General features: G+C 34.5%; 3 protein-coding genes and 1 pseudogene across 5 annotated transcripts; 3 read left to right on the top strand and 1 right to left on the bottom strand.

Moving 5' to 3' along the window:
• Nucleotides 1–14,933: 14,933 nt before the first annotated feature.
• On the top strand, nt 14,934–20,022 carry LOC100788620 (chloride channel protein CLC-b). Of its 2 annotated transcripts, none has more exons than XM_006604079.3 (6): nt 14,934–15,633; nt 15,781–15,981; nt 16,103–16,280; nt 17,390–17,922; nt 18,469–19,594; nt 19,760–20,022. In XM_006604079.3, the coding sequence occupies exons 1-6, from the start codon at nt 15,437–15,439 to the stop codon at nt 19,865–19,867; spliced, it is 2,343 nt and encodes a 780-aa protein (XP_006604142.1). In that variant the 5' UTR covers nt 14,934–15,436; the 3' UTR covers nt 19,868–20,022. The 2 variants fall into 2 exon arrangements, with proteins under 2 accessions (XP_006604142.1, XP_003553925.1); XM_003553877.5 differs by having other exon boundaries at nt 18,439–19,594.
• Nucleotides 19,985–25,859, bottom strand: LOC100779707 (uncharacterized RNA methyltransferase pc1998-like; annotated as a pseudogene).
• A 1,623-nt stretch (nt 25,860–27,482) lies between these two features.
• Nucleotides 27,483–30,047, top strand: LOC100788088 (uncharacterized). Of its 2 annotated transcripts, XR_419908.4 has the most exons (4): nt 27,493–27,862; nt 28,050–28,166; nt 29,605–29,732; nt 29,835–30,047. XR_419908.4 is itself a non-coding variant. In XM_003553876.5 (3 exons), the coding sequence occupies exons 1-3, from the start codon at nt 27,659–27,661 to the stop codon at nt 29,653–29,655; spliced, it is 372 nt and encodes a 123-aa protein (XP_003553924.1). In that variant the 5' UTR covers nt 27,483–27,658; the 3' UTR covers nt 29,656–30,047. The 2 variants fall into 2 exon arrangements, 1 of the variants encoding a protein (XP_003553924.1); XM_003553876.5 differs by having other exon boundaries at nt 27,483–27,862; nt 29,605–30,047.
• A 14,825-nt stretch (nt 30,048–44,872) lies between these two features.
• Nucleotides 44,873–59,465, top strand: LOC102661153 (U3 small nucleolar ribonucleoprotein protein IMP3). The gene is made up of 5 exons (XM_014771704.1): nt 44,873–44,969; nt 57,691–57,727; nt 57,849–57,957; nt 58,963–59,036; nt 59,318–59,465. Exons 1-5 carry the CDS (start codon nt 44,873–44,875, stop codon nt 59,463–59,465), a joined length of 465 nt encoding a protein of 154 aa, XP_014627190.1.
• The last annotated feature ends 12,624 nt before the right edge of the window (nt 59,466–72,089 follow it).

Raw genomic sequence — 72,089 nt, 5'->3', positions numbered from 1 at the left:
GTTTTTGTAAGGGTTGGGGACCTGACTTATTTAATATGGTCCTCTGATCAATATATATCAATGTTTTTTTCTTTTATTCTAAGTGTTGTATTCGATTTTATTCATTCTCTAATTCTCAAATAGGAATTATTTGGTAATACAATCACTTGAAGTTTTTAGTCATTCTCGGTCTATTGAACCTTAGCCGAATTTCTCGCTTAGTTTCGGTCTCATTTTTCAACTAAATAACTTAGTCTAATTTTAGCCAAGTATTTTAATCTAATTTCTAGGCAAATAACTTATTTTCTTAGGTCTATTTTTAGCCGAAACAATTCAGTCTATTATAGCTGAGTAACTCTTTCCTTTTTGGGTCCATTTTTAGCCAATTGACTTAGTTATCTTCAATCTATTCTTAGTTGAGTAACCTAGCTTTTTTGGTCTTCTTTTAGCCCAATAGCTTAAGTTAATTGCAGTCTATCTTTAGTCGACTGCAGTTGTCGGTCTATTAGTAAGCCAAATCTTTATTTAGTCTTATTTATGCCCTGATTTGGGTCTTTAGTCAAAGAAATGAGTTATTCTTCTCAATTCTATAAAGCCAATAATTTTGATGAAAATAATGCTTTTATTCAATGCAAAATTCGAGTGTGCCTCATTAAAACTTCTTTAACAAAAAATATCATAGGAATAAATGTTAGAGTAGGAAAAAGAGTACATCACCACTTACAAGCTCAACTATAATAGAATTTGAGATGAGTGACATTCCAAGTTCTCAGAATCGCCTTGTTGAATAAATGCTTCAGTTGGTAGGCTCTGTTTCTGAGTGATTCAGTAACTTTGAAAAGGCCTTCCTAGTTTGTAGCAAGCTTCCCTTTTTAGCATTTTTTCGAGCTTCTCCATATTTTCTTAGAACCAAGCTGCTCGCCTTGAAGTTTCTTGGCTTGACCCGATTGTTGTATCTTTTCTTAACCCTTCTCTAGTACAACTTAATTCTCATGTGGACTTCTTTTATGGCCTTTTCAGCTAGATTGAGTGCTTGATTAAACATTTCATTGTTTTCTTCATCTATATAGTTTATGTTTCAGAGAGATGGTTCTCCAATATCATGGTATCTGACCCATATGAGAGTCAAAAAGGGGTCTCACCCATTGTTGATTATGGAGAGCAACGATAAGCCCAAAGGATAGTGAGGAGCTTTTCGACCTAGTTACCCTTGGCTTTTCTAACTCGTTTCTTCACTTCTCCAAGTATGACCATATTGGTTGCTTCAGTTTGCGTATTACTTTATGATTCTTCCACTGAATTGCTCTATGTTTAATTCTTGAGTTCGTGAGGAACTACTCAACCCCCTTGTCAATGAACTACTTTCTATTATTGAAGATCAAAGTGTTGGGAATCACAAACTGACATATAATGTTTTTCCAAATGAACTTTTGGACATTTGCTATTGAGATGGTTGTTATGGGTTCGACCTCGATTTGTTTTATGAAGTGATCAATACTAACTAGGAGAAACTTTAGTTGTCCTTTTGTAGGGGGAAAAGGTTTGAGTATTTCGACTCCCCAAGAGGTGAAGGGCCATGGAACAACTATGGTATGTACATCTTTAGCCAGTAGGTGGGATATGTTGCAAAATTTTAGGCATTCTTCATACTTCTTCATGTATTCTATGCAGTCTTCTCTCATTGTTGGCCAATAGTATCTGACTCCGAGTACTCGAGTAGTCATGAACCGAGATCCTAAGTGCATTCTGCAAATCCCTCTTTGGATTTCGTTCATCACATACTTGGCCTGATCCCGAGGTAGGCATTTCAATGAATGGGCCATGAAACTTCTTTTGTACATATTTCCTCTTTCTATGACATAATAGCTAGCATTTCTCTTAAGTTTCCTTGTTTTTGCTAGGTTTTTCGGGAGAGAGCCTTTTTCTAGGAAGTCCAAATCTCAGTCATCCACTCTCGGTCAATGAGAGTTACATTCATTACCGCCTTATTTGGGCTTAGTTCTATGATTGTTTCCTGCATAACCTTTTTGTATTGACCTTACTTCTTTGTACTGGTAGGTTTCAATAGTAAGTTGGCTTTTTTAATTGTTTTCTCTTACAATGTCTCGAAGCCCAAAATTGGTAAAGGCTTCTTTAAGCCGGGTAGCCATGTGGTAGTATCTTGTCATCTAAGGATCCTTAGTCTAATAGTCTCCATTCAGTTGACTAGTGACAAGTTTGGAGTTACTCCAACACTTCAAGTGCTTAGCTCATACTTTTTTTGCTAATCTCAAGCCAGCTAGGAGGGCTTTGTAATCAACTTGATTGTTTGTTGTTTTGAACTTGAATCGTAAGGATTGATCTATGATTACTTCATCCAGGCTTTCTAAAATGACTTTAGCCCCATTTCCTTTTTCATTTGATGAACCGTCTACTTATAGCTTCCACCATAACAATTTTGTTTTTGAAGTGGTTGTCAATTCGGGAACAAAGTCTGTTAGGCGTTGTGCTCTCATTAGCCCCCTTGGCTCGTACTTGATCTTGAATTTTGATAACTCAATATACCAACCTATCATTCGGCCTACAAGTTCTGGTTTCTTTAGGATTATTCGGATAGGGTAATCAATTCAAACAACTATCTGATGACTTTGGAAATATGGTCTTAGTCTTATAGTAGCAATGACTACAACTAAGGCTAACTTCTCAATCATTTGATAATGAGTCTTTACAAATTTGAGGACTCGACTAACTTAGTAAATGGGATTTTGAATTTTTTCTTTCTTTGCTACTATTACAAAACTTATAGTGTGTTCTGGTACTGTTGAGTATAGGATCAGATCCTTACCCAATCAAGGCCCGATAAGGATGGTGGTGAGGTGAGGAACTCTTTGAGTTTCTGAAAATGGGCTTCACATTCCTCGTTCCACTATGTTCCCTCCTTCTTTTTAGTAGTTTGAAGAAAGGTTTGGCCATGCCAGTTGCTCTTGGTAGGAATCTGGAAAATACTGCTAATCGGCCAGTGAGTCTTTGCACTTCAAAGTGTTCAAACTTCTTATTTCAATAATGGTAGCACACTTCTTCGAGTTGGCCTCAATCCTTCTATGGGTAAGCATGAAGCCAAGGAATTTTTCTCCTTGTAACCCGAATATGCAATTTTTCGAGTTTAGCATCATGTTGTACTTTCTTATTTCTACAAATATTTTTGCTAAGTCTTATGTGTGAAAGGTGGTGTTTATGCTTTTGACCACCATGTCATCTACATAGACTTCTAAATTCTTTTCGAGTTGGTTCACAAATATCTTGTCCATCAGCCTTTGGTATGTTGCTCTAGTATTCTTAAGATCTAAAGGCATGGCCAAATAGCAATAATTTTTCGTATCAATCTTGAACGCAATTTTCTCCTCATCGTGCTTAAACATCGAGATCTGATTATACCTAGAATATGCATCTAAGAAATTGAGGATGAGGAATCTGAATGCTCCATCAACTAGGTGATCTATACACGGAAGAGGATGCGAGTTTCTAGGGCAAGGTTTGTTTAGGTTTGTGTAGTTGGTGCATATCCTCTACTTCCCATTAGACTTCTTTACCCTTACCACGTTAACAAACCATGTGATGTATTGTACTTCTCTAATGAATCTTGCACTTAGGAGTTTCTTTGCTTCTTTATCCATAAATTTTTCCCTTTCAAGGTTAAGTTTCCTCTTTCTTTGTGCAACTAGTCTAGCGTCTAGACAGATGACTGGCCTGTGACAGTGGAACTCAGGGTCAACTCCTAGCATGTCTGATGCTGACCATGCAAAGAGGTCAACATTCTTTGTCAGTACTTGGGCTATGGATTCTTTTATTTCTCTACTTATCTGGCATTTGAGTTTGGTGCACTGAGATGACTCTTTTCAAAGTTGGAATCACTTCTTTAGTGGGTTCTGCTCTCAGCTCTACTTCTCTCAGATCAAGTTTGAATTCTCCCAGGTTGATGTTAAGAGAGGTGCATACTACCAGTTGTACTTTGGGCTCTACCATATTCTTCATGTTAGAAATCATGAGGCTTAACACATAACATTCCTTTGCAATCATCTTATCAGCTCTGACAGTGATAATTTTCTCATCCTCACTTGGGAACTTCATCACCAGATAGGGAATTAAAATGATGGCCCCTAACTCGTTGAGTGAAGGAAGTCTTATCAATATATTGTAAGAAGTTAAGACACCGATTAAGATATATTTGATCATGATGGACTTTGACCCCCTTTCATCTTTGAAAGTAGTTAGCAAGTGCACATATCCTATTGTGTCCGTTGTTTCTCCCACAAAACCTATGAATGGCTCAATCTGCCTTTCTGGTATGCCTAGTTTTTTAAAGGCTAACCAATATAGAACATTGATCGAGCTCCCATTATCAAGTAAAACTTTGCAATACTAAGAAGTCAACAGCCTCTATCTTGACCACCATGGGATCATTGTAACATCAACTTGTCCCCTTGAAATCCTCATCTATGAAAGTAATGGGGGGTACGCTCCTTGTGGGCCTTTTTTCAATTGCGACTGAGTTAGCAGACTTAAGGATGTAGACCTAGCACTTGCGTGCCAAGTTTGAACTTCCTCCCTTTGAAAATACTTCAACTATTATGTTGATTACACCTCAAAGTCGAGTTTTGGGTGAGGGATTCTCACCCTAATGCTATGTCTCTATTGCCTTGTGAGTCTTATTGTGTTCTTGGATTTTATTTCCCTTTCATAGTCCTTATCATGTGATGGGTGTTTGACAAACTTCTGCAGATACCCCTTTTGGATCAATTTTTCTATTTTATCCTTAAAGGTAATGCAATCTTCAGTGTTGTGACCAGCAACTTAATGATATTGGTAGTACTTGAACTTGTTAGCTCTTGGTGGAGGTCCATTCTTAGCCAGCAACTGGATCGGGGTGTTCTGCTGGTTTTGGATTTTCCTCGACTATGACTACTTTCGATCTTCACCTCTTGGTATGTTGGCTTTGTTGAGGATTTCCCACACACTTTCTCTCTAAACCTGGTCATTTCTTCCATCTAAATGAATTTGATAACTCTTTCTCTCAACTTGTCTAATGTTGTAGACAATTTCTTGCATATGTTGTCTAAGAAAGGACCATGTTTTAGTGTCGTAATCATTGAAGTGAGCACAACTTTGAGGCTCAAGTTCTGAACCCAAACTAAGACTGATGAGAACCTCTCCATGAATTCGTGAAGCGATTCATCTTCTTCTTGCCTAATATTGGCGAGAGTCATAGTTGTCAAATGATGTGGTCTGCTCGTTGTGTACTGAGCTCCAAAACGCACGATAAGCGCAACGAATGAGTCAAATGGATATTTTGGAAATCAAGTATGCTAATGGAGTGCTACACCCTTCAACGTTGTAGGGAACACTCGACATATGATTGTGTCGTCATTCATGAACAGATTTTTCTATGTGACGGATGCATCCACGTGTTTGTTCGGGTCCAAGAGTCCATCGTATTGATCGATGTTCAGCGACTTCCATCCAGGTGGGAGTTGTGCCTCCATAATCCTATCAATGAAAGGATGCAACCAAGTGTCAGTGGTTGTTACTCTTTAGACTGGTTGCGTGACAAAAGGGGTTCTTTCTCACCATGTTGTATCAGTCGCGTCTGTCCTAGCCTGATAGGTTTGGTGGGTTGTCACTGTCACAAATGTGTTTGCGTTTTGGTCCTCTTGAATCTTCAGATATTGCACTCTAAGAGTGACATTCTCCTTTTGAAGATCTTCTATCTCCTAGGTGTTTCTTTGATTCGAGGAGTGCATCTCTCTTTGCAGGGCAATGATCAACGAGTGATCATCAAGCTCCTGACGCAAGTGACTTACCATGTTTTCTAGTTTCCCCTTTTCAGAGGCACCCACGACATGTATGCCCTTTACGGTGGATTCCTGCTTACATGGTTGATTTCCTTGAAGGATGGTGTTGGTGTGTTGTCATTCGTAGCCATTGATGATGCAATGGTTGAAGGAGAAGTTTTCCTTTAGTCACATGGTGGGTGCCAAATGTTCTTATCAGATTCGACAAAACCTTCTCATGATGACATCCCCTGTGAGATTCTCCACGAACAGTGGTGGGGTGTACCTACAAAGACACTCTAACGCTCAAGTTAACGGCATAGAAATATACATATATCAAATTATAGGTTGGATTAAGTTGATTTACCTGAACCTTGATGATTTTCTTTTATGGAGGTAAAATTGGATGATAAGATCTCAAGTTCCCTTCAAAGATAATGTAAAATAGGAAAATGTATGATTTTATCTTATCTTTCCTCTAATAATAGATAATATCTGATATTAGGGGATATCTCTATCTTTCTAGTAGAAGATGAAATTTTTCTCTTACCTTAATTAAATCCACCAAATTCCTTGAATCTCAGTTGTTTACTCGGTTGACCACTATGTACGAATGTTTGCCAAGTCTGAGTAGTACAACATGTGTTTTTAAAACTATAAAAGAAAACACATGCTCTTAAAGTACCTAAATAGGGTTATTATACCTATTTAAATTGTATGTCATATAAATTATGTTCTGACCTTATTTTATCATTTTACATATATATTGTTTTAAAATATTTTAATATATTTTAAAATTAAATATTAGAAAGAAATCACCAAATCCTCATCTACAAATTCACTATATAATTTATAGCAAAGGTATGTATGCATTATTTTTTTAATATATTATGTGTATTAATGGTGTAAATATATTTTACATATGAAAAACTGTCATGGACAATAAAATTATTAAGTTTTATAATAACTACTTTCAAGTCATATCTATCATGCTTTTTGAGTAGTTGATAAGGTACTATTACTTATAAATATGGTTATTTTTTTGTCACTATGACATTATTATAGAATGTCTATCAATTTTGTTGAAAAATCTGATCAACCACCTTTATTAAGATCTTTCTTTTGAATCACATTTTTTCTATCACAAAACTCAAATTTGATGGAGATCTTGCTTAAGGGATTAGAACCTAGTTCCAATGAAACTCATGACATTTGGTTAAATATTTTGCAATATGTAAGTTTGATTATTTAAACTGCAATCAAAGTTATTGGGATATAATCCTTAACAAATTAATAATAAACGTATAATATATTTTATTCAGTAAACTAATTTCACCAACTATTTTGTAAATCAAATGACACAAGGTTATTCTAACTTAAGTGGTTTTAAATTTGAGTTTTAAGCATTTACATCAAATACTCAAATGAGAGTTTTGTCCCCTATATATATTGATTCAACTCAACTCCGAAAACCACATCCCAATTCCTGTCAGAAATCGACGATGGCAAGGTAACATTATCACGCAACCAAGGGGCAAATTTTTCAAACTAGGTTACTTTTAGAAACTAATTCTCAAAAGGGGGCTGTTTTGAAACTTTTTCCAGGGGGGGTCTGTTTTTTAAGGGGACTCGCCAGTGGGGTTGGCGAGTTGGACACGTGGCGGCGCCTGGTGGACTCGCCAGTGGAGTTGGCGAGTTGCTGTCCACGTGGCGGGTCCCGCCCCTCGTACTGGCGAAATGCTTTTTACGGAAAAAAAAATTTAACTTCAAACGCGTATAACTTTTGATAGGAATGTCCGTTTGAGGCCCATAATATGTCAAAAAGCATTTCGTCAGTACGAGGGGCGGGACCCGCCACGTGGCCGCCACGTGGACAGCAACTCGCCAACTCCACTGGCGAGTCCACCAGGCGCCGCCACGTGTCCAACTCGCCAACCCCATTGGTGAGTCCCCTTCAAAAACAGACCCCCCCTGAAAAAAGTTTCAAAACAGCCCCATTTTGAGAATTAGTTTCTAAAAGTAACCTAGTTTGAAAAATTTGCCCAACCAAGGCCGAAGCTCACTTGTGAAGACCTGTGAGCCCTCGATCTCATATTACAGCTTCTTCCAAACTTGTTGAGCAAAAATAAAGTCACGCACGATATGAATAGTGGACTCATTTACCTCCTCTGGCAGAGGGGGCACACATTTGAATCTATAAGTCCTCGTCGCTGTTGCAATTCATTAGTAAGCAACACTTCTTTTGCAACTTTCTACCTCATCCTTTCCGCCCCCGCCACTTCCATATAGCTCGAAATAAAGGATCATTTGTAGTCTGTTGTTCAATAATAGCTTTATAAGCAGTCTTCACAATAAACAATTGGGGTGTAAATGATTCCAGTTTGATTATTTTTTAATCCAATTTAAATAAACTTAATTGGTTGGATTGAATTGGATTTGTCTTTTTTATTTTATTTTATTTTATCAATTCAATCCAACTTTAGTTAAATTGGAATGAGTTGATTATAGAGTTGGATTATTAAAAAATTGTTATTTCTTTAAATCTTAAATAAAATATTCAATCTCAAAAATGGTAAGAATTTTTTTTTTTGACAGAACAGTATACATATTTTAAAAGCTAGTGTTTTCACTATTCATAAATAAATAAAAAAAGATAAACATCAAAATAATGTATTACTTTAAGATAAATAATACATTACCTTAATAATGGTGTGTGTTTAATTTATAATTTTTATATTAATAATTTAATGTGTGTTTAATTTATAATTTTTATATTAATAATTTAATTGTATGAATAGAGTTGGATTTTGGTCCCCTTCCAAAACTTCAAATTTATCATCTAATTTAATTTTTATTTAATTATCAAACTAAAATCAATCCAATCTAATAATAAAATCTAAATCCACAAAAATATAATTAGTTGGATTGGAAGGATTCCTTAATTAAGTTGGAACCAGTCAGGGCCCTAATAAATAAATCATCATTCGTATCTTTCTATGGACAATCCTAATTAAAAGAATAAAAATAGAAAATAAAATCGCAACACCCCTTTAGTCCAAGGTAAAAGATGAGGTGGAATGTAATTTTTTTTCAGATTTGTGTCATTGTAACAGTTTTCAAAGTGAAAAATAATTAATTTACTCTTATTTTTGTTAGTTAAAATCTAGTAATCCTTTTTTTAAATAAATTTTATGTAATCTTTTTTTAAGTAATTTAAATTTTCTTTTTTTTGAAAGGAATAATTTAATTTAATTTTTCTATGTCCCTTAAAATTAAACATCCCTTCCTCATATTGCTTTTAACATTAATTTTCCTCAACTTACGTGGGTATCACCTGAAATTGAGAAACTCAAATTGAATCTGCAACTTATTATGGCTGCCAAACTACACTCATATTTATTTCTTTAGAAGAAAAATTAATGACAAGAATGGGAAAAAATAAAAGAGAAAAAAGAAAACCAAAAATAAGCACATACTATGGAAGGCATAATGCAACAATAATTATACAACAATTTCGAGTCGCCACTGGCTGAGTCTGTATAACTGTTATAAATCTGTGACATGATATTATCAACGTATGACTCTAAGATTTGTAGTCCCCACCTAAGAAATAATGTGTCCAACGTACAATTATTTGTTTTGTTGTGGAACCTTTTACCAATCTTTCATGCATACGCAACAATCTTATGCACGGAATGTTTAGGATGGTTCTCAAGATAGCCTCGATATTATCTTTTTGGAATGGTAGCCCTGATATTATAAAAAAAAAAATACTAGTATTTTCTATTAATTAGTATGTTTAGGAATTAGGATGGTTCTCAAGACCCCTCGTATTATCTTTTTTCTTAATGGTAGACTTAATACTATCAAAAATTATTTTCAATTAGTCTTTTGTTATAATTTGCTGGCAAAATCCGAAATCATCATGTCAGTATCTTTATTATTAACGATTAATTATTACATATAATTTTCAATTTTTGGCACTTTTGAAAGATTTCAATACAGTCATACTGTGATGTATATTGCATTTTCACGTGATAAATAATTAAATTCATTTTTTTTTTTACTTCCAACTTTTCACATTTACCGAATAATTCATGAAAAATCATCTTTATATTGGAGGTGCTAATAGCTAATTAAGGAAAAGGAAATATCACTGGCCTAGTGATATATCTCAGCTTTATTATTAACTTTTAATCCATATGCATGAATGAACCATGAATTTTTTTTCGTATTTTTTCCTTTACACTTTCTTTATCACCATTGGTTGAAAAAAAAATTTCCTTTGAAAATGACAATGGATAAATAACCAATGCTAAAATACAAGCATAAAAAACTGTACTAAAAGATAACATTTATCCATATCGGATTCACTGTTTTGAAACTGTGATTAGGCTACGTTTAGTCGCGATTTTTTTAGTTTAAAATTTATTTTAAATTAAAGTTTACAGTGAGAATTTTAAAGGCGTCAGGAAATTTTTATTTTTTTAATTAAAAAAACTAATATGTGAGAAAGCGAAAAAATAAGAGGAAAAAACGAGGAGGAGGAAAAAACAAGGATAAAAAAAAATAATAGAGAAAGAGAACATGGAAATAAAGTGGAGAGTATATAGAGAGAACATAATTCAGTTTTTTTTTTTCCTTTCAAAAAGTTCTTCTTTAGTTTTTATTTAAATATATTTTTTTCATTTTTGTAAAATATATTTGTTTTCAAAAATTGTGAATTAAAACCCTAAACCCATTAAAGATATGTTCAGTGAGATTTTTTTAACAAATATTAGTTATTAATAAAATTGACAAATATTCTCTTCTAATATTATAATGACAATTTTTTTATTAATAGAGTGTATAATTTTCATGATAATAATTAATAAAAATTAAATTATTTCACAAACGTATTTCACTCAACTTCTTAAAAAACAAACCCAAGAAAAACTAAAACAAACACCATCCTAATCACGTGAGAGTGAAAGAACTTGAAATGAAACAAAATTGATAAAAGGAGTAGAATAATTGTTGTGGTGTGGGGGTTCAAGAATTAATGTCCGCGAGAAGACAACTAGCCCCCAGTCAGCCAAGACGGACAGATAGGATCATAGGAGTAGGACTTGGGTTGGGTGTCTATGGATCTGACAGTGGTACCACCACCCTTGCTTTCCACCTGCGCGAAAAGCCAAAAAATCTCAACCTAATGCATATTACTTTCATATTTTGGTTAACAAGTTTTATTGGTATGTAATATCAAATGATTAATATATGAGAATTTAGTTAATCATTTATAGTAGAGTTTTTTTTAATCATATTTTTTTTTACCTATAAAATTTAAATACGAGACCTTGCATTAAGGAACTGAATTTAGTACTATTCAAACCACCAACATTTATTGATAATCACTTCCATAAAACTATTACGGTTTTTATTTGATATTTAGACTGAGTGTTCAATGTCTTATTAACTATTATTTAAAATTAATAAACTTTTAAATGGTTATTAGAAAATGATAAATTCTAATTCAATTTTAATATTTTTTATAGGTATTTTTCTTTAAGAATTTCCTGTTCGTTAGACATTAAATATAAATATTTTTTCTAATTTTAAAAAAATGAACTTTAATTCATTTGTTGACTAACATCTTTTGCTGAACTCTGTATTAATTTTATACCGATGAGAAGATTATCGCTACAACTTCATATTCATCTAAATGATATACCATTATAATTCCTATTACAAGATGAATCAGGTTGTACCGTACAAAAATTTTGTTTGATTGGGTAATTTTTAAGGTTCTTAAAGCTAATTTTGTGATATGCAGAAATAAAAATTGTTTTTTTATATTATAATAATTAATATCTTAATTTTTAACCGTCATTAATTTAAACACTAACAACATTAAGTTAATTTGGATGAAAGAGATTAAATTGAAAATTATGAAACCTAATGAAACTCTAAATTTATAATGGTACAAAATTAAATTAAATAAATAGTCGGACAAAAAAAGTTATTAAGCCATTAATTTTTAATTAAATTAAAAAAATACTAGATTGTAATTTCTTTTAATTCAAATAAATATTATTTATTTATTTTTAGAGAGAAATACATTTTAGAATATTTTTTATACATGAAACCTCCAGATTGGACAGCTTGGACTATATTGCCAACATTGATTAATTAATAATAGAGATGTATGAGTAATGAGGTGGATAAAGTGCCCTTTGGAAGTGGTCAACAGCCATCCCAATAATGGACGGTTTGATCAATTTGATTTACTCATCAGAAGGAGGCACGTGGCATGTAACGAGTGGCTACAATAGTTATCCTTATCCCTCATACATTAAATCATTAATTCTTGAAAACAAAGTATCAGATAATTGATTTAATTTAAATAATGGTCTAGATTTTAAATTTTGAAAATGAAAGTATATTAAAATTTAATAAAGAAAATTGTCGCCTTTAATAATTTTGTTTAACTTGAGCATGGATTGAGTGAGTTAAATAATAATAAAAAATTCTGAAATTACTATGGCCTTTTTAAAGTGGTTCTGGCAAGATTTTGAAGATAGCTAGTAATTTATTTAATTAGTTTGAAAGTTTGTTTGATTAAATTATTTTTTTTATAAATGAGTCTATTTAATAGCATGCAATGTTTTAATAATATTTTTTTAAATACTATTCATTTAGTATTAATTTTATAAAGTTTTCATTTTTATTTTTAGTATTAATCTTATAATAATATATATTTTTATATCATTTTACATCACCAGTTAGTTTAATAATGTTAAAAATTAAAATAATATTTCATAATTTTAAAAGTAAAATAATCAAATAGTGAGGTAGATTTAAAATGAAATGATTTAGAATTTATGGACAAAGCAAGAGCTAGAGCCATAGCCAATCATATATAATTTTTATATAGAAGTTAATAATAATAATAATTAAAAGCCGAAGATAGCACAATTATCTTTTTTATGATGTTACTACTTCTATTTATAATATAATCCTATATTCTCATTTCTAACAGTTTTTCATATTTCTTTTAATCTTTATTTTTTTATTTTTATCATATCATTTTTTTTTTTATGTTTTCCCCCTTATTTAATGGAATAAATACACCTCAAATGGTGTCATTTTTTATATTTATGATTTTATTGTATATGTCGTGGGTGTGTTAATGTATTGGCACTGGCCATGTAAATCACTAGTTTTATATATATATATATATATATATATAGTTTCTTTATTGTCGTGCAATAGTGTTTGAGTTTATTCTTCAGAAAAAAAAAAAAAAGTGTTTGAGTTTAATTGAACACCTCGCCATAGCCTACAGTTGAGAACCCGACGGGCATGAATAATTAACCACTTATAAATTAATATATCAACACAACTGATTTTATATAATTGAATTTCTTAAAAATTATGGACATAATAATCATTTTTTACTTTGTTAACCTTTTCACAACAGTAATCAAAAGATTCAAACGATCATTTTTATTGTCATTCTTGAGTATTCTAGAATAATAACTTTTTATTATATTTTTATTAGGATAAAATAAAAGGAAACACTCGGTCACAATAAATAAATTATTGTGTGTTTGGAAAATAAGTTGTTGGTCCAAGTAATACTGAGTCTTGTTTTTTCTGGAGTAAGATTTCAAGTTTAAGTCTTGTGGACGAAGAAAACGTGATTGGAAGGAACCCCAATAAAGATGTATGGTCAACTAGGTTCTTTGATCAAAATTAGTTATCATCAAAAAGCTAATAAATAATTCATACTAATAATATGGTTATAAAAAATGTTACATTTGTATCTTTTGCTCTAGATTATATGTATTCTTTATTAAAGACAATTGTGTTTAAATTGGGCCACTATGTGCATCAAAATTCTTTCTTTAAGTATTTAATAATAATCTTGTGAACACAATTGCCTCTACACTCAATTGAATAGATTCATTAATGACTGCATACCCCAAGACTTGAACTTAAGAGTTCTGGTTAAACTGAAACAATCACATATCGATTGATCCATGTGTTAAATAGTATATGTTGTATTGTATCTTGGACACGTAACAATAATAACTTTTAAAATATTATATTGAGTATTAATGAAAAACTCCCAGATTAAATTGTCTTTGCCTTATATTAAATACTAATAATGTATTTCTATGATTTATTATTTACCATCTATATAGCAATATTGATAGAGAAGAATGATGCATGTCTTACAAAAATCGAAAAAAACCAACAAAGAATAAACAGTTATCTTCTATTTTATAATTTTTTAAGGAAGGTTTCTTTTTGTGTGTACTTCTAAACTAGGCATGAAATAGAATTAGGCTAAAGCAATTTCAGCATAGTCTTCTAACATAAATTGAATTTAGTTGAGTTAATTTGAAGAATTAAGTTCGAGCTTGATGAATATTTTAAATTTAAAATATTTGTGTTATATATTTTTGTAACTAATTTTTAAATTACAATTAATTAGTAATAGTATATGTATTAAATCAAGCTCGAAAACCTGATATTCGAGTTCAGCTTAATTATTACATTCATTGTCGAGAATTCAATAATAGCACTTTTTTTTTTGCTAAATATAAGAGATAAGAATAGAATTTATACCAAATGTTAGTGCAGACAAATATATTTTTCTCCAACTTGTTGCCCTGGTTTCGTCAAATAATTCACCCATATAAATAGTCCAAATTTCTAACACATAGTTACACTTTTGCTTTTATCAATGGGTTTCTGTTATAAACTTATGCTGATGATGAATTCCATAGTATTTAATATCTATAGAATAGAAGTAGATTTTAAAGAAAACAAAAAGTACAAAACTACATACACTTTTTGTAAGATACTACTTTAACAAGTTAGATCCAACCCACCCCAAAAATTAAAGCTAAAAGTCTCATACAGTAGGTAGTATCTTTAATTTGTTTTAATGACAGTTGGAATGGAATCCTTGGAAAAACGAACAAAAGCTTACAGATAAAATGATGAAAATAAAACTGATTTAGCCATCAAATTCATACATCAGAAGACAACTTGGAAGCACCCATTTGGCTTAACTACAACTAGTTTATTTTTCAATACCACATTAATAATCAAAATAATAAAGACTTGAACAAAGGCACATGTACCATCCATATCCATTCATCGAAAAGAACAATTACATTTCACTATCTCTGGTCCCAACCATCATCATGAACCAAGAACCTTGGATTATAAAAGGTAACAGCTTGTTTAACAAATATATAGAGTTGCTTGAGGATGCTTTTATTTTATACTTTTTTAAGCCAAAAGATTCAATTTAGGATAGGAGCTACTCTCACTTTGAAAAGACAAGTCCCTTTTGGTCCGTAAATTTCATCTCCAAGTAGTTTAGACCATAACATTTCTATCCACAGTGTGACTTTTCAATGTGAATGATATCATAGAGGGATGGAACCATGTAGATAAAATAATTATCAAGAGCAAAGTTAATTAACAAGGCAAAACACCAAAGAACAAATAGACTTAAAAGATAACAAGTCTCCACTGTTTATTATAGGTGAGGTGTCTCACCTTGATCTAATCCAAAACGTACACAAAGTTCACCAACTTGAGAGCCTTATAAGTTCTCAACCTCAACCACAACCACATCGTTGTTTGTTCCAATGGGAGAGGATTCTGGGGAGTTTGGAGAAAGCACAAAAATCAATCACAAGATGGAAAATGTTGAAAGAGAAGAAGAAATAGACCCAGAAAGCAATCCACTGAATGAGCCACTGCTCAAGCGGAACCGGACACTGTCTTCCAACCCTCTTGCTCTGGTTGGAGAAAAAGTTTCCTACATAGAAAGCTTGGACTATGAGTAAGAAGCCATTATACTAGTGGAATGCAATTTATGTATTTTTGTTCTCTTTTGTTCCTGTCGAACACTACACGCAAATTTTGTTTCTTTCCATTAAAAAATCTTCTTCCTTCTTTTGTTCTTATTAACAAAGACTTTGCTGTGCAGGATAAATGAGAATGATCTATTCAAGCATGACTGGAGGAGCAGATCAAGAGTTCAAGTGTTGCAGTATATATTCTTGAAATGGTTACTAGCATTCCTTGTTGGACTTCTCACTGGTATTATAGCCACTCTCATCAATCTTGCAGTTGAGAATATTGCTGGGTATAAGCTTCTGGCTGTTCTTAAATACATCCACAAAGAAAGGTTAGAACAAAGAAAGTTTCTAACTATCAAGTTTTTTGTTCTTTCCATTTTTCTTTTAAACAATTAAGCTTCAACAATGTCATGAGTTAAGTGTGTAACTGCATCAATGTGCATGGGACAGGTACTTGACGGGTTTCCTATATTTCACGGGCATTAATTTCGTTTTGACGTTTGTTGCTGCTATTCTCTGTGTGTGTTTTGCACCCACAGCAGCAGGACCTGGAATTCCTGAAATCAAAGCTTATCTTAATGGTGTTGATACTCCCAACATGTTTGGTGCTACAACATTGATTGTCAAGGTAACATTAATTATTTGATTGTATGTAACACTGTCTCTGTTCCTTCATTTGAATCATTTCTGATTAAACTCGCAACAAACCAGTTAAAAGGTATAAAACTCACTTATAAGGATTCATTTTGATGAGTTCAGGAGTTTTAGATGGTAAGGAAAGGAGGTTCATGGAGGAAAGAGAAACGAAAAGAGTGTGAATTATAATACTGCAATGCAAGCAAGGATTTGTTTATTTTCCTTGGCAGCTTTCTTTCTTTAATTCTTTTATACTGTAGATCCAAACAAAGGATAATTTCGACCATAAAAAATGTTTTGTCAACATCAAAATGAACCAAAAAGTTATCCTCTCCGATTTTTAAATGTATTTTTTGAAAAACATGCAAACAAAGAAAATAAAAAAGATGAAAAAGTAAATAACTATATACGATATCAACTTTATGTTCGAATAATAAACCTATTCCGTCATGTTCTGTTAATTTCTATTTTGTTCCATCTATCCATACAATGGTCCCGTACAACTTCACTAATTGCAGCACTAATTTCTGGAATCATACATATAATAGCACACCAATTATGGTACAAGGAGCATGATACAAGTGCCACCAGTTTCAATCATTGAAGACTTGCAATTTGTCTAATGAGTGGCAAACAATCATGAGGCTTCAATAGTGTTATCTAAAACATAATAAATTAATGCTCCTCTCCCAAATAGTATATTAGATCGCTAACATATAATAAATAAAGTTATGCCCTCTACTAAATAGTACACTACTTAGATTGAGTTTGGATTGCGGTTTCAAAAACACCAAATATCTGTTTGCACTTTCCAAAGCAAAACAGAGAAGCAACGGCATTGTTGGATTGGAAAAAAACGTGGAGTGGATTACGTTCAACTCAACTATTTCCCAATCACACCCTTACAAATATGACTAATAAAGTTTATAAGTCTGTTATTGGTAAAAAAATCACTACCATGAATGCAAAATGGCGTTCGCATTTAGCGTTAACACTGTTGTACACAAATTACCAGTTCCTCTTCACATCATATCTCCATTTGCTGATCAATGTTATTTTTAATTCCTATTCATATCATATCCCACGACTTGGCTCTTGTAGATAATTGGAAGCATTGGGGCTGTCTCTGCAGGCCTAGATTTGGGAAAAGAAGGACCGTTGGTGCATATAGGAAGCTGCATTGCTTCCTTACTAGGCCAGGGAGGCCCTGACAATTACAGGATCAAATGGCGCTGGCTTCGATATTTTAACAATGATCGTGACCGTCGGGATCTTATCACCTGTGGTTCATCTTCGGGAGTTTGTGCAGCTTTCCGGGCTCCAGTTGGTGGAGTTCTCTTTGCTCTTGAAGAGGTGGCAACCTGGTGGAGAAGTGCTCTCCTGTGGAGAACTTTTTTCAGCACAGCTGTGGTGGTGGTGGTGCTCAGGGCCTTCATTGAAATCTGTCATACTGGGAAATGCGGCCTTTTTGGTGAAGGAGGATTGATCATGTTTGACGTAAGCAATGTCACAGTGAGGTACCATGTTATGGATATTGTCCTTGTTGTAGTCATTGGAATCATTGGCGGGGTATTGGGAAGCCTTTACAATCATGTACTACACAAGGTCCTCAGACTCTACAATCTCATCAATCAGTAAGCATCAATATCCAATCCTAGTCTCAACATATTGCATATCCTTAGGAGACAATTACCGTGACAGGAAAAAATATCATGATTTAATGTTCTATACTGACCACACATGCATCATCCAATGAAGACAATATAATTGTGTCAATTGTAGTCAATGAGATTATAAACATATGTGCTCATTTGCTAAGATAAAAAATAGAAAGAAGACATCAAGATCAATCAATGATGGCATCTAATGAACTAAACCAAACTGCTAGGAATTCTACAGTGCACCCTTTAAGTTAGGATGCATCCAACATGTGTAACCATTGGATTTGAACAAAGCAGATATTTATTTTTTTTATTCAGATCCAATGGTAACAGATGCAAGATGCATGTATGCACCCTAACATGTTAGAATTACAGCCCAAAGGGTATCTTGGATTCATAAAGCTATAATAAAATGTCAACCCAGCTGAAACTGATTATATGGGGGAATTACATGATTACTATGGGAGTGTCTACCTTTAATTATTGCAGAAAAGGAAGAATACATAAACTCCTCCTCAGTCTTGCAGTTGCACTATTCACATCAATGTGCGAATATGGTCTCCCATTCTTAGCAAAATGCACCCCATGTGATCCATCACTTCCAGAGTCAACCTGCCCCACCAATGGACGGTCTGGGAATTTCAAACAATTTAACTGCCCACCTGGCTACTACAATGATCTTGCTACTCTGCTGCTTACCACTAATGATGATGCCGTTCGAAATATATTCTCAACTAACACCCCTCAAGAATATCAACCCTTGTCCCTCGTAATTTTCTTTGTACTCTATTGCATATTAGGACTAATCACTTTTGGAATTGCTGTGCCATCTGGGCTCTTCCTCCCAATCATTCTTATGGGCTCAGGTTATGGCCGCCTTCTCGGCATCTACATGGGACCTCATACAAACATTGACCAAGGGCTGTTTGCAGTACTAGGTGCAGCCTCCCTCATGGCTGGTTCCATGAGGATGACTGTATCCCTTTGTGTGATCTTCCTTGAACTCACCAACAATCTTCTCCTACTACCAATAACAATGATTGTCCTCCTAATAGCCAAAACTGTTGGAGACAGTTTCAACCCAAGCATCTATGAGATTATACTGCACTTGAAAGGCCTTCCTTTCATGGATGCAAATCCTGAGCCATGGATGAGAAATCTCACTGTGGGTGAGCTTGTTGATGTAAAGCCATCAGTGGTTACCCTCCATGGAGTAGAAAAGGTAGCCAAAATAGTAGATGTCTTGAAAAACACTACACATAATGCTTTCCCTGTTATGGACGATGGGGTAGTACCACCAGTAGTAGGACAGGCCAATGGGGGAACAGAACTGCATGGACTGATTCTAAGAGCACATCTCATCCAAGCACTAAAGAAGAAGTGGTTCCTTAAAGAAAGAAGGAGAACAGAGGAATGGGAAGTGAGAGAGAAATTTACCTGGGTAGAGCTGGCTGAGAGAGAAGGAAGTATTGAAGAGGTGGCTGTGACCAGTGAGGAAATGGAGATGTTTGTTGATCTACATCCTCTTACCAATACAACTCCCTTTACAGTGCTAGAGAGCATGTCAGTAGCAAAAGCAATGATCCTCTTCAGGCAAGTTGGACTTCGCCATCTGCTTGTAGTACCCAAGTATCAAGCATCTGGGGTGAGTTTATTAAGCACATCATAAATATTAACACCATTCAAATATGAATTAGATATGTTGCCATTTTTTTCTTGTAGCATTTCAGGAGCAAAATAAATTCATTGCTTTTTTTTAAAAGAAAAAATTGCCATATCTAACTAACCAAATGATGTCATCTCCTCACAGGTATCCCCAGTAATTGGGATCTTGACCAGGCAAGATCTTCTTGCCCATAACATTCTGACAGTCTTTCCTCACCTGGCAATATCTAAGGGTAGAGAAAAGAGGAATTGAAGTTTTCCTAGTCATTGAATGGCGAAGCAGCTCTCTTGGGACAAGTTGGTTTCTTAAGTCCATAAGAAGTTATTCCTCAATTTTGTATTACTTGGATCAAAAGCATGGAGATGAATAAGATTAAAAAGCAATGAAAAACTATATTCAAATTTTAATATTCTTTCAACACAATTTATCAAATGATGAAACATAATTCCCTTTTCCACCAGTACAAACAATTCCCCCACCTCCCCCCAAAAAAGAGGCAACGGTAAATGTTTTCAACTCAAGACTGCTACAAAACTTCCATTTCTTTTTTTCCGTGCAAGATTTCTCACTGATTTGCTGGTGTACACGAAACCCGGCATATTGAACCATGTCCTAATTAATGTCTCACAGCACCTACAAATGTTTTTTCTTTTTCTTTCCTTGTTTCTTTTTCTGAGGGCCCCTCTTGAACACTGCTAGAACTTCAATGCTGCAACCAATGAGCAAAAGAAAAATTAATATTCTTTTACTTTTCGGGGAGAATGGGGGAGGATGCTATGTACAATCATATAACCAACTACACGATGCACCCTTAATTTACTTCTGGAGAGAAACAAAGGTTATAATAAAAATTTTACTTGAGGGTGGAGCATATATAAAGTAGATAGCATGCCATGGATTATATATACAGCAGGCATTTAATGGAGATGGGATAATCACTCTCTAGGAATCATTCTGTAACTATATATATGAATTAAAAGGTTAATGGTCAACTTTGTCAAGTTGGTTCCATGAAACATAAAGCAAATGGGATTTCTATCACGTAGCAAGTTAAATTTAAGTTGCACAAGAATCTCCCATGTTAATCAATCACGTCACATGTTCCAAAGATCAAATGTAATGAAAATATGACACTTCCCAGGACTAAATGCAATAAGAACAAGTTATCTACCGTGGGAGAAGACCAGAAAGGGTTGGGTGGGGATGCTGAGTACTATAACAACAAGCCAAGTTCAAATATAAATGCAATTTTAAATTTCCTGGGTGTTACATTATTTCGATTACAGATTTAGTATATGTTTAGTTTAGTTTAATTTGGAGAAATAATCACTTGTTTCTTTCAACATCCTAATAGAGATTTTGAAAAATTAAGCGATTATTTCTCTAGAATTATGCTAAACCAAAAATCTATTAATGACCATGTTTCATAGGTCTAACTTGAATACCTGGGTATTTTCTCCCATTCTGCACAGTCTACACTTACTTAAAAGTTAAAAGCTCCAATTACCCATTCGCACACACAAATATAAAAAAAATAAAAAACCTGCATTATTCATGAGTTGCACAATAGTCTGTTGCACTCAAAAAAAGAAAGGATTAGCAATGAGAATATTGACCTGATATGGAGTATACCTACATGATCTTCAAAGTAATCAATAAGTATATCAAATCATTATAAATATAAGTACTTGAAGTGGGTAAAAATTATATCAAAGGTTTGTGCCCTATACCAAAAAAAAAGGTTTGTGTTCTAGATGAATACAAAGTTGAAATGCAATTACAATGTAATTCAGAGAATGATAGAGAGGAAGATTTATTAACTTCGTTAAGATTTTTTATGCAAGAGTGAAACCAATTATGATAATAAGTAAATACTAAAAGTAAATAAAATAATTAAGAAATAAAAGAAAAACATGAATACCTCTGGGTACCAGGAAAGAAATTAAAACCATGAGCTTTTTCCAAATACCATGCCTTACTAGACAACAATGACTTGCAGTCCTGTCAGCAACTTTTAAAATTAACATAAAGAGAACTCAAGTTTCAGAAAAGTCAAAACACACCCAGAAAACATTAAGAGTGGATACCTCTTTAAAAATTTCCCATCCACAACTTATATAATAAGGGTTTGTGGCACTGATTGAGCGATGTTAGCTGGAGGTTTGCTTCCAATTTGGACTGAATCTTCTTTAGCCCGTATAACCCATGGCCTTTTCTCTTCCTGGGATGAGTTTGAGCTGCAGTTAACTTGCACTAAATCAAAAACTGGCTTGGGAAATATTTTCCGATTAGCTAAACTTGATAGGTTCAAAAAATTCTAACCTTTAAGAAGATGACAAGGCTTTACGCTCAACTGATGATATATTCTTCAATGCATCAATAAGAGATGCATCTAGTCCTTTCCTGGGAGGATCAATGACAACAAGATCTGAACCCAAAAGCCACAAAAAGGGCTCCTGCTACTTGCAAATGATTCATAGAATCAGTTCCAAATAACATGTGACAAGGATAATAGATAAAAGAAAAACACTATGCTTTCTCTTGTGCACATATAAAGAAATCTTTTTCAAATAAAATCTTCACATATGCTGATAAATAAACATGCATACCAAAATTGAAGTTGTAGAAATTATAGTTATGTGAATCAGAAAAAAGAAATGCTCCAAAGTTAAAACATGAAGTATATGATGATGCTTCAGATATTCAGCACTAACTTTTGAAGCATATGCATGATGCCAAGTAATACTGCTGTCAACAGTGGCAGGTAACCGTTCAATGGTCTTCTCAAAAGATGCATTCGATTCTTTGTTAATCTCGATGCACTTAATGGATCTGTAAGACAACTAGCATATCTTCTCCAAATCAATTTTGTACACAAAGTTAGAACTTAACATTTAAGGTTTAGAATCATCCAGGCATTGCCTGCACTTTCTTGTGGTAGCTAATGACAGCCCAATGACCCCAGCTCCAGCATACAAATCGGCGACAGCTGATTCATATGGAACATATTTCTGTAACTTCCGAAGCAAGGCATCAAACGCCTGAAGAATGACGAAGCAAGGCATCAAACGCCTGAAGAATGACGAAGCAAGACAGGAGGCATATCAAATCAGTCCTTTCATGCTTAATGGCACAACAGCCCTCGATGATACAACAACACTGGATACACACAAACACAGAATGCATGTTTTCATGCATCTCACTCCTGACTACTCCATCCTACTAATGTGATTTTCCTTGTAGTTCATTACTTACGAAGTACAAGAGCAAAAACACAACCTATTGTGTACAACACACACCAGACAATAATACTCACATTAGCACACTGAGATGAGACAGTGAGACCTCAATATAAATACTCTTGGAAAGAAAATTAGTTGACACCAGTAAGACACTTAAATATGTTTTTAACTATCCTAAAGAAATATTTCTAAACACATACTTGGCGTAAAAAGGTGACATAGTGCACACGGCTCCTACCTATTGGGTTTTAGGGAGGATAGATGCACACAGTCTTACCCCTGCACTTAGAGAGGTTGCTTCCAAGATTTCAACCTATGACCTCCATGTCACAAGGTAACAACCTTACTATTTCACCAAGGCTTGCCCTCTAGCACATGCTAAGCTTATTTTAGAATTTAGATATATTTTCATATAATTCTTTGATATACCAATACTATAAATATGTATGTACATATTAAGATTATTTATTTACACAATATGGTGTGTGGGTGGGTGTATTTTGTGTCTAGTGTCCATGCTTCAATAGTAACTGATACAAAATAGATTAAATGCATTATCTGATTGCCATGTAAATTATGAAGATCTACTAAATTAGAATCTTTACAGTGTGTTCGCCTGGCCAAAACTAGAAGGTGCCAAGGATACATCAATTCCACCAACATGTTCCCAAAAATCTCTTTCTCCAAGAAGATGTTTCCATTTATCCCCAAAAATTATCTGAGCCATCAAGTAAGCAATTCAAAGGCATGAAGTTTTTTTTTAATTAAAACAATTATGCATGCCATCATGGATGATGAAGTAATCATAAGTTGTCAAGAAAAGTTGACATGATCAGCATACAAGGAATCCTAGATAAAAATAGCTTATTTTATGTAAGAACTGAAATGAAAATATGAAGTTTCAGAATTTCAGCATCCAAAGATATCCCCTCAAACATGCATTATCAAAATTCTTAGAATTTTTTAGCCTAACTCAACCTTACAAAACCGGCTTATAAGGTGAGCATTAGTGTTCAAAAGCAGTTCATGAATCTTACCATACTTTGCTTACCAAAAAAGAAAACATATGTCCATTATGAATCAACAATATATTTGATGTAAATTTTCAGCACCAAACAATTAGTGTTCAAAAGCAGTTCATGAACCATGGAACCTCCTTCTTTCCCTACTGCAACTACAAAATCTACCTTCCCCGTATCACATACAGCATACCATTTTCCATTTTAATCACATGCAAACCATTTATTTGTTTCATAAGAACAATTTAAACTCACATTGTTAGTAGAAGTCTGAAAGTTGGCCCACACAGAGTGAATTAAATGAAGCCTGCTGTGTGGCCCACCATTTTTCCATAGAAACTGCAATCAATCATATGAACCATCACTTTCTATTATGAAAATGGAAGGGGCAGGGAAACTTATAACATCCAAAAGAAAACAATTATGATAGAAAGCAATCAACAAGCTCACATTTACCAATGCATTCAGTTTATCTGAACCGGGTGAATTTTCATTTCTTGAATTCCAAACCAATGTAACCTGAACCTTTCCTGAAACCATATAATTTAAGAGAAATAATTGATATTTCAATTCCATTAATTCCTTTTTTTTCACATAATTCACGAGTAAGAACTATGAAGTAACCATTCTTACATATTTGAGCCGTGGGAAGAGATGTGTTGTATGTTGTCACAGCCATCTGCAAAAGCCCACCCACCAGTGGTCAATTTCCCCAAATTCAAAAATCCAATTGTTAACTGAATTCATCAACTACTCTATTCAACATTGTTATAAACAATTCACCTGGACATGCAAATCACCTGCACCTTCATCTTCAATAAATGGCTCAACACCTAATTCAGTAATACCTGAACGATATTGAAGAAAAGCACATGAAAAAATAATTATATAAACAAATTGAATAATAAAACAAAACATAGTGATAATAATAACAAAACAAGAAAATACCCCGTCTAAGCAGCTCCACAGCAGCTTTAATATTAGGATGATCAGCTGCACACAGAAGACAATATATACACAGGCTTAATCTACATAATTCCACGCCAACCAAGGAAAACATTTGAAAAATAAATAAGAAGAGGCGCCGACAAATTGGTCCCCAACGATGAAAAATTCAAATTTAGTCATGCAATGATCAAAAGTAGACAAATTAGTTCTCAAAATAATTTAATGACAAATTGGTCCCTAATCTTTACAACTTAATATCAAATTAATGCTTGAAAAATAAAATTTATTATCAAATTTATTCTTGAACATTATAACTTAATGATAAAATGATCTCACACATTTAATGACAGGAGTAATTTGTCACTTTTTTATATAAGATTAAATTTATATTTTTCATTGACCAATTTGTCACTACATCATACTTTCAAAAGCGAATTTGATTATTTACCTTGATTTAAACTCATTTCATGTTCTACTACAGTTTTAAAATGTGTACTAAAATAGAATAGAATCTTATGAAGGTACCCAAAGAATAACAATAACAAATTAACAATATAGTATGCACAAAGTGTGGACCTTGGCATTGTGGAATGTCAACTACGTTATGAGTACCCTCTTCATAGAGCCCAATGAGAGGCTCCGTTGAAGAGCCACGCACGGCCAATTTCGCCCGGCACCTCCAACCCCACTACAAAAATAAATAAATAAAAATTAAATTAAAAAGATTTTTTCTTAAAGGAGGAGCGTACGACAGGAAGTGAGGAGAGTGAAGTGCGCAAGTTAGCGGTGGGGACTGTGGAATTGAATAAGTTGGCGTCGGCGTCGGTGGGGGGAGGGCGGTGGATGCGGTGGTGCGGCAGGTGAAGAGAGGGAGCGACGGCGGAGCTGCACGAGACGGAGTGTCATTTTTCCGGTACAATACAACGCGGGAAATACAAATTATCTCTATAGTTCCGAAAAAATAGGCTCGTGCTATTTACACTTCCATATTTTAAAGTACACCCCGATTCCCCTTTCTACCTCTCACTTATCCATTATACCTTTTTTCTTAAAGTACACCCCTTTTCTTTGCATATATCTATTCCGAAAATTTATCTCCAGAACTATGCTTTTCCCAGAGATATACTTTCAAAATAGGTATATAATTTTCAATAAAATATCATTTAAGAATTAAGATGATTGACGAGAAATTAAAAAAAATGATTAACACTTATCTTATATTCATGTTTGTTAGTCTTATTTTCATTATATTATTAGTGTTCATTAAATCCTATCTAAAATCTATTTTCATCTTATTTTTATAATTTTTAACCCTAATTTTAAGTTATATTCACCATATATTCATTATATAATATTGCATTTTCTTTATTATTATACAATATTTTTTGTTTTCCTTCATGTGACAATACATTTCAAGGTACATTCATCACTAACTTCATGTGACATTAAATCATTAACGTAGACTTGGATTAGAAAATGAATGAACTCACTTAAAGGAAAAAAAAAAAAAATCATCGTCAAAAGCTTTTATTTGTAATTAAGGTATACAATTAGACATGGCAATGGGGCGGGGCGGGTATGAGTATTGTCTCCCCAATCCCTTACCCCGACTCTCCAATATATCTCCATACCTGTATCCGATACCCGACGGGTTTAAGTTTATTGTCCCATCCCCGTACCCATCGAGTATCGGGTATCCTCAACCCCGTCCCATACACGATTCAAATTAAAAAAAATTATAAAAAAATAAATTAATTGTTAAACATTTATTTTTAACTACTTATATATCAATAAATTTATTATAGCGCGTGTGTCAACAAAAATAGTTAAGAAAATAATATTAAATTATATAAAAATTCTAAAATAAAATTAACTAGTAATAAAAATTTTATGCCTTTAGATTAAATTATGCAAAAATTCTAAAGATTTCAAGTGGCGGGGCAGGTTCGGGGTCGGGACAGGTCTAGTAATCCCATACCCGTATCCGACTTTTGGTTATTGGGGAAAACCCGAACCCGAACCCATACCTGGTCAACTCGGGTATTACCCGTTAAAGTCGGGACGGATTCAGACGGGTACCCATGGGTATGAGTTTTCTTGCCATGTCTATGTACAATATATGAAGTTAGTAATGAGCGTACCTTGAAATGCAGTGACACATGAAGAAAAACATAAAATATTATATAATAATGATAAAAACATAGTATTATATAATGAATATATGGCGAAGATTGTTTAAAATTAGGGTTTATAGAATAATAAAGATAAGATGAAAATAAGATTTCATATGGGATTTAAAAAACACTAATGATAGGATAAAAATAAGACTAATAAATGTTTATCATTTTTTTTAATTTCTCATCAACCATTTTAATTCTTAAGTGTTATTTTATTGAAAAATATATACCTATTTAGAAAGTATATATCCAAAACTATATTTTTGGAATAGATATATATAATTTTGGAAATATATTTCTGAAAAGCAAAAGGATGTACTTCTTTAAGAAAAAAGGATATAATGGGTAACTGAGAGGGAAAAAGGGGTTATGGGGGTGTACTTAGAAAAATGGAGGTATTAATAACAAGAGAAAAATATATAGCTATAGCAGATTTATGGGCCCAACCCCTCTAAATAAGGTTCAATGTCAGGCCTAACATAATCCGAACACACTTCAATGTCAGGTCCAACATAATCCGAACACACTCCTCTTACTCTGCGCACCATGTGTTTGATTGCTTGTTTGTTTGTTTTTGTTTGGGACTTGACTTTGCGCTCTTTTTGTCTCTGATTCCGAGGGAAACTAACTAACTTTCTCAGTCTCATAGCCACCACCATGAGGAGGATTTATGATGAATTGAAAGAGATAGTGAAGATTCAGAAGTTCCGAAGATTGGTGTCGTACACCGGCTTCTACTGCTTCGCTACGCTTATAAGCTACTTTTACGTCAACAACACGACTAGGGCTGGTTTCTCTAGAGCCGATCAATTCTACGCCTCCTACCCCGCTGGTACCGAGCTTCTAACGGACACTACCAAGGTCTTTTTTCTTCTTCTTTTCTTTTCATTTGGATCAATTACTGCATAGTATTTTGACCTAAAGTATGATTTTTGGAAAATGTGTTTCAAATTTGTGACAGTTGTACAAAGCTGCATTTGGAAATTACTGCATATTATTTTGACCTAAAGTATGATTTTGGAAAATGTGTTTTGAAATTTGTGATCAGTTGTACAAAGCTGCTCTTGGAAATTGCTTCGAGGCTGAAGAGTGGGGTCCGTTTGAGTTCTGCGTCATGGCCAAGCACTTCGAGCGTCAAGGGAAATCGCCGTATGCATATCATGCGGTATGATGCATGATATATATATATAGTTCCTCTGATTTTCGTTCGACAACGTAATTTGAAGGCTATCAAATTTCATTCGATTATGAAATCATATGTTTGGATTACTAAAATCTGCCCGTTCCGGTGTCAATGACTCCCATGGGGTTCGTGATGACAGGGAGGATGAGGAATTTAAGAATTCCACCTATTTTAGTGGAATTTTCAATTCCTGTTTCTAACAAAGAATTAAAATGATGAGGAATTGGCAATTAAAATATTCTGCAAAATTGCATAGGCAAGGTTAACTTTTGCATTAATGCTACTGCAAAGAATAAGATTCTTAGTGCATTGAGGATTTTTGTTTTTTTAAGGAGATTTTGGAGGAAACTACTGGATAGAATTTATGTTCCTCCACTGTGAGTGGTGGACAGTGGAATGATTTGTGAGTGACAACTTGTGGCCTTCTCTGGAATGACAGAGAGGTTTGTGATAGGAAAATGTTCGAAAAATTGCATGAAAAACTGTCTTCTGAAATTATAATTTCAGTGTTTGTGAAGATTAGGAAATATGAATGTTTTTGCAATGTAATGTATTTCCAAACTTTTCTTTTGAGTGTTAAAGGCATTGATGTTTTTACCAGGCACACATTAGGGGCAAACCCAGTTTCCATACGTGGAGAATCAAGGATGATAGACATTATTTCCATATATCACCTGAAACTAGTTTAAAACTGTAGTAGGATTAGGACTTCTTCTATCATGTTAAATTTTTATTTTTTTTGTGGTCTTAAAATTTGAATTGGAACCTTACTCAATCCCAAAAGATAATTCATACGGTGAGAGAGTTTGTCCTCTAACTTATATACACTATTTGGATCATGTCACTAATCAATGAGAGATCTCTCCAATACATCCGCTTACATTGAGGACCGGACATCTACATATAATGCCCATTTGACCTGATATGCCCAACGGCAACTAGTAGGAGGCTTTGATAACAACTTAGCATTTGGGTTTGAGCCTAACTTAAACCCCCAAAAACTAGCTCGTTAGATGAGAGTTGTTCCTTGTATACATTATTTTACTCATATCAGTAGTTATTAGTTAACGTGATATCTCCAACATCGGGTGGACTTTTCTCAGTATTTTCTGAAAGTAGACTGACCTTAGGTTTGGCTGGAGGAGCTTTTCTCTATGTTCTTTTGTATAACCAAGCAATAGCAGCTATGGCAGAAGCGATACAAATATTGTCTCTTTACTTGCTTTTGCTGAAAGTTAAACCAATTTATTAATCAAACCTTAGTAGAATACTCTTATTTTATATTATGTATAAAATCTTTTAGCATAATCTCCACATACTTCTTCGTTTGTTGAATTTTATTACATTGTATTCCATTTCTTTTGGATCTCGAAAGTGTTTATGACACTAGCAACAATATGACGTGTTTGGCTTCTTACAGCAATATATGGCACACCTCCTTTCTCATGGACAACTTGATGGAAGTGGTTGATGGGAGTGGTTAACTTATAAACTGATGTCAGTAGACGTGTAAAAGCCAAATGAGAAAACTTGAGGTTTGACTACATGGTGAGACTGAACTTTCTGTGTATTCTATAGCCTTACTTTTAGTCTTTTAGGAATAAGGAACAAAATATGCGGAGCATTTTGTCTTTTTTTTTTTTTTTGTAGGGTAACAACAAATGCTCTGCTTTCTTCCTTCTCTTCTGTGATATTCAAATCCCAGTCAGTCTCAAGTGCTTCTTGTTAAACAGTACAGGCTACAGTACATTAACTGACACTATCCTACTTCAGATGATTTTAAGAAATGTTGGCATTTGAACTGATATTGTAAGCATGTATTTGGTGCTGCTGCATGTTGAATTCAACTTGATTAATTCACAATGAGTGATGCTATCTACTATCTGTTTTTGTTTTGGTTGGATCATTTCCTGCTACATCATTCGCGAAGAGTAATGCTATATACCTTTGTTTGGTTGGGTCATTTCCTCCCAGAAACGTTGCTGTGTTTTTGTTTTTTAGTTAAGGTTTAATTATTCATTTAGTCCCTATAGTTTCCAAATTTATTCCTTTTAGTTCCTATAGTTAATAAGTGAATTTTTTAGGCCCTGTTGTTTAATAAGTAAATTTTTTAGTTCCTGAAATTACATTTTAATTCTCAAAAGATCTCAAAAGATCTCTCCTGTTAAAATTTTTTAACTCCTTTTGTTAAAAAATCTTAATGGTAAAAAGCTTTTGAGAATTAAAATGTAAATTTAAGTAACTAAAAATTCCATTTGGGATAAGAATGAAAACTATATGAAGTAAATAGGTAATTAAACATTTAGTTAATGCTTTAAAAATCAAATGAAATGAATGATTGAATCAGTCCGTATGAGTTGGCTAAATCTCTTATCCAATTATCTTTAGTTACATTATTCCGTTCAATTATTAATCCACGAAGAATGGCCTAGACATGGATACGGTACAGGACATAGAGTTAATCAAATGTGCCTGTTCTCAAGTAAATAGTTCTTTTTCACTTCAACAAGTTAGTTTTGATGTCCACATTACACGATTAATAATAACTCATTATGTTTGTACTGTTCGTTTACTAATAATTTATTTTTCGCGGTTAATGAAAGGAATTATACAAAACCGAATCAAGTTATTAGTATCAGACATTATAGTGCTTATGCATTATCACCATTCTAGTTGATAATATTTAGAAGCAGTGAGATTTCTATAAAAGGTATACTTGTAATGTACTCTTATCTTTATTATTCCTTAAAAAAATATTTTTAATGCTTGATATATACATACTGATGCTTATATAGTACAATAACTTAATAGTTTGAATTAGTGTAAGTGCAAATTAGAAGGAACTATAACCTTATAAAGAGCAAGATGTTTGTCGGTATGTGTTTTAGATTGATAGTTATAAAGATGATTAACTTAATCATAATCAGCGGAAACACAGGCGTTGCTAAAAGATAAGTTTGTCGGTTTGTCGTACCTATATATCCGTATTTATTGTGTTAATATATTTTTTAATGAAAAATTTGATATTGTCATTAATACTTTAATTTTTTTTCTCTCTCATAATTGTTTATCATTACAACTTATCTTTTAATTAAGGATATTTTAATCTAAAAACAATTAATGTAAGATTATGAGTTGGGTCTTATAAAAGATTAAATATCACTTCTAATTTACATCTTATAAATAAAACGTGAGGGAGTATTATTTGCCTAGAACAATTATCCATTTTTGTCTGCATGTTTGTCTATGCACATTTTTTTCTTTAATTTGGACCTTTACTATTGATGACAATTTTATAAATTGTAATTTTGTTCAATCCACATTATTTTATTTTTGGATAATATATTAAATTTAATATGAGAATGGATTATGCACTGTAAAAAAATTTACACACTCCTATATGTATCTCTTATTATAAATAGACGTCGTATATGCTTACAAATTTATTTTTGGATAACATTATTTGCATACCAACATTTTGCGTTTATTGTTTGTCATCTTTCTTTGTATTCTGTCTTCACTTTTCTGAAGTTCAACAGTTACCTACTTACCCACCAGATTCTGGAATTTGAAACTCAATGTAATGTCATGTAAAATAAAAGGTCCCCACAACAATACCTGCAAATCATGTTGGTGTTGGATGGTTTAATTAAGGAGGGTGAAACATTTAAGGTTGTTAATTTGAACCGTCGTCTGTGGGCTTTAATACAGTAAATATATAGTCGGAGAGGTTGAAGGGGATGAATTAATATAGAATTAAAAAGAAATGGTTTACAAAAGTATAATGGAATGAAGCACTGTAGTACCTCCATGGGGTCGTTGGCAATGAAAAATGAACAAAAACAACAAACAATAACTAATTGCTATTAATATTGGTGAAATTAACCAATTGTTGAAGGAATTAGGGATGCAACTGACTTGGGTCGCGAACAGCCCTGACTGTCTAACCACGTTGGAGGAAAAAATTTGATAATCAAGAAAGCAATAAAACTAACCAGATCCCATAGTTAGAACCGCTCTCAAATATTCTGGAAAAAATAAATCTGCAAGAAAATGAGAGAAATTCTTAAATGAGGTGCGATGAATGATATGGATGATTAGTTTGTGGAAGTTTAGAGTTTGAGATTCTGCGATTAAAGTTTAAAAAAGGGTATTTTTAATTAATTAATTAATTATAAATCTCAATTCTATTACAAATCGTTATGAAAATTGATTTATTGTGAATTGATAAATTTAAAAATTCGAAAGGATAGACATTTTTAAAAGATTAATAAAATAACATATTAACACGAATTAGAGATTTTTTAAAAAAATCTTACTTGCTTCATGATCCACATGCAAATCTTGCACAAATGTTAAGAGAGTTCTAACTCTTTCACTTTGAATAGCTGCTTACCCTCTCTTTTTCCCGTTGAATAGCTCCTTAGCCTCGATCGGCTGCTGTGAAACACAATTTAATAATTAATAATTAGTAAATATATAGAAGATAATTTCATCCTTCAGTTGTGAGAAAAGAAAATTTTATCTGAAAAAAAAACGAATATGAATGTACGAGTATAACTAAAAAATAAATAAAAATGACCGCATACAATCCTGATTTAAAAATAGGCTTAAATATGTCAGTGTTCTCAGATGTATACTCAATTTTCATTTTTGCTCCTTAATAATTTTTTATTTGTATCCTTATCGTTAACTGAATGTTCAAAAGGTAACAAGATGTATTTTTGAAGTTGGTGGCAACAACAATTTGTAACCAACAACACCAATTCGCTCAATGATCTGGTAAGGACCATAAAAACGTTTGAAAAGCTTATGGTGAGGAGACCCAGAAAGTGAAAGCTAGCGGTAAGGCTTGAGTTTAACATAAAACCAATCTCCAACAGAATATTACAGGTCCTTGCGTTTAGCATTAGCAACAACTTTCACATTGGCCTGAGCCTTGGGGAGGCGCCTAAGTAACAGGGCATGGATGGACTCACAAGTGGATAAAAAGAATCCACAACATCAACAGGGGGAGAACCTTATAGGCAGTGAGGAATGGTGGGAGGAGGGCGGCCATAGAGAACCTCAAAGGGAATGAGTCCAGTACCTGAGTGAACTAAGGTATTATAACACCATTTGGCCAGAGCAATAAACTTACCCCATTGAGAGGTTTGGCATGAACAAAAGAGCATAAATACTGCTCCAAAACACGATTAATGACCTTAGATTGGCCATCAGTTTGAAGATGATACGAAATACTCATCCAAAGCTTGGTGCCACTCAAATGAAAAATTTCTTTCAAAAAGCAACTAATGAAGATAGGATCACTGTTAGAGACAATACTATAAGGAAAACCATGATGCTTACAGACTATATCCAAAAAGAGTGTGGCAACTTTGAAGGCATTATAATGAGCAGGAAGTGTGCGAAAATGTACACCCTTGGAGAAACAATCAACAATAACCAGAATAATAAAATCCATTGGAGGGAGGGAAATAGTAATGAAGTCAAGGGAAATGTTAGGCCTTTTAGTCTCAAAAGGAATTGGCAAAGGTTAGAGTTACCCTACGGGCCTTTTAGTCTCAGATTTTAGCTGTTGACAAGTATGGCAACTAGCAACAAAAGATCGAACATCTTGGTGCATGTTAGGCAAAAGAAACTAGCTAAATCCTTTTGAGTGTTTTGGCGATTCCAGTGTGGCTATTAGTAAAGGTAGTATGGAATTCATGAAGTAGAGCATGAATGAAGGGATCACCAACATTGAACTAAATCTAGCGCCGATGGAGGATAAGACCATTATGAAGATTATAGTCTAGATGAGAATTACGATCTTGTTAGATTTGTTGGAGCAAATTTTGGAACTCGGAGCTATCCTGTAGGGTCTTTTGCAAGTCATCAAGAATGGAAGAATTGGGCAGTGATAGAATGAAGATTTGACCCTCAAAAGAATCAAGGACACGAGACAAGGCATTGGCGATGACATTCGAAGAACCAGGCCTATACTAAATTGAGTAATCATACCCCAATAGTTTTGAGAGATAAACTTGTTGCTTTGGGGTTTGAATGACATGAGACATGAGTTCTTTTAGACTTTTATGATGAATGATAATGTCAAAATGGTGTCCCAATAAATAATGGTGCCATTTGTGAACTACAGAGGTGATTGCATGGAGCTCGTGCATATACGTGGAAGCAAGTTGAAGCTTTAGGCATAATGGCTTACTAAAGAAAGAATTAGGGTGTTGGTGCTGCAGCAAGACGACACCCATAGCAAACCCTGAAGCGTCGGGCTTAAGAGGGAATAAGACAGTAAAATCCGACAAGGCCAAAATGGGGGTTATTGTCATGACCCTTTTGAGGGTGTCAAAAAGCCACCTGAGCCTTAAGGGACCAATGAAAGTTGTCTTTGTGAAGAAGATTGCTTAGTGTAGTGACAATTGAAGCATAAGCCTTAACAAACATGCAGTAGAAACCAATTAATCTAAGAAATCTACGAAGGTCAAAGACAAATTTAGGCACAGGCTAGTCGAGCATGGCTTGGATTTTGGAGCGGTCTAGTTCCACCCCTTGGACTGAGACAATATGCCCCAAAAATTCAAGCTCTCTTTGGGCAAAAACACGCTTGGAAAGCTTCAAGAAGAATTAAGTTTGCAAAAGAAGAGAAAGAATATAATCTAATCGATGAAGGTGGGCAGTGAAAGAGTCATTATATACTAGTATGTCATAAAAAAATATAGTGATGAATTTGAAAAGGAAGGGTTTGAGGGTTTCATTCATCATCTTTTGGAAGGTGGAAGACGCATGTCATAAGCCAAATGGCATCACCTGGTACTCGTAGTGTTCGTGGTGTGTGGAAAATGTGGTTTTGGCGATGTCAGCTTCGTCCATGCAGATCTGGGAGTTGTGAACTATACCTTAGGCTCGAAAAGTTCTTGGTGCTAGAACATTGACCATGGCATTAAGGCTAGTCTGGGGAATCAATGTGTCTAGGGGATCCAATAATGGGGGATTAAGGAGTTGTTCCAAGTGGAGGTCAAAGGTCGGAGGAAAATCCCCATCAGTGTCGTTGGAAATGAGAAGTAGCACATGGGCCTTGCAACGATGGTTAGCGTTTCACTTATCGTTGTAATGGTAACAGAGGCCTTTTTCGTGACGGGCAGCGATCTCCACTCGGGGAAGGTGCTTGAACTAGAATTTGGGGTTGGAAAAGGGCGTGGACGGAGCAGAAGAAGTGAAGGAGGAAAAAAAAAGGATGCAACATGTCGGAAAAGGGACGAAAGTCATGGCATTGATTATTGATCTTATCCTTCTGGAGTTTGGCGAGAGCGGTGGTGATGAAATCCTCCCTAGGAAGGGACCAGTTATTAGAGCCATGAGCAAGAGGCTCCAAGAGGATTAGGCTAGAGCTGTTGAAGAAGGCCCGAGGGTTCTCATGAACCTCAGGGTAGATTTTTGAGCCCATGGACCAAGGTTGGGTCCACTTATCTTTGTACATATTAGATTAGGATTTCATTATTTTTTTTTGTCTTTGTATTTAGGGCTCCATAATGTAGGTAGGGTACCCTAGAAATATAGGATTTTTTAGCCCTTGTATTTTAGGGCACCTAGACTAGTTTTTGTATTAGGGGTCGTTTTTGTAATTTCATATGAACTAAGTGAATATTTGATGTGTGTGTTGGGAAATAAATTTAATTGAATTGGTAGAAGCCCAATTCAATTAAATTTTAGAGGGGGAGGTGAGCATTTGCTTACTACACCCCATTGCCACATCATATAGTCACACTTTGTGCATGTCCTTCATGCTTTACATGCCTCATGACACCTAAGCACACTTAGTGGAGAATCTTGGAATTGATCTTGGATTAGTGGGCTGAATCATAACCGAAACTCACTAATCATAATTAGTTAAATTTTGGCTCCACAAGTTCAATTTCAAATTCAAGTGAAATTTGAATTGAAATTCAAATTTTCCTCCAATTTTGTGTGACACTTAGGCTATAAATAGAGGTCATGTGTGTGCATTTTTTTCAACTCTGATCATTTGAGAATTAAACTTCAAAGTTCAGACTTCTTTAGAGGCACTAAATTTCATGCTCTTCTCTTCCTCTCCCTTCATTCATCTTCTTCTACCTTCAAGCTCTTATCCATGACTTCCTATGATGGTGAGCTTCTTTTAGACTCATCTTCTACTTGAAGTGACATCTCCATTCATCTTTATCCTTCTCCATTCCACTGCAATCAGACCTCAAGAAGCAAAGGAATCCATTGATGAAAAAGATCCAAGGCCTACAAGCTCCACATGGAGCTACATCATGTGGTATCAGAGCATCTTCATCTAGGTGATGTTCTTTTACTTCCTCTATCTTTTTGTTCGGTGAATTCTCTTTAATTCCTTGTTCTTCATCTTATTCTCCATTTATATCCTCCATTTTCTTGTGGTTTGGTGCTGTTTAGAGTTGATTCAAAAAAAATAAACCGATTAAATCTTAGATCTACAATTGTTCTTGCATTTCTATAGTTCAAATTTTGTAGATCTACTCTTGAATCATGTTTTTGTGTTGATTTTAGGTTCCATCATTTTTCATTCATAATATTCTTGTGCTGAACCTTAGATCTAAATTTTCTTCCAAAATATTGATTAGAAAAAAAAAACTAAAATCTAAGTATAAATCACTTAATCCATGTTGTCTTAAAATCATGTTTAGTCATAGTAATTGTCACATTATGTTCTAAGTTTGTGTTGAATTTTTATTTTGTTGATTGAATTCTAGATACATTTGTTCATGTATTCTTGTCATTCTTAGCATATCTTTTGAATTTTGAGTCTAATTCATGCATGTTATTTAGTTCATAACATGTTCTAAATCAATTCCTAGAAGTAGTCTTGTTGTTGAACTCTTTTTTTCTAAGTTTCCTACATGATGCCTATGATGAAGTTGAGTTGTGGTGCTGAGTTGTGACTGGATTTGTGAATCAAAATAAGTCTTAAGCTCTCTTGAATTGTGTTATTCAAGATAATTGAGCATAAGCAAACACAAATTGTAACTATCCAAGCCTTAAGCAACATAAACACTACTTTAGATTTCTAGGTTGAAATCGCTGGTGCTGGCAGCTTGAACATAAGAACTTGTATAAATTACTGGGAATTGGTCACTACGTGTTTTGAACTGAAATATTTACTGAATTTTCTAGACATTTAGACCAAAATTATGAAAAAAGAACCAAGCGATTTGGATTAAAGGAAAAAATAATAAAAATCACATAAGTTGGCAGAAAAATCAGTGTCCAGGAAAAAGAAAAGTGAAAGGGAAGTGTGCTTGTTGTTTTGGCTCAAAAATTTGTTCTATAATTGGTGCCTATTTTATACCAATCCTAGTTCTAAAATTTCAATTGAAAATTAGTGTGAAAAAAAAAGTTCCAAAACTAGAGGTTTCTTGAGTCTTTTTATTTTAGTTTTTTTTTACTCTACTCTAGAGACATTCTAAGTTTCTCTTTGAGTCTTAGCTTGCTTTTATGTGCTTTTCATTGCTTTAATTGTAGAAAAATCCCTGAAAATTTGTCTTGTTAAAAATCTATTGGTTTAGCTTTCATTTCATTTTTCAGGTCTTTGGTTGTTGCTTGTCTCTTTGTTTCCTTGTTTGTGAGTTGCCATATAGGGAATTGGAAAGGAGGATTGGTGCCATCCCTTGAAGAATTTGAGTCAAGAAGCAAGGGGAAAACCACCTTAAGAGCTATTGGACTAAGAAGCACTCCAAATTTAGTGAATCACCAAAGAGAGAACAACCACCAAAATTGAGGACCTTGTTGTAATTTTGTAATTGACAATTTACTTACTTTCATTGCTTTCAAATTTAGTAACAAAAAGGCCTTTCATTGGAAGTAAGTTGGGAGCCTCCAATAGGTCACCCTACTTCCATTTGTGTGTAATAATTTTAGGCAATTTTCCCTTAGGATTGTGAGTGTTTTGTTGGGAACCTTAAATATGGTCATCCAAACACTCTTAGGATTCGCCTAGTTTACATTTCTTGCTTACTTTCATAGCTTATTTCCTTTACCTTCCATTGTCAAACCACCTAAATATCTTTCCTTTTACCAATTAGTTTTTACCTTATCTTTCACACCTCTTTTAGTGTTTATTTTGGCTAGTTTCAACCATAGTTTCTTTTACCTTTGGTTTTCAAACCCCCAACAAGAAAGAACCATAACTTAGGAACCAACACGAGTCTTCATTCTTCATCTAGTGTTAATGGTGAGGGTTCTACTCCTAAGGACCCCTTGTATAAGATATTAGATGATTTGAGATCCCTTAAGTTTTGGAAAGAAAAACAAGAGAGAAAAGAAAAAGGTAAAAAAAGAGTGGAAGAAATAAGTCAAGATGAAAGAGAGAAAATACGAGAGGAAGAAAGAAGAAAAATAATGAAAGAAATGAAAAGAGAAAAACATGCCTCCTATAGTAGTCATGACTCTTGCAAGAGTTTAAGTGAAGAACTTAGCGACTATTATAGAGGGCGCCATAGTTCACATACTAAACATCACTCCCAAAGAAGAGAAAAGGATAGAAGGCCTTAAGTGGTTAACCTTAACCTCCCATATTTTCATGGAAAAGATAATGTTGAGGCCTACTTAGATTGGGAAATGAAGGTTGAACAACTCTTTGCTTTCCATCATATTAGCGAAGAGAGAAAAGTTCCATTGGCTACCCTTAGCTTTCAAGGGTATGCCCTCTATTGGTGGACTTCCCTTGTTAGGGAACGAAGGATTCATGGGGATCCTCCAATAGAGTATTGGAATGATCTTAAGAGTGCCCTTAGGAAGAGGCACACTCCCTCCTACTATGAAAGGGAGCTTATGGACAAGTTCCAAAGGCTTAGACAAGGGAGTATGAGTGTTGAAGAATATAGACAACAAATGGAACTATTCTTTTTAAGAGCTGGACTTAGGGAGGAGGAAAGAACAAGCATAGCTAGGTTCCTTAGTGGGCTTAATATGAAAGTGGGGGACAAGGTTGAACTCCTTCCATATAGGGACCTAGATGAGCTTGTCCAACTTTGTATAAGAGTGGAACAACAACTTAAAAGGAAGTCTTCTTCAAAATCTTATGGCTCTCACTCTTATCCAAGGAAGGACCAAGCCCATGGAATTTTGGGAGCTACACCTTCAAAACCCAAGGAAGATAAGGGTAAGACCATAGAGAAATACACCCCTATGACTAGTTCCCAAGAAAGGACTAGCAACATTAAATGCTTCAAATGTCTTGGGAGAGGTCACATTGTCTCTCAATGCCCCACAAAGAAAACCATGATCATGAGGGGTCAAGACATTTATAGTAGTCAAGAGGAGACTACTTCTTGCCCTTCCTCTAGTGGAAGTGAAGATGAAGTAAGGGGTGAAGATTCTAGTGAGGAAATCTACCCCCATGAAGAAGGTGACCTCTTAATGGTTAGAAGGCTCCTTGGAGGTCAATCTTGTGATCTATCTCAATCCCAAAGAGAGAACATCTTTCATACAAGATGGAAAATTTTAAATAAAACTTGTTCTCTCGTTGTGGATAGTGGATCTTGTTGCAATTGTTGTAGCATAAGATTAGTTTCCAAATTGAACCTCACTATCATTCCCCACCCAAAACCTTATAAACTTCAATGGCTCAATGAGCAAGGGGAAATGATAGTTAACCAACAAGTGAAGGTACCTTTCTCCATTGGGACATATAAGGATGAAGTTAATTGTGATATAGTTCCCATGGAGGCAGAATATATTGTTTAAGGAAGGCCGTGGCAATTTGATAGGAAGATCATTTACAATGGCCTAACTAATGAGATTACCCTCACCCATCTTGGCACTAAATTTGTGTTGCATCCTCAAACACCTTCACAGGTGGCCAAAGATCAACTAACTATGAAAGATAAGAGGGATGAGGAAGAAAAACTAGAAAAACAAAAGAAAAAGAAAGATAGTAAGGCCTTGTCTTTGATGGCCAAGGGGAAGGAGAAAGAGGAAAAGGATTCCTCCAAGAAGATTGTTAAGAAGGAAAATCATTTTGCAACAAAAGTTGATATTAAAAGAGCACTCCTTCTTAAACAATCTTTCTATGTTCTACTATCAAGGGAAACATCCCTTAGGATTGCCACAATTCCTACATTTGAGACCTTACCCCCAAAGGTCCAAGAACTCTTACATGAATTTGGTGATTCCCAAAGAGATACTCCCTGGGCTACCTCCTTTAAGGGGAATAAAACACCAAATAGATTTAGTCCCAGGAGCAAGCCTTCCTAATAGGCCAGCCTATAGGACTAACCCTCAGGAGACTAAGGAGATAGAGTCTCAGGTTAAAGAATTGTTAGAGAAAGGCTGGGTCCAAGAGAGCCTAAGCCCATGTGCTGTGCCAGTGTTGTTGGTGCCCAAAATGGATGGTACATGGAGAATGTGTACAGATTGCAGGGACATCAACAACATCACTATAAAGTATAGGCACCCCATTCCTAGACTTGATGAGTTGCATGGTGCTAATATCTTTTCAAAAATTGATCTTAAAAGTGGTTATCACCAAATCAAGATGAAAAAGGGTGATGAGTGGAAAACCGCTTTCAAGACCAAGTTTGGTTTGTATGAATGGCTAGTGATGCCTTTTGGGCTCACTAATGCACCAAGCACCTTTATGAGACTTATGAATCATGTCTTAAGGGATTTCATAGATAGATTTCTAGTTGTTTATTTTGATGATATTTTAGTGTACAGTAAGAGCCTAGATGATCACTTAGGACATCTCAGGCAAGTTCTTTCTGTCCTTAGGAAAAACACCCTCTATGAAAATATAGAGAAGTGTACCTTTTGTGTAGATAATATAGTTTTCTTAGGGTTTATAGTTGGTAGAAATGGGGTCCAAGTGGACCCTGAGAAAATCAAGGCCATCCAAGAATGGCCCACCCCAAAAAGTGTGGGAGATATTAGGAGCTTCCATGGGTTAGCAAGCTTTTATAGAAGGTTTGTTCCTAATTTCTCTACAATTGCATCACCTCTCAATGAGCTGGTGAAGAAGAATATGGCATTTATCTGGGTTGAAAAACAAGAGCAAGCCTTTGCTTTTCTCAAAGAAAAGCTTACTAAGGCACTTGTTCTAGCTCTTCTTGATTTTTCTAAAACTTTTGAGCTAGAATGTGATGCCTCTAGAGTGAGAGTTGGAGCTGTATTGTTACAAGGTGGACACCCTATTGCTTATTTTAGTGAAAAACTTTATAGTGCCACCCCCAACTACCCCACCTATGATAAAGAGCTTTATGCCTTAATAAGAGCCCTCCAAACTTGGGAACATTACCTTGTTTCCAAAGAATTTGTCATTCATAGTGATCATCAATCACTTAAGTACATTAGAGGGAAAAGCAAGTTAAACAAAAGGCATGCAAAATGGGTAGAGTACCTAGAGCAATTTCCATATGTTATCAAATACAAAAAGGGAAAAACAAATGTGGTAGCTGATGCCCTTTCTAGGAGACACATATTGTTTTGCTCCCTAGGAGCTCAAATTTTAGGATTTGATAACATTAGGGACTTGTATGCTTCAGATGAATATTTCTCTCCCATTTACGAGAGTTGTGGGAAAAAGGCCCAAGATGGATTCTATTTGGCTGAGGGGTATTTGTTCAAAGAGGGAAAACTTTGCATACCTCAAGGATCCATTAGGAAATTACTTGTGAAAGAGAGCCATGAGGGAGGGCTCATAGGCCACTTTGGGATAGAAAAGACCCTTGTCTTACTGAAAGAAAATTTTTATTGGCCCCATATGAAGAAAGATGTCCATAAGCATTGCACTAGGTGTGTGGCTTGTTTACAAGCCAAGTCTAGGGTGATATCTCATGAGCTATACAAACCCTTACCCATCTCATCTGCACCTTGGGTAGACATTAGTATGGACTTTGTCCTTGGGCTTCCTAGAACCCAAAGAGGTGTAGACTCTATCTTTGTGGTAGTGGATAGGTTTAGCAAGATGGCACACTTTATACCATGCCACAAGGTGGATGATGCTTCCCACATCTCAAAACTCTTTTTTAGGGAAGTTGTGAGACTCCATGGTTTGCCTAGGACCATTATGTCAGATAGAGATGCTAAGTTCCTTAGCCACTTCTGGAAAACCTTATGGGCTATGCTAGGAACCAAACTTATTTTCTCTACCACTTGTCATCCACAAACTGATGGGCAAACAGAGGTAGTGAATAGGTCTTTATCCACCCTTTTAAGGACTCTTCTGAAAGGAAACCATAAGTCTTGGGATGAGTATCTTCCTCATGTAGAATTTGCCTACAATAGGAGGGTTCATAGAACCACCAAGCAATCCCCTTTTGAGGTTGTTTATGGGTTCAATCCCCTAACACCCTTAGACCTCATTCCCCTCCCACTTGACACTTCTTTTATACATAAAGAAGGGGAATCTAGGTCAGAGTTTGTAAAGAAGTTGCATGAGAGGGTTAAGAACCAAATAGAGAACCAAACAAAGGTGTATTCAACTAAAGGCAATAGAGGAAGAAAGGAGCTAGTTCTTAATGAGAGGGACTGGGTTTGGATCCATCTTAGGAAGGATAGATTCCCTACTAAATGGAAATCCAAGCTTAGCCCTAGAGGGGATGGACCTTTTCAGGTCTTGGAGAGGATCAATAACAATGCCTATAGGTTGGACCTCCCAGAAGAGTATGGAGTTAGTACCACTTTTAATATTTCTGATTTAATTCCTTTTGCAGGTGGAGCTGATATTGAGGAGGAGGAACCGACAGATTTGAGGTCAAATCCTCTTCAAGAGGGAGGGGATGATGCAATCCTCCCTAGGAAGGGACCAGCTACTAGAGCCATGAGCAAAAGGCTCCAAGAGGATTGGGCTAGAGTTGTTGAAGAAGGCCCGAGGGTTCTCATGAACCTCAGGGTAGATTTTTGAGCCCATGGGCCAAGGTTGGGTCCACTTATCTTTGTATATATTAGATTAGGATTTCATTATTTTTTTTGTCTTTGTATTTAGGGCTCCATAATATAGGTAGGGTACCCTAGAAATATAGGATTTTTTAGCCCTTGTATTTTAGGGCACCTAGACTAATTTTTGTATTAGGGGTAGTTTTGTAATTTCACATGCACTAAGTGAATATTTGATGTGTGTGTTGGGAAATAAGTTTAATTGAATTGGTAGAAGCCTAATCCAATTAAATTTCAGAGGGGGAGGTGAGCATTTACTTACTACACCTCATTGTCACATCATATAGTCACAATTTGTGCATGTCCTTCATGCTTTACATGCCTCATGACACCTAAGCACACTTAGTGGAGAATCTTGGAATTGATCTTGGATTAGTGGGCTGAACCATAACTGAAATTCACTAATCATAATTAGTGAAATTTTGGCTCCAAAAATTCAATTTCAAATTCAAGTGAAATTTGAATTGAAATTCAAATTTCCCTCCAATTTTGTGTGACACTTAGGCTATAAACAGAGGTCATGCGTGTGCATTTTTTTCAACTTTGATCATTTGAGAATTAAACTTCAAAGTTCAGACTTCTTTAGAGGCACTAAATTTCATGCTCTTCTCTTCCTCTTCCTTCATTCATCTTCTTCTACCTTCAAGCTCTTATCCATGGCTTCCTATGGTGGTGAGCTTCTTCTAGACTCATCTTCTACTTGAAGTGGCATCTCCATTCATCTTTCTCCTTCTCCATTCCGCTGCAATCAGACCTCAAGAAGCAAAGGAATCCATTGATGAAGATGATCCAAGGCCTACAAGCTCCACATGAAGCGACATCAGGTGACCTAAGGGAGAGAAATTGGCTACATAACTTGGACCTCACAGCGAATCTCTGACGAGAGATCGGTTACGAAGCAACTCAACAAGAAGCGCAAAGCCAAGCCCACAATGCAGTTAACAAGGCACTCAAATTTAGTTAGGTAGTAATTGAGAACCCCTTTTTGAGTGAGCTTTAACAAAGCCCTCTTTGGATTATCATAAAAGGAGGGTGCAAAGTGAGTTTCCAGAGCTTGCAAGAGGCTGATCCAAGATGTAATGAAGCCATTTCGAAACATCCATTGATACTAACTTAATGTCAAACCATCCATATATAAATGAAGCAACAATGATCCATTCTTCGTCAATTATACCTAGGTAATCAAAGGGTTAAGATATTTTGAAGATCCACCCAAGGAGTCATGACCATCAAATCACGGAACCTTGAGATTTAGGTAGGGGAGGTGGTGTGGTGGGTGTGGTGCTGGTGGGGGGAAAAAGCCGAGAAGGGTAGTGGGCTAGTGGTAAAAGTGTTTTGGTTTGAGTAAGTCGGAGAATGACATCCTCTGAAAGGTCAACGATAGGTTTATGTGTGTTGTGCTCTGCAATGGATGCAACAGCAGGTCAGGCCAATTGATAAAGCAGGGATAACACCTTGAATTCGAGGTCAAGGGAACCTTCAACTAAAATAAGAAAAGGTAAGGGTGTATATTAATTATTTTCCTTCCTTCATTGATGAAAAGATATTTATATAGTATCTCATCATTGGTTAGTCATACTACTAGGTAATAGAAAAAAGGAATATTAAAATAACATAAAAGGAATATTGTAATGGAAATTGCAACAAATTGTATTTTGACTATAAGAATGCTTTATACCAAATCATTTAGGTCAAAAGGCCTTTTAGTAATCCTTTTGGGGCCTAACTTGGGCTGAGATGCTATCAAAGAAACAATGAGGAAGCTAAAGTTTCATGAAAATAAGCTTTGGAAGAAGGTAAGTGTTTTGGAATGGAAGAGGGAAGGGGGTCACTTAGAGAACCTGGTTATGCAATGCTACTCTACTACACAAATTATTTATTACGACGTGCTAGCAAAGACGGTTGACAAAAATCGTCTTTGAAAATAATGTGGTGGCAAAGTTGTAATTAAATTCATTAATATCAAAGATGGTTTTTGAATAACCGTCTTAGAATTGTGAATTTAAGGAGGATTATTCAAAAAATCGTCCTTGAAATGGTTGCCTTTTCAATTCATGTTTTTTTTCTCTTATCGGGCAACGTGTGCACTGACCCTTTCTGTCTCTCTTATTGTCGCTTTCTCTGTTTTGAGTGGAACCCTAAATTAGTAACCAACGTGGCTCCTCCCTCTCCGACCAAGTGCCATAACAAGATCTTTGTGATCAGCAATGACAACGTGGGAATGGCCATCGCGCAGGCCATCCTCACTCGAGCCCTCACTAATGAGCTCTTCATTGTTGACACCAACGCTGATAAGCTCCGCGACAAGATGCTCGACCTCTAGAACATCGTCACCCAGCTGAGTCGGTGGTCTATGTGTCATTCGGAAGCGGTGAGACAATGTCAGAGGTTTAAATGAGGGAAATGTCATTGGATTTGGAGCTGAGTCAGCAAAGGTTTTTTTGGGTGGTGTGGCCATCGTGCGAGGGCAATGGGAGTGGCTTATTTTTTGAAGTATCGAATAGTGGTGATGAGGCATTGAATTACTTGCTGGAGAGGTTCATGAAAATGGAAGCGATGGGGGTTGTGGTCCCCATGTAGGCCTCGCATGTGTAGATTCTGGGACATCCTGCAATAGGTGGTTTTGTGATGCACTAAGGTTGGAATTCTATTTTGGAGAGCGTTCTTAACAGGGTTCCTATGGTGGCATGGCCACTTTATATGGAGCAGAAAATAAATGCGTTTATGCTGTTGGAGGAGCTTGGGGTGGCGGTGCGGGTGGCGAAGGAGGAGGGAGGAGTTGTATGACGAGAACAGGTAGTGGAGCTGGTGAAAAGAGTGATGGTGGATGAATAAGGTTTTGGTATGAGGAAAAAGGTTAAGGAGCTGAAAGTGAGTGGAGGGAAAGCGTTGTCTAAGGTTGGATCCTCTCATTATTGGCTTTGTCAAATGAGCAAGGACTGTGAAGTTCATTTGTAGAGTTTTGAGGCTAATGTTTCTGCTGTTTACTACTTAAGGGGTACTACTACCACTGGGTTCCATACATTCCCTTGGAGGACAAGTATTCATCTCAATTTGTTTGTTTTGGTGGTTTCTTTTGAGTATGTTTATGAATCATTGCTTCTTGATCATCTCTAAACTTCATTATGGCTTTATGTCTTCAACAGAGATAGCCAAGCTGATAGACTAAAATCCCAAATATTTATCTTGAGTTGTACCCAAAGAAGGTATAACTTTTTATTTTCTCCCCTATGCAATTTTGTATTCTACAGTTTGTTTCAGATCTTCTGTATGGATTGTTCTTGGAGAAATATACATACCTTTATGTTATTGGTTGCCTAGCTTAAATAATCTTAAAATGAACGTTTGAGACAAACATAAGAAATATGAGTACTACATGCCTTGTAAGTCTACTACCTTTAGAATATTACAATTGCTCTCATACGTGTATCCTGTTTGTAGGTCTTCCATGAATTTAATTGGGAATTAGATGAACTTGAGGTAATGAATTAAATTTTTATTTATGGAGCATAACATTCATAATTTTCGAATAACATTATTGGTTTTTGTGTTAACTTTGGACTTTGTTCTGTGTATTCAATGGATAGGTATGGGTAACCAGGAACTTCTTGATTATTTTAGCATATATGATGCTATGAGAGCACGACACTCTTATGGCCCACAAGGTCATCGTGGGATGAGTGTTTTGATATTTGAAGCCTCAGCTATTGGCTATCTAGAGGTAGAACGTCTCCACAAGCATTTTGTTGAGCAAGGAACTGATAAAGATTCTTGGTTCACTTGCCCTATTTTATATCTCCCTGGGGGAATTGCCAGCTCTATGGATACATGGCTATAGAAGGAGATATGGACTTTTCCAATAGGCACTCCCAAGGTTTCATTTCCTCTTTCTTGGATACTTTTCTTCATATTTGTATTATGCAGATGGTTTGATGTATACCAGATACAGGTTAATTTATGGAGACAAAGTATAATCTGGCATTTTTTTTTTGGCCTCCTGATGAAATTATGTTGGCAAATCTAGACTCAAATATGACATAAGATCATATCAGGAGATGGTTGTACACCAAATTTGGCAAATGAATGGATGAAAATTGCATTGTGAGGAGGAGAACTAAAATGCAACATGAAGAGACCAAAGAAGAGGTAATATTAACATCAGTCAGACTTCATGACTATTAGTTTTATTGAAAAGTGGTTACTTGGTTATGGAATGTACTTTAGTATATTATTTTTTATGCCACTGAGTTGTGGTTAGGATATGCTTATGCTTGATTGCTTTGCTGAAAATTTTTAGTTGTAATTTACATTTTTGTAGTACAAGAGTGGATAATCTAAAGTTACTTTCACCTCTTTTCTCTTCTTATTTGAGATGTTTTGCATATAAAAATGTGATTCATGTACGTACTATTGAACTTCAGTTTGATGTGTCAAATTAGACTAGCATTGAATTGAGATACAATTGCATATTGTTACTCTTTTATATCTTTTCCCTTTTCATTAAAAGTAAAAGAAATCAATGAGCGATGATAGATTGATAGGGTTGCACTGGCCTAGACTGCATTAGGCTATTTATCTAGATGGGTTGTTTTTTAATGCCTTGAAAGAAAGGCACAAAATCTTGTTAAGATTTGGATCTAGATTGATTATTTTTGTTTTGTTATGGAGGCTTGATGCAACCATTAACCCAATTTTCTAGAACAATTTCCATTTATTTAAAAATTGAATGAACAAAATTGTTATTTTGTTAATTTTCCCTTTTGGAGGTCACGATATTATTTTTTCATAGTTTTGTTTTCTCACTAATGTATTTTGTCAATCATGAAAGATGTATATGCAAGAACAATTCTTCAAGGACCAGATCAAAATCATTCATGATTCAAGGGATGCGAAGGAAGAAGATATCAAGAGGATGCAACCGGAGGAATGTGAGAAGGTGAAGCAGTCATGTACTACTGGTCATGTGAATGCTAAGGAATATAGACTCAAGTATGTAATTGTCATTCCTGCCATTGGACTATTGATATATTCACATCTGAAGCCAATTTAATGTAAATAAATTTTGCGAAATTATTATGTAGGTGATTTTAAGTTGAATTGTTGAAGAACATTTTATTCTTAAAAAACTAATTTCACGTGACTCTAGAAAGCTAGGTTAATTTTTTAAAGTGTAAGAATTATCTACATGTGCAGAAAAATTATTGCATGTTTTGTGTGTGTACAATAATGGCTTTGAGGTTTGAACTTATGACTTTGTGCAAACTATTCAAACCCCTGGTTAACCGTAGTAGGTTAAAAAATTATTATCTAGTTATTTGGATAGTGGTATTTATATTTTTCAATGACTTTTGAGTGAATTTGACTTCTTTGGATGTAGGGTGGAAGAGTATCTGAAATTTGTTGAGGTCCAAGATAAAGAAATGGAGAACTTAGTTGCTGAAAAGGAGAAGTTGTTACATGCTTGTGGCATGGGTTATGCTGCAATGAAGTCGAGGCATTGGGAGGAAGAAGTTTAGTATGAGCATAAGTTTGATGAGGAACTAGCCAACCTCATGGAAAAGTACTCCCTGTCGTAGAAGTCCAATGGTATCTAATGGTATGGTCTTTTGCACAGACTCATACAAATAGATAAACATAGCCAAATAGGTAGAGAAAATAAATAGAGATTGAAACTTTTACTAAATTGAGTATGTCATTTTCTTTTCTTTAGTACTTGTTGGCATTTGGTACATTCTTGGATATAGAAACCTGGTTACAATTTTAAATGGTGGTGCATGTAGTTTGAATCAAATGACTACAAATTTTACAAATTGGACGTCTAGAAATTTTGCAATTAGATGTTGTCATGCCCTGATGAATGATTGATGCATTGTGAGTTTGAATATCTTGAGCCAGGGGATTTTACAGTTTGAATATGTTTGAAAGTTCCGTTAAGAATCATCCACTGATAAATATGTGTGTTTTTTTTATTAGGGCTTGATTTTGTTGTTAATTTGTTTTTAGGGGCAATGCAAACAACATTTTGCAGAAGAGGAGGTGGAATTACTTCCACTAATGAAGGCATTGGAGTTGAGCAAAGAGCAATAAGTGAGTGCACTTGAGCAGTGTTTTGAAGTGATGCAAGGAACACACAATCGGTTGTTGAAGTTTTTTCTTGAAGGTCTCCCTCCTCATGATGCTACGAAGTACTTGGACACCTTTCCAAGATGTTTATGAATTCTGGTATCATATGGTTCTGAGTTGATGTGCTGCCCTTTATATAATTTTTTAATAATAATTTTACCTTTTGTCCTCGAGAAATTTACACTCTTCATTTATGTAGTTCCTCTTTGTTGTTTGTGCTTAAGATAGCCTTAATCGATATTCACATCTTTGAATAACCTTGGTTTTCAGGCTATTTTTTTAATGATTGGTGAACACAGTGTAATACTTTTGCTAAACAAGTTTTCCAGACTAAATTTGCAAAAATTAGAGTTGGTAAGAACTTATAATTACTATAACTACATTTTGTTCTTTTTGCCTGTAGTCACTATGTTCGGGGGTGGAGTAGTCACTAACTGTATGTACAAGACACACCCAACTTTCTCCTTCTTCTTCTTCTTCTTTTTACTCTTTTTAACTTAGGGTTATTTTGTAATTAAGTTTTCATATTCATATTGTCATTTTCTCTTGTATCTCACTTTCTTCCTTTTTTTTCCTTTATATTTGTATCTTTAACTTAGAAATCTTGAAGCTAATTTCCAGTTACTCGTGATATAACTATGCATATTAATTCTACTTAAATTTATTTACAAAAATTTGTTTCTAGCAATTTACTCTTTAATAACATTGCACATTGCAGTGCTAATACCAAGAGCTTTTAGTATTGAGAGTCAAGCATGAGTCCCTCCAACAAATTCAAAGGTAAAGATTCTGATGAGATCGAGCATATGTACAAGTCCTGGTTATATATATATGGAGGACACACTAATTTATTTTGTTTCTCTTTGTTGTTTAAAGGAATCTTCTCGGAGAAAAACTAGAGCCACTTAGCATGAAAGAATTGCATAGTATATAGAAACAACGAGATAGAACGCTTGCACAAGTTCGGAAGCACCTAGTATACTAATTGACACTTATTTTGAGTATATCTTATTAATGAACATGCATATAAAATCTAATTGAAACATATGAAATACAAAAGAGACAAGTTGCGACGCCCTGAAATTTCGCTAACTATAAATCGATGTTTAATTGTATTTATCATGTTATTTGATTATATGATTGACTTGAATGACTTGAGGTATGGTGTGAATTAGTCATGTGTGATTTTGTTGATGTGGATGTTGAGTTATGTGGAGTTTTATTGACCTAAATTGAAATTATAAGACTTTGAATTTTACCCAAACCTATTCCGGTAAAACCATGATCCTAGATTCATTAATCGTTGGATCGTCTTCAAATTTGGATTGTAGGTTCCCAACAGATTTCTGCAAGGTTTGACCGTTGGATTTGCAAAATAACAATATTTTACCTCTCTCTTAGTGTGAAAAGTTTGCTAAGCGCAATTCGAACCCGAGAGGCAATTGCTCTAAGCGTGAATTGTCGTGCTTACCACAAGAGGAATTGTGCTCAACGCAAATTGTCATGCTTAGTGCAAATCCTAACCCAGAGGAATTTTGCTAAGCACGAAAGTCGTGCTTAGCACCAAAAGTGAACTCCTGCTTAGCAAGACAAGCTCGTTAAGCGAGATCTGCAGATTATAAATACGTTTTTTAGTGTGAAAAACACGATTTCACATCTTTCTTTCTCGAAACTCCGTCTAAACCACCCTAGAAACTCTTCATCCACCATCCACAACCATCGGTGGCCACCACGAGCCGTTGTTGCTTGCCGTCAAACTACCACACTGAGAGGAATGTTTTAATCAAAGTGGAATCCTCATAGCCCACCTCAAGGATTCGGTGGAGAAAAATCTTTCAATCCTTTCTTTTGTAGCTTCTTTGAGGTAATCTTGATTTCTAAGCATTTCTCCTAGTTAGTTTAAGTTTCTCGTAGTGTCTCTTGTGTTTTGGATACTGTAATAGGATGTTTTTACATTTCCTTTGAAAAACCCTTGAAAATGAGACATTCTAAAAGTTATCTTTTTGTAAAATTGATGCTATTTTCATGACCTTTGTTGAACCCCAGTCACATTGGCGTGATCGGAATTTCAAAATGACATCTCCTTTTAGTAGAATCCAAAACACCCCTTAACCCTTTATGTTTTGACAGGGGCAATTGACCCTGAATGTTGTTATTAACCTTGTTTTTGAAATTTATACTAAATTTCCTTTGATTTGGTATATAGAATCTTACATTTGGACTGACGAACCTGAACGAGAGAGGTCTCTAAGTGACGTAAAGAGAAACTGACAAAGAGCTCACGATAGGTGAGGGGAGTTTATTATAATTTTATGGCTTTGATACCATAATTAGGGTCAAGGAACCCAATTATGAGAATGTATGTCTGTCCTTGTGTGTGCTGGTTTTCAAGAAAAATAATGTTTTCAACTAATGGGATGCGATACACCTATTATTGATAAATGAAATTATTGTTTTTATTAGACTTGTGTTGTCTGAAGACTGTGAATCTCAGGCATGAACTATATATGTATGTATGTGCAGAATGTGATTTACTGATGTTATTAATTGATATGAGGTGATGTTGATGTTTATGATAATGTTGATAAAGAATGACGATGTTATTGAAGATGATATTGATAATAATTGATACGAGACGATGTTGGTGTTTATGATAATATTGATATGAGATGATGTTGTTATTGATGATTATGTTGATATGAGATGATGTTGTTGTTGCTGATAATGTCATTGAGATGAAATGATGTTGACGTTGAGAATGACATTGAGATGAGAGGATGTTGATGCTGAGAATGACATTGAGAAGAGACGATGTTGAAGTTGATATTGATAATGACATTGAGATGAGATGTTGTTGATGTTGAAAATATCATTGTGATGATGTATGTTGTGTATGTACATGGGGGGTGCAGTGACCATGATGGATATCCCTAGTGGGAGAAATAGAGTGGTTAAGCATCTCTAGAGGGGGATGGCTTAGAATCTTTAATTATCCATGGTCAGTGCATTGATGGTGCCCATGTTTCATACTATATATTGCATGGAAATAGTATAAACTTTGTCAGTAAGTACTTATAGTTTCTCACGAGGGGGAATACTTGTACTTGGGGGCATGTCACTTGGTTTGGAACTCCTTGAAACTAAGGCTGATCACCCTGGGGGGAGTAGTCTGTACACGACAGGGTGACCTTGACACTTGTTGCTTAGTTTTCCCAAGTGAGAGTGTCGCGTGGACACGCTTAGGCTATTTCCTGACGAATGGTACCACATTACATTTGAGAGTTGAGGTCAGGTGCATGCATCATATTGAGCATGATTGATTGGAATTATGGACGAATGATAACTACTTGTTGAGTGTATGTTGGACTAATGGATGTTTATGTATGATTATGGTATTTGTTAATGTTTTCCTACTAATCATGGTCATTTGATTTTTGTGTTAATTTCTTTTATGATAAATTCACCCTTGCAATTTTTGTACCGTGTGGTTGGTACCTATGATGATCTTGAACCTTCATTCGTGAGAACATATGAACAACAGTAGAGTACGTGATGTGAGATTCTTTTATGGAGCCGCCAAGCCGACGTGATGACGTTGTGATTATTTTGGGAGAGAGTTGTGTTTTGTTAATCAACTCCTCTGTAGTTGGTTCTATAATTATTTTTTGAAATGAGAATGTAAATCACAAATTTAATCATATATATGAACTAATTTACTTTTCGTTATATGGATGATGTGTATTGAGTTAGTGTGTGTGTGTATATATATATATATATATATATATATATATATATATATATATATATATATATATATATATATATATATATATATATAAATATATGTGTATTTTGTGAGAGAGAGGTGTGTTGTTAATCAACTCCTCTGTATATGGTTCTATATATATTTTTTGAAAAGAGAGAGTAAATCACACATATACGCGATAGAGAGAGGAGATATTTTTTTTTATATATATAAAGTGTATTGAGTTAGTGTGTGTGTGTATATATATATATATATATATATATATATATATATATATATATATATATATATATATATATATATATATATATATATAAAAGTAATTGTGCATTGTTTGGTGGATGTATATTGTGAAAAATTTACTCTCATTTTTCATAAGCAAATTAACGAAGTTTTCATTTACAAATTAAATTTTACGCGGTTTAGAGTGATGATATCGTAACAACGAGGCAGGTCGTTACACAAGTGATCTTCATAAGCAACTAGACTATTTAAGGATTCATCTTAATTAATTAATTTTACATTTTCCTTCAACTCACTTTGATCCAAATTGTGCTATATATATAAATTAAATTAGTTGGAAACTACTTTCCAATTTCTTTACATTTTTTTGGTACCCATTTGTGCCTATATCTTTTTTCCTTTTCTTTTGTATTCAATCTATTTTGTATTCCCCATTTCTAACCATATGCATGCTGATAAATTCGCTCAAAAGAGAATTAAAGAAGGATGAACTTAAAATCTTATTTAAGTGAGACACAATAATGGGTGTTTAATTTTAATCGTCTGATCACAAAACACTATATAGATTATCTAATAGCCATGATCCTGCCTTTTAATTACAGACGCAGAAGCTGATATCACGAATTGAAGAATTACATGGAAAGGTATGCAATAAATTATATTACATCAAATGTTATTAATTCCTATATATGTTGTGATCCTGTGAGCCTAGGGCATCTTCTTTTGTGTTTACTGATCAAAAAATAAATTACGGGAATATGATAGAAAGAAAAGAAAATAGGAAGAGGAATGAGTGAATAATTAATTTATCCATCATTTCATCAAAGGGGAAAGGAATAAAATCTCCCCTTCCTTTTTTTGGTTTAATTTCGTGGGAAAAAAAGAATAAATATATGTATGATGGGGTAAGAGAAATAGGACAATTAAACAGTACACAAATAAGTACACAATTAAATAGTGCACATTTTCTAATTCTTTCCTCTCCCTTCTTATAGAGCATCCAAAACCTGGTTGGTACTTTGTATTTTATGAATTTCTTTAATTTTTATTCCTTTATCATTTTCTGCTGTTAAAATTGTTCACTTCATTTTTCAGCGGCTAGGAAACCATCAGATGTTGCCATTGATGGTCTTGCCTTGGATGGAGGCTTAGAAGTTGCAATGGTACATATTCCCAACTGATTAGGAAAAGAAACATTTCTTCATAATTTTATACAATATATTACTAACTCTTTCTCATATAGGCATGCAATGCTCGGTTATCAACTCCAACTACTCAGCTAGGCTTGCCTAAACTTCAGCTTGGAATAATTCCTGGATTTGGAGGTAGTAACTGATTCCTCTCTATTTTCATCAAATTTACTTGTACTTGGTGTATGAATTCAAATTAAATTCATCTATATACATAACCTTTTTTTTTAATTCTCCAGTTAGAAAACATGTTACCACTGTTACTGCTCATTGTTGAGTGACATGCATTACATTGAAAGCTGTTTGAAGTTCAATTTTAATGAATTTATTAATTAACTACAAGTTTGGTTTAATACCTTAGTTCACATGTTAGATAGGCCTAGAATAATTTGTAAAATGAAGTTAGACCATGAGTAATGGTGCATTTCTTGTGACTAATTGTCATTATTATATTTTTCTTTAGTATTGCTAACCTGGTTTTAAATTGTCTTAGGAACACAGCGACTTCCTCGTCTTGTTGGTTTGACAAAGGGACTTGAGATGATACTGGTATACTACATTTTTGAAGTTGTATTAGCTAGCCTGATTCTGAGTGCTAAGTTTTTTTCTAAATTCTTTAGATATCATTTTCCTAATACCTCTTGACATGAACAGGTACCTGGGGTTACAGATTGTGGTCTGGTTCCAAGACAAGTCAAGAAGCTTGCCATCATTGGCGGAGGACTAATGGGCTCTGGAATAGCAACTGCTTTAATTCTTAGCAACTATACTGTCATCTTGAATGAAGTAAATGAGAAGTTCTTAGATGTTGGTATGAATAGGATTAAAGGTGAGAATAGATTCTTATGAGTTGGTTCTCACTAGTACCTACTCACACTGCACTTTTAATTAAGAAATAAATCTTTCCTGTTCTCATGTAATGACTTTTCTCTGTTGAGTAGGAAACCTACAAAACTGTGTTAAGAAAGGTAAATTGACCAAGGAAAATTTTGAAAAGACCATCTCTCTTATCAAAGGTATGTCATTTCTACTTTTCCATTAATTTCATAAAAAAATGATTTGAATTTTCTAATAATTGAATTTTTTCTATCAATTTGTTCTTTTTAGTCCTGATATCTAGACAACCTTATATATAAAAAAGGAATAATGTCTTTCATAAACAATATTTTAAACTAACATGCATCAACCATTCATTGCCTTATGTGAAACTTTTGGTTTCCTTTCCTTTGCCTACTTTTATATTTCTAGCTTCTCTTCTGGTTTCCTTTGAAGCTGATAAAGAGCAATTGGGATAAAGACATATTAACATAATTTGTTTTTTAAATCAAAGCTTGCAAAATGCAATCCCAAAATCCCATGTTTTTTCCCTTATTCACTTGTGAGATAACTAACTTATTTGAAATAAAAACAAACTTAACAAAAAGATTAAAATAAAAGAAAAGTGAAAGTTGGGACTCTACTCTCAACTTATGTTGTTGAGGGGCAAGAAGTTAGAGTTTCTATAAACTCAAGCATGGGAATTTTAGTTGGCTGCTTTGAACTGAGTTTAGTTCACATAGTCAAATAAACAAAGCTTCAAACCAAATTTCACTATAAATAATGACATGGTTGGAGTTGGAAGCACTAAGGAGTGTCATTTAGACATTTACTTGTCTTTTTGCCAATCCAATATACCAATTTTGCTTAATGGGATGGAAATTGTCATTTTATTGGTAACCTTAAAGTCTCACCACTTGTAAAGAATGATCTCTGTCAATACAATACAAGGGGAAAGAAACTCATGAATATAGTTTTGTATGTAAATTGACTTTCATTAGGTTTTTTGCTTGTTACTTCCATCAGGTTGACTAGAGTACTAATTGGAATATAGATGGAAATAAAAAAATGGTAGAGAAAGCTACAAATCCAAATAAGAAAGTTGTCTCTTTTTTCTTTGATTATATTTGTAAAAGTTGAGTCATAAAAGGGGGAAGAGCCATTTCAAAGTAATATTTAATAAGAGTATGTTTTCTCTTTGTCATGCCAACCTATCATGTGATCCTTATATCTTATTTATAACTGGATAAATCATAGATGTGTGACCTTTTTGAAATTTTTTAAAAGTTGTACATGGATTTATAATTCATTGACAACATAATTCTTATGTAATTACTTAGTATTATGTTGGTTTTCTCCCTTGAGCTTCATACTTTACTCAAAGTGTTGAGTTATAATTAAAGAGCTTCAGATAATGAATCTCTTAAACAATTAATTTCTTCTTTGCATCCTACTCCTTCATTCAAATACCACCTTTGACCTGTCATTCTATTATATAGTCTAATGCCCTTTATTTTGCACTATGGTAGTCGATAGAGATGGATGAAGCTATATATGGCCAAAGCTATTGACATTGGAGAAAATTATGTGAGCTTCTATTCACCATCTTTATAGTATTTTGTTTACAGTGGTTGCCTAGTGAGTTCTATTTCTGAATGATTGGCTGTAAGTAACAAAGCCTTTGGTAATAAACAAAGAAAAATATTCAATTAAATATTTTGATTACCATCACTTTGCTAAATCACTAGAACTATTAATCTTGAAGAATCTATTTACTAAATATTCAATTAAATGTTTTGGTTGCCATCATTTGCATAATTTTTATGTTGCCTGCTGACATTGGAAGGCTATGAAATATACCAATCTACTTCAGTTGCAGTTAAATTTGAATTTTGCAGTTCAAATGTAATTACTATAACTAGAATTTTCCATGTAGTTTTTTTTCCGATTATTTTGTAGAATCTCTAAAGTTAATGTTATTTTTCAAAAGGACATAATTACCATATTCTTTTATACTCAAATTCATTATTTTTTTTATAAAAAAATAGACATTCTAAGACGGTTCTCTGAAAAATCGTCTTAGAATGTCTACATTCTAAGACACTTTGGAAAAATTGTCTCAAAATTCTCAATTTATTTTAATTATTTTAATAAAAAATATTATAAGACGGTTCTTTAAAAAATCGTCTTACATTGTAAACATTTTAAGATGGTTTTTGGGAAAACTGTCTTAAAATGCTCAATTTTTAATTTTTTTTAAAAATACATTTTAAGACGGTTTTCTGAAAACCGTCTTAAAATGATAACTTTTTTAAGACAATTTTTTAACAACCGTCGTGAAAAGTTTTGACTTTTTATGACTTTTGCTTCAAAGACAGTTCAAAACCATCTTTGAATGTGCCCAAAAACCATCGCCGAAAGTTGTTTTTGCAGTAATGCTACCATATTACTAGACGAGATGATTACAAAAATTATTGTGCATAATTCATGATTTTTATATTTTTTGACATTATGTAATTTCCTTCATTTTAGATTAGCTTTTAGCTGACACATTTTATGTTTTAACCTCCGGGATGGTGAAAATATGAATAGATATTCAGGTTTATGCCATATGGTTCAGAAGTTGGTAAACATATTGAAACAAATGGACCCAAAGGATCCTTTTCGGATTGATATGATTGATAAGCTTCTGGAAAAATTGTAAGTTCGTTTTTATTAACCTTTTCATGTGAACTTTCAAACATATTATTGAGCTCATTTACACTAATTTAATGTAGTTCAAAATTTAAACACATGATTTGAGATTTTAGAAATGATATTAATTCGTATTTAGTAATGAATATCATGTTTCGTAACTATATTAGCTCTTATATTTCATATTTATATTTTCTATTATTCCTTTGAAACAATTTATACTTCAATGTTGTTCTGAGACTCCTCAAATCTATTTGTGCTGCAATAGTTCAACTATTTCATTTGAACTGGATTGGTGTAGTTGGTATGAAATTGGTTTACCTGAATTCGTTACAAATAAAGTAGAAAATTTATATATAAATTGTTGGATGGATTTTGTTGGACAATTGTGCTATAAGTAGTACATATACATGATCAAACAAAACATGATAAAACATCAATTGATAAACTAATAAAATAAAATATTCAACACAGAAATATAATACAACAATACACTTGTCCCAAAGACAAAAGTCTCCTAGAGAGAGTATTCCCTGTCCACAAACTGCAAATAACAACACAGTCGCCTAGTTACACACCTATTATTAGATATAATTCTAATTTGTAGCTGCCATTCTACAATTTCTTAACCAGAACTAATGTAGAATTAAATAGGCAAGTTATTTTATATAACATACTATTATAATCTAATAATTGCCTCTAATCCATCAAAAATGAATCCTTCCTAACCCACTTAGATTTAGATATCAGTTCCCATCTCAATGGCCCTCTGGTGCTTTTGGTTCTCTCTTGATGATCAAGGTTTTCCATATAACATTTAAGTTGGTATAAAATATTTGATTGGATGTAACTCCACTTCTAGAAGTATAATTTAGCCTTGCAGTTTCAATAGAAAGATTGCATTCATATAGGGATCACTTTTTATTTCTTCTTGGTATCAGCATGAAACAGAGAGAGAAAAATATCAGTTATTACTTTCTTACACATCTTTTTCTTCTTTTTGGATGACAACTACAACATGGGTGTGATTCCAACCAGGCAAAGTATCATGTTATGCGAACGCTTAACTATCTCATCCTTCTGCAAGTAATAAAAATTGAGTAATTAATTTTATTTGCTTGCACTTTTCACATTAGACATTAGTGTCCAAATGAAAATATATACAGATAAAGAGAAAACAAATAATCTACTTTCAAATGTAGTTTAGTAATTAATTTTCACCTAATGACCCCATAATCTAGCCATCTAGGGAAAGTTTCTGGGTTGATTATAATTAACTTTCTGCTAAATTTTCTTTTTATTGTCTCTTTGTATTATATTTCTCTCATCTGTTCCAAAAATTAATGATTTTTTTCTCTATCGTGTAGGCGTAGGCTCTCAATTGTTTTTTTGCGACTAAAATTTGCGGAGCACTTGAAAGAAGCTGTCACATATATTGAGATAAGAGTTGGTCCAAAGACAGCTACAGATCCAGCTTTCGTTGTAACTAGAAACATGGAAGACTTTGTTACATAGGTGGATTCATCCAAAATAACGAGAAAGGTGCTTCAGTACAATGACAAGTTGGATGACTATGGTTTAATGAATTAAGTGGAAGGCTAATTAGTTGTGGTTTACTGTATGAATCATGGACGAGTTTGTTTCCCTTGGCAGGTAGTTTAGACAGGCTTGGATTTTTTTTTTATTTCAATTTTAAATTCATACTAGATTAAAGTGGCAATGTAATGAACCTGGAAATTAATGAATCATAATAGTGATATCAAATATTTGATATATATTCTGCATTTTTGTCCTGTCAATTGTTTAGGGATCACAAGGGCCCCTGCTTGCATTTTACGTGAAAGATGAGCCATTGACATTGATTGGCTATGGGATAGTAATGGTGTTTTTAGTTGCAAGGATTTGCCTCTCTAGTTGCAAGTTCGAATTATAGTTGAGAGTCCAAACAAAAATATATTTATTTTCAAAGTAACAATTTTTTATCTTGTTCAATTGATGCATTAGAATTTGTAAAAGTATTTTCTAAACTTTAATCACTAAATTTAGACTGTCACATAGTGATGGATTAAATTCAAGTTCAAGTTGGTACCACTTTACCCCAGATGAGCCGATCTGGTAAGAGAGGATTAATTGGGTGTTAAATAAGAATTTTCAAATACCTATGGTGGTTTTAAAAAATAATTATCAATTGATGTTGTTAGTTAACTAGTTGAAACGTTTAAATCTGATAAACTTATTAATTCGATATTCCTTAAATTATATCTGTTATAATTTATTGTGTAAGTAAAACTTGTACCTGCAACAAGAGTGATGGAATCAGTTCAATCAAATTCACACCAACGACTAATTCTGCATGTTTCTTTATTCTGTCTTCACCAGTTTCAATTTTGACAACCATTTTAGATAGAGTCTTGGTTTTTTGCAACCCACAAATTTTAAACACCTAATTGATACTTTTATTTTTTCTTTACCTCTCTTCCTATCAAATCATATTACCTATCATATACATTATTGCAAAAAGACCCTACAAGAACATTTATAAATCACTTTCAAAGACGGTTCAAAACCGTCTTTGAAGTCAACATCGTTGAAAGTCAAGACTTTCGATGACAACTCCATAAAAAACCGTCTTAGAAAAGGTTATCCTTCGAAGACGGTTCTTAAAAAAATCATCTTAGAAAGATATTCTTCTAAGACAGTTCTTAACTAAAAAACCGTCTTAGGATATACACTTTTTAAGATGGTTTTTTAAATAACCATCTTAGAATGTTTTATTTTAAAAAAATATTTATTGTCATCAATATTGTAAGTGAGAACACAATTAACTACTTATGATTTAAAGGTAAGTGTAGTAAAGTTATATTAAATCAATTAGATAGTCCTAGCAAAACACCTACCAAGAGAATAACACCAATCTTGAAAGACCCAAGAGAAAACATTTCAATTCCATGTGAGTGATAAATATGTAGTCATTGATGTCAAATACTATATAGTAATAAAAAATAATTCACAATATTACACAAACATTCATAGCATATATGAATGAATGGTTTAATTTATTTTTAAATTAATTTTCTAAGAATTAAGCTTAATTCTAAAATTTTATTGCTTCAAACCATGAAAATGGATACAAAAAATATAGTATAAAAAACATAGTCAATTGATTGGCTCAATTGACCAAAAAACTAGACATTTATATATAGAAAATGCAACAAATCTAAATACAGAAGGCAAGACCCAATATATTATTTGCTAGCCAATGCTTCCGCAAAGCATAACACGCACAAAAAAAAGTCCCAGGGATTCGAGCAACAACATGTGACTTTGTAAACTCAATCTCAAATGAACAAAAAAAGGGTGAAGATTACAAATTATCTTGGGAAACACAAATGAACTGAAAAAAAGAAAAAGAAATAATTGTAGAACAGTAGACCATATAATACTATAAAGATAATGTATTTTTCATTATTTCCCCTTTTTCTATTAAATTTTAAACTTTAATTAGAATTTTTTAAAATAATTTATTAACCATTATCTTTAGTTTAATGTTACACAAAATTGATGTTTTATTTATAATCTCAATCTTATGATTTGTTAAGTGTTAATTTTTTTAAATAAAAACACTAATTAAATTGGATCTTTTAATTTATTAGATTTGTATTAAAATAAATAAATATTAATTTTAATTAATAATTATCTGTAACAAAATACTAGTAGTAATTAGTATAACAACAATAATCTTTAGTTTAATGTAGACTTTTTTTATAGCGTCATTCACTAATACAGTATGTTAATACATTATTGAAAAAGTTGAATTCATAAATTTTTGATAATTATTATAATTGTCCAACTTCTTAATAATTTTACAATATAAGTTACGCAACATGTTACTGGAATATTCAAAATTAAGACCATACGATATGGCATGAAAGTTACACACACACACACACACACACACACACATATATACCTGTATTGGTATGATAGAGAGAATGTCGTAAGAAGAAAGGAAAGTGAAGTAGCAACACTCAACCAGTCTTTGTATATGTTAGAGGGTGTTAGTGTGCAGAAGGCTACAAAGAGTATATTAGAACAAAAAAAATAGAAAACAAAGAAACCAAAAAGAGACCAACAAAGCACGAAGGAAAAGGAATGTTTTGTTGAATGTAGAAAGGATGGTTAGCTTGCCCCACACAAAGGTTTGTGGCAGAAAAACACTACTAAGTGAAAGAGATTTGTCATTGAGGCAAAGAGAGAAATTAAAGTATGTCTCTTCTTTGTTTTTGTTTTTATCTCTTTGTATAAATATATGCTACTACTATTTTAATTCTTATATTCATTCATTTTATTTTTCCTATTATATCATTTGTTATTTTTATTATATATAAAGTTAAGTATTTAGACAAAAAATCACCTGGAAGCATGGAAGGCCAAGAATATCTTCCTTGGTTATAAAAATGTACCTAATCATCAAGCAAGCTTACTATCAGGAAAAGAAACCAAGAAATTGTAACTTATAAGACAAGTTGTCAGAAGTTCATACTTTTGACATGATTAAGCAGAATTTGATCCAATCATTTAACCATGTCTCCTTAGTTTGAATTAAAAGAAAGACTCATTTGGCTTGGTTTGGTTTGACTTCAACTCAAGGACAACGTAATCCAAACAAAAGGCAGAAACCACTTATTAACGAGAGTACAGAAAGAAGACATGAGGCTTGAAAGAAGTAACAACACACCTGCTTAAGAAACTCATCATGTCAATTGTTTAGTGTATGTTTACATCATATACCAGAACACGACAATTTGCCCCTCTATAAAATGCAGCCCTAATACTATGGAACCTTTCTTGCCCTGCTGTATCCCAAATCTGCCACAATATTATATTTTCACTTTCATTGAGTCACTCAAAAAAAAATTACTGATGTTGATAGTTTTTTCATACACTCAAACATAAAGCAAAGACAAAATGTAAAAGGAAAGAAACTTTCAAGAAAATTTAAATAGCTCAACTGCAATGTTACGAGTTTATCATCAACTTGTATTTCCTTGGTAACAAAATCAGCCCCAATTCTAGCTTTATATTGTTGACTGAATTTTCTATAAACATATATGAATTTGTAGTTAAGTTACACAATGACTTTATGGTAGCATGCCTTGTGTCAAACACAAATTCAGTATTAAAAAACTTAAAAATCCAATTTGAGCTATTGTTTTAAGTCAACTCAGATCAAGATACTAATGACTACAAAAAAAAAATTATCAATATGCAAAATATCTTCATTTACTCTACTAATTTTAGTTGTTAAGCACCTAATAATATTTTTCCAACTGGACCTGAACCAATGTATTCCAAAACATTGATGCAATGGGGAAACGCTGATTCACAATCTTTTACTGACATCCCAATAGCTTGTTTGTGTTATATTTCATTCATCGCAAATGGTAAAATTACATCTTCCTATTAAATCTAAAATCTCTTCTATTAGCCAAATTTGCCCGTCTTAGAAATTTTTCTATACAAACAAGCCAAAGAACCGTGAAGTTCTTATTCACATTTAAAAAGGAAAAGAAAATGTAATAATGAATGTGATATCGCAATTCACAACCTATGAATAATGCAGAGTAAACATCAAAGCTAATTAAAATTGTTTAAGATTGCAAAGAATGACTATATCGGTTAGTGACTAGAAGAGGCCAAAGAAAGAAAAGGGTGTAATGAAATATAGAAGCAAGGAGTATTGTCTGACGAAGAGAACGGCGTCGACGACGAGGGGAGCAAGGAGCATGGAGTATTGTCTGATGACCTTGCAATATAAATAGGGAAAAAAATCGTCTTTCAATATTCAATTTTGATGATGATTTTTGTGAAAACCGTCATCATTTTGCGGCCATGCAATTGAAATGTTCTTTATATTTACAAAAATACCACCACCTTATATACTAAGATGATTTTCTCACGACCGTCATCGAAAGTGCATTTTAAAAAAAGCTTTTTTTAGTAGTGTACCTACACTTTGATCTAAGTGTCTTGTACTAATGCCAAGTGTTAGAATCATACTTTTATTTAAAATATAAGCTTCTTTTATTGAAAATGAAAATGAAGATAACGAAGAAGTATTATTAGTTAATGAATAAGATTATATTGATTCTCAAACTCAAAATGAAAAAGAAGAAGAAATTAATAAATTAAAAGAAACAACTATTAAAAATATATATGATCCAAGTTGTGAAATCACCTAAAGAATCATTTAAATTTGATTACTTATTGTATATAATAGATCAAGCAATTACTGTATTAAGAAATAAATTTGAACAATTTAAAATATATGCAGATATTTTTGGTTTTCTATTTAGCATTAAGAAATTGAAGTCTTTAGATAGTAATAATTTAAAAGAATATTGTCTTAACCTTGAACGTTCGTTAAAACATAATAATCACTCGGATATTGATGAATTAGATTTGTCTACAAAACTAAAAATTTTAAGAGAAATTATGCAAGTAGAAAATGATACACTGATTGGCATGCTTAATTATATAAAAAGAATTGATTCTTTTCCAAAAAATTTTATTGCTTATAGAATAATGTTAACAATTTCGGTAAGTGTTGATTGGGTGGAAAGAAGTTTTTCAAAACTAAAATTAACTAAATCTTATTTAAGATCAACAATGTCTCAAGAAAGATTGAATGAATTAGCTTTAATATCGATTGAGAAAGAAATGTTAAAGGAAATCGATTATAATATGTTAATAAATAACTTTACATCCTTAAAAGCTCGAAAAATAAATTTTCAATAAAAATATAAATATTTAATAAGAATATTAATTTTTGTTCAAAAAAAATTATTAGACTAAAAAATGCCTCATTTTAAAATTCGCTTTAGGCCTCTAAACAAGTTGGGTCGGCCCTAAGAGTAATGTCATATTCTCTCATATATAATATCCCTATTAAAAAACTGCTATTTTACGACTAACATTCTAAGACGGTTATGCGAAACCGTATTAGAATGTCACACGGTGGCATCTTTGTAATTAGGGACAATAAATATTTTTTACGACACACATTCTAAGACGGTTTTGTTGAACCGTCTTAGAATGTACGACAGTGGCAATTCTATAATTAATATGAACATAAACGATGATAGTTTTATGTAAAGAATCATCGTCGTTTTCATTCCCCCAAATTACATCTTCGAAATCTCTAGGTTATTCTCGCGCGTCCCTCACCTCGCTCAAACACCCTGACCCACTTGCATGCGTGCCCTCCGTCACCCAGTTTGCCCTCCCTCATTGAGTTCATCTCTAGTGTGTTGACTCTGTTCATCTACTCACCAGCCGTCGAACCTGTACGTGTCTCTGTCGTGCCGGTGTCGTGTGTGGCCATTGTCACACAGGTAACTACCAATGAGTGTGTGACATCCTGGAAATTTCTACCCGGAATTTTTTTGAAAACGATGTATTTTGAATGATTATATATATATAAGTATTATTCAGTGTATATGCATATATGTTCTTGGTAGAAGTAGGAATAGTGGGGGCAAGATACGCGGGTTAGGCTAATTGAGGAAGAGAAATCCATAACTGGAAGGTTATAGGTTAATTCTTAATTAATTAGTCTAAAAATCATCGTTTTGTGTGCGACTTAAAATTTAACAAAACGAACCTCTGAACCACGCTCAGGGTTTTATTCTGAGCGTTTTGATATATATATTGCCTACTTTCAAAAACTGGCCCCGACAGACGTAGAGAAACGCGAGGAACTGGAACCAGAGAAACGGCATGCAAACCGAGGCAGGATTTTAGCGTTGCAAAGGTCATATTTTCTTCCCTTTTGTGACTGAGTATGAGTCACATCAAGAGGAAAAAGTGAGCCCTTTTGCTCCACTCAAATGAAGACATGTGGCATAGCTTATAATAAAATAATAAGAAAAGAGAAAAAGCCTTTTTTTTAACCAAAAAGCAACTCTCTCTCTCTCTCTCTCTTCACTCAGCCCAAATTTCAGACAACTCTTTCCTCCCTCTCCCTCACGTTGCTTTTTCCTTCTTCTTCATCCTCCATTGAAACCTCCATTAAAGCTTCAACCTTTGACCATCATTTCTGCTCCAAATCGCGAAAGGAGGGCATTTTCGGGATCGTGAAGCACATCTCTACGTGTGGGACCTCGAAATTTCAGGTTTGGGTGGACTTCTTTCTCTCTTGAATTTCGTGGGTATTGGGTTTTGGGAGGTATGATGGGTAGTTTTGCTAGGTTTCTGCTTCATGATAGTTATTTGTGAAGAAATTTGTTGAAAGCATGTTGAACTTGCCATGTTTGGATGGGTTAAGCTTACCCATTCTGTTTTAGGGTTTTTATGATGATGCTTGTGATGTTTATGTGCTGAAATTGCTTATGGAAAACTGTTAGAGATGAAGGGTAGAGTTAACCTAGGGTTAGAAGGTGAGAATATGGTGTTATGAGTGGAAAAAGAGTGAGCCTTTGAGAGTTGGAAGGCCAAATCTGGATTCAGTGGTATTTTGGGGGTTAAAGTGAGTTAATCCTAGCTTGAAATGCCATTTAGGACTTATGAGAAAGTTTGGGCTGTGCTAGAGAGAAAAACAAATGACCAAAGTGAACAAAGAGCCATTTCTAGGGTAAATTTGGATGTTGAGGAGTCAAATTTTGATTCGGTGAAATTTTAGATGTAAATCCAGTTTGAACAAGTCTAAATTGATGTTATAGACTTGTGTGAGGTGAGAGTTTGCTTCAAATTTACCCCATTCTCAATTTCACTTCTCAAACCTTGAAAATCCATTAAGTTGAGGGGTTTTGGATACCTAGATTTTGAGTTGCTTTGGTCTGAAGCTTGTCCTTGGTTTAGACATGATTTGGGACTTGTAGGATTCAATTTGGGCAAAATTGGATGAGGGAAAGAGTGGTTTTCGAAATCTGGACTTTATGCAGAATTTTGCTGTTGAAATGTGAAGCAGAATTTTGCATAAGTGCAGAAAAATGCTATGTATTTGCTAGTTGTGGAAAGAGTAGTGCAGAATGAGTTCTGGATGTTTGCTACTAGATCCCAACGGTCAAAATGTAGACTTATGTACTAGAGACTTCCAATAAAATTTTCGAGTCGATCCAACGGTTAACGAATTGGAACGAAGGAAATGTTACTGGGGTCTTTAAGTGAGAAAGAGCTGTGATTTTGGTTTGGGTTTTGGGCAGAGTTTTCTGCCTTTGCTCTGTTTTGCTTGGTTTGTTAGTTTGTGATGAGTGGATGTTGAATTACCTGGATGTTGGGGAAGCTTGGGAGGATTGATGGGGACCCGGCGTTGAGAGGAACGAGGATATGGGCTACGTGGGAGTACGTGAGCTCAGTTGGAGGAGGGCAACAGGGGATGGTGGGTTTATACGTGATTTGTGGATGTGGAAAACTTGTTGTGCACCATCGCCCGACCGCCACCTAGTACCACAGGTGATGGGTACCCCATAATCCTACAAGCTTGAGATGAGGAAGTGTAGAAGGGTGAAACTTCTTGCTTTTATTCGTTGACCACAGAGTGGTACCTGGAGATATGTCACGGGGGTCAGGAGATCTTGGGGACGTCAGGTGGGGTGCTATTGCCCAAAACCAAGCTTGACCAATCCCGACCCAACCCGGGCATAGTCAGCCAGTGAGAACCTGTGATGTACCTAAACAGGCGAGGTCCTGACAGTCAACAGATAAAAGGAACAAAGACCACAAAGCAAGGAGGCTTGTGTGGTGGCTGGCCAGCTGTGGACTTTGATTGATATATGGGATATGGCCTCTGGTAATCGATTACCAAGGGTGGGTAATCGATTACAAGGCTTAAAAATGAAGACAAGAGACTAAGATGGTCTCTGGTAATCGATTACCAAGGGAGTGTAATTGATTACCAGGCTTGAAAACTAGGTCAGGAAGCTAGGATGGCTTCTGGTAATCGATTACCTAGGGGTGTAATCGATTACCAGGCTTAGAAATGAAGGCAGCATGTTTTGGAGGCCTCTGGTAATCGATTACCAGGCTGTGTAATCGATTACACAGAGGAACATGTCACTGGTAATCGATTACCAGTTATGTGTAATCGATTACACAATGCATTTTTGCAGGTTTCATGTCCTGAGGCTGTGTAATTCGAGTTTAGCCTCTGGTAATCGATTACCAAGGCTGTGTAATCGATTACCAGAGATGAAAAGCCTTGAGATACCCCTTTTACTTACATGTAGTGGTTATGGGACGCATTGTGTTGCTACCGCAGTTAGATCTCTCGTGAAAGAGTCTACCCCTTTCTTTTCTTTCTTGTAGATCGTGATGGCGATGCAGCTAATCCATGATCGAGTGGAGATGGAGTGCCTAGAGGGAGCTTGGGAGACCCTCGAAGGCAATACGAGGTGCCGATTCCGGGGCACGATTCGATTTACGGCTACTTCGTTGGTGCATCTAGATGAACCCGCGCGCACGCTTCAGCGTACTGTGGAGTGGATACTACCCACGCCTACACCATATCGTCTAGTGGAGCCAGTCCAAGTGATCGAGGTAACGTCATCCGAGGAAGACCCTGAGGAGGATCTTGAAGAGCTACCTCCTGAGCCTGCTGTGGATGCTCTTGACTTTCTAGAGGGTGATGAGGATCCCCTTCCTGAGGTGGATTCTCCCGAGGACGTCATGTCGGCATCTGAGGTAGACTCTATGGAGGATAGTGGCCCTAGAGAGATGGCGACTAGTGGAGGCTCTTCATCATAGTAGACAGCTCCTTAGACTAGTTTTATATACTTTTTGAGGGTGGGTGTATCTAGGACTGACTGTTAGGTTTACTCTTTTGTTTTTGTATGGGTAGACCTATTGTATAGGAATTTAATGATTGTATACATGTGGCTGAAGCTACTACTGTGGACACCTTTGTTCTGGATGACACTATGTATTTTGTAAAACTCCCATATTTTGGACAGCTTTAAATGATGAATGTACTTATGTTTAATCTTGTTATTTGAAAAGAAAGCATTAGCAAACTTCATTTGCAAAAGAGTTTACCGACCATATTTTATTTTATTATTTTCACGTGATGACCTAAAGTAATGGTTGGTATACTCTTCCTTTTGAAACAACAAAATAGTTTAGAGATTACGAGTGGTAAGAAAGAAATGACCCTGAATAGAGTTGTGAACTGGCCATTCAGGACTCTATAGTGAGGATTTTCCTTCTGAACCTAATTATTGTGAAAAGAGAAAGGAGTGAAAAGAAAAAGAAAAAAAAAATTTACCATGGTTTTTGTTATTTAAATCATTACTATTAAACCAGTCATTATTTTGGGAACGCCACAGAGTGTCTGTCGCAACGTGGACCACAACGGGACGACGAAATAAAATATTCATATAAATAAATAAATTATTTTCCAAAAAAAATAGAAAACTTGGGGAGTTGTCACCAACGTTTATTTAAGGAAAACGTTGAAAAAAGCCAAATATGTTTGTTAATACAAATTTCCTAACTCTAGTGATTACCACCTTTAGCTTCTCCTTTGCCACTTTTGTCTTTTCCAGCTCAGCCTTCAAGACTCGCACCTCTTCGCTTTCCTCGGACTCCTCTGTCTCTTCCCCATTCCAACCCTCTATCTTTTTTGAGCCAAACAATCCCTTGCACTCTAGATTTCAGCCATTTGTGATAACCGCCTATGACACTGTTGCTTCTTCCTCTAAGCTCTTTATCTTCCCTTTCCACCTTATTCCATGCCTGACGGATCTTTTGAAGTATCTCCGTATTAGCTTCACTGAATCCTCGTGCAATGAAAGGCATGATGGTTTCCTCCAATGGCGCACCTCTCATAGGATACCCTAACTATCTTATGGCCAACACAGGGTTATAATTAATGCAACCCCTTGTCCCCATCAAAGGGACATTTATAAATCCTTCACCTGAGCACAATACTCCTACTACCCCTTCTTTCCACCGTGAGAACCAACTAATGGACAACCCCATCACACTTGCTAGGAACTCTTCCCAATATACTTTGTCTTTTCCCAAACACATGCAATGACCTTGTAGAGGGCAGACAGATCTACTTCCGTGATTAAGGACATGGGACACCAATCATACATAAAGAGCAGGCATTCAACAGACAATTCTCGCACTACTCTTCTCACATCTCAGGTCGAATGCATCATACATATCTACCAACACAGCAACAACTGGGCTTTCCTTGTTGTGGTGATAAGCAAGAAAGGCATCAATCGCTGCCAAATCCACAAGTCCGTCTACATTCAGAAGTAGTACCACCCCAAACACTAGTAGTGCTAATACATCCATGAATGATACCCACTCTCATTGGCTTGCCATGGTTTTTGCCTTCTCCTCCAAGCACTTCCTCGGTATACCCACTACTCCATTCCTACTCTGCTTCACTCGATCTAACTCTCGCTCTAAGATCTTGACTACTCCTGCTACTCTTGCCATAGAAGGGTAGTACCCAGAAAAGAGGTATGGCTTCCTTCCTTCTATCGGGCATCCTTAGATCCCCTTGAACTCCTTTAAGCTCGGTGCCAACTGAAAGTCCCAAAAAGTGAAGCATCTGAGCAGTTGGTCATAGTATTGGGTGAGAACTGTAATGGCTTCAACTGACACTTCTATCATTGTCAGATCCCAGATCTTTCCATATACTTGCTAAAAGATTGACGTTGAATCTGATCCATTTGCTGCCCCAACTTTCACAAGCTGGCTACTTCCAGATTTTTGACCTTGACTTGATAAAACCTTTTCTTATAAAATTGTGCTTGGTTCGACCCCATGTTCGTAGGAATATAAATTTTGATCACCAATACTTCAACAACCTATCATAGAGGAGATATGATGAATGATCAGGGCATACTTATGCTATGCATGACAAATGTGTTTATCAGATTGACATGAGACACCTGAAAGACCACCCTTTCTTGTTAACAATGCATTAGGTACCATGTTCATGTGATTTTCAATCATTTTCAGGAGAAAGGATGGTATAACCCCTAACATGGTTCGTTTATAGCTATTAGCATGGTACCCAACACATGTAACTAAGAATGCAGTGTAAACTTTCACGCTTCATTATGACTTTTTGGTGACGAAGAGGAGAATGCAAGGCATGAGCAACTATATGGAAAAATTATGCATGAGTGAGCATAACATGCGAATGATGACAACAGAATGTATGCAATTGTTTGAACAAAAACATGCTAAATATATATGTATGGAAATGCAATCACTTATGCAAATGTGGTGCATGAATATGATAAATGATAAATGTAGGAATGATATGTCCATTATGATGCCATGAAGAGATGCATGATGCGATCAAGGAAACAAGACATGGTGAGTTTACTCTGTGTCCCTAGTTCAGGAACTTAATGGAAAAGGGTCTAAAAGTCCATTATCTAGTGACAACTTCGAAGGGTAGTTTCATGTAACCTCACTGACCTCTAGAGATATCATCCTATTAGGTAATAACACTGTGACAATAGGGACTACCAGCGGCAATGCATCACCAAAAGAAGAAAACTCTAGATGAGGCTTCACTGTTATCAAGCGAGTTGGAGACCCAACATGACCACAGATTGACCTCCATTCCCTATGGTTCACACAGACCCGGGTATAGGACCCAATATCTCAAAGTGTGTGCAAAAAGTTTAAGTGTCGTGTGTGAACGGAGCAACCTAAGAATTACTCAACCTCACTTGCAAAACAACCAGAAAATTCCCTTGCAACTACAACAAGTATAGCACATGTCATCTACCCTAAGATTCAATGGCACAATTTATTTCTAACTATGAAGGTAATAGATACAAGGATACACACCAAGAAGTAACAACATAACAAAGGTTATATACAAGCATGAGCGAAACAACGGATAAAGGAAACGAGATTGAAGCAAAACCGCAAAAAGAACGGTAGCGGAATGAAACGTTAATGAACAGGAGCACAACGCAAGGATAAAAGAGAAATGGAAAATAAATAAAGAAAAAGTCACGATAAAATTGCACACTCGATCAAATGGCTTAACTCTCTAACAATTTCCCAGTAGAGTCGCCATTTGTCGCAACGTGGGCCACGATGGGATGACGAAATAAAATATTCAGATAGATAAATAAATAAATTGTTTTCCAAAAAATG

This window comes from Glycine max, chromosome 19, assembly GCF_000004515.6.
Source record: "Glycine max cultivar Williams 82 chromosome 19, Glycine_max_v4.0, whole genome shotgun sequence".
In the NCBI taxonomy this organism is placed as follows: domain Eukaryota; kingdom Viridiplantae; phylum Streptophyta; class Magnoliopsida; order Fabales; family Fabaceae; genus Glycine; species Glycine max.
This window is presented reverse-complemented; position numbering and strand designations above follow the sequence as displayed.

Bases quoted from the DNA above. Each gene is read 5' to 3' on its own strand.
- LOC100788620 (XM_003553877.5), top strand. From the start codon at position 15,437: ATGGGAGAGGATTCTGGGGAGTTTGGAGAAAGCACAAAAATCAATCAC. The intron at 15,634-15,780 runs GTAAGAAGCCAT...TTTGCTGTGCAG, and splicing joins ATAGAAAGCTTGGACTATGA to GATAAATGAGAATGATCTAT. The intron at 17,923-18,438 runs GTAAGCATCAAT...TAATTATTGCAG, and splicing joins CTCTACAATCTCATCAATCA to AAAAGGAAGAATACATAAAC.
- LOC100788088 (XM_003553876.5), top strand. From the start codon at position 27,659: ATGAGGAGGATTTATGATGAATTGAAAGAGATAGTGAAGATTCAGAAG. The intron at 27,863-28,049 runs GTCTTTTTTCTT...ATTTGTGATCAG, and splicing joins TTCTAACGGACACTACCAAG to TTGTACAAAGCTGCTCTTGG. The intron at 28,167-29,604 runs GTATGATGCATG...GGCTTCTTACAG, and splicing joins CGCCGTATGCATATCATGCG to CAATATATGGCACACCTCCT.
- LOC102661153 (XM_014771704.1), top strand. From the start codon at position 44,873: ATGAGGAAGCTAAAGTTTCATGAAAATAAGCTTTGGAAGAAGGTAAGT. The intron at 44,970-57,690 runs AATGCTACTCTA...TGTTTTTGCAGT, and splicing joins CTTAGAGAACCTGGTTATGC to AATGCTACCATATTACTAGA. The intron at 59,037-59,317 runs GTAATAAAAATT...TCTATCGTGTAG, and splicing joins ACTATCTCATCCTTCTGCAA to GCGTAGGCTCTCAATTGTTT.